Raw genomic sequence first — 72,089 nt, forward strand, 5'->3', positions numbered from 1 at the left:
ACATATGCATCGAAATTAAAAAAAAAAAATCATCTACTTGATAATTTGTAGAAGAAAAGCGTGGTTTTTATGTTTTGTACTTTTTAAAAATTAAAAAAAAAAATTGAAGTATTTAAAATTTTTTAAGTATTTATAGAAAAGTTCTAAAAACTAAAATTCATAAAAACGCATTATCAAAGGAAAAATTATGGTGGATGAGTCACTCTGTATTTATTATTATAGTATACTATTTTTATCGCCAACATCTTCTATAAAATTTTTTTAGACGTGAACTCGTCGATTATACTATATAAATAAATAATATAAACGTAGCGAATTCACGTGTATTCACTTGCGCTAATCATTCCTTACGAGGAATATAGATGATGATAAAAAAAATAAAAACATCAACTACCGAGCTATTATAAATAATCGAATCGAAAAGACAACGCAGTTTCGTATATTATGTTATAACAGACCATAGTAGATATCATGCCGTTTGATGTTAAATCGATTGCTGTCGATTACGTGGTAATTATATTGCACGCGCGATAAGGTATTCTCTGCAAACATGCGCAGCGATAAACTAAAAAAAATTAACCACAACGGTACTTTTTCGTTGTTTTATTATCTGCTATACTTTAATTGTTTACGATTTATTACTCCTTTACCCCGTCTACCAACCGTAGTCACTTAAAATATTTGTGCTTTGACTGTCGCATTACATGTACCTATATTGTATGCGGGTATTATGATTTTAGGCTATAGAAAACTTTTTAGGCTTTTATTTTATTCTAGTATTTTTTTTTTAATAACTACATCATAATATTAGACTGTACGATACTAAGAAAAATTAAAATACATAATAAAAATACGTTGATTTAATTCATGAGTAAATATAATCGTGACCGATAAACATTACGAGTATTTAAGTATAAAAAAATTATACACACAATTATTTAATTTTGGTTATATTTAGACAAATAAAAAAATAATAAGATTTAAGGTATAGTTAATAATACATATCTTATATTTTGTATAAAGTATAAAAATGAATTTAATCAATTTTAAAATTTCACTATAATATCAAAGTTTAAGGATTCCGAAATATTTATAATAAGGTAGATACGTGTTATTCTCTTTGATCTACATCCTACAATTTATTAAAGCCTAAGGAAATCTCGTATATTATTATATATAGATACATCTACTAATGTACATTGTATGTTTTAATATTAAAGAATCCTAAATAAATTATTCTGAAAAATAAAATAAAGAAAGAATACTTACTGCAGTTATCTTGTGAAAATTATCATTAATTTTTGAATGTTTAACGTGAATTATAAATTTATTTTATATAACACTAAACATAATTTTTAACGAATTTTAATTATTAAATTCCTATATTATATATTTTTAACTATAATATTATAATATTATGTTATAGTTATGTGTTCATAGTTTTTACATCATTCTTTTTATCAAGATTTTAAAAATATATCCTCTTACGTATTTCACAATATGTATTTTTAAATTTTAATACGGTCATTAACTTTTTAGTTAATTACTCTTCATACTCGCTATTCGCACCTAAATAAATATTTGGATTCTCTTCTATTATCGCATTAAAATTTGTACAACCAATTTTTCGAATAGGAAACTATATGTCTATATGACATATATAACTATATGTCACTATAAAATTATCAATTATTAATTGAGAAGTTTGAGTAAGTTGAAAATCGTATTAAGAATATTTAATAAGTATAGAAATCTTTCTATTTAGTTTAAAATTGTGTCAACAGAATTTAAGTTTCAAAATAACCTTTACGATATTTTCAGTGTTTTTTTAATCATATTTCTTTATCTATATCTATTTAATTTATAATAGGAAAATGCAAATAAAACTATTGTTTGTATTATTAAATAAAAGAGCCAATATTAATTTTATTAAATATGAGAAATTTAAATTTAAAAGTCTACAAGATAATTGTGTTAAGATTTTTACTTCTTATTTAAAAATTGTACGGAATATGCACCATCATTCCTTCGATTTTTTATTTGAATTTTGAGGATATTTTTTTTATGCAATTAAGTACGTATATCTATAATGCAAGTACAATGATTATGTAAATTATATAAATTGATAAAATTAAGAATATTGAAGATTGAAACGCAAAATAATTGCATAGATATTATATTATTAGTATATATAATATGATATATTTTTATTTTTACGATTTAAAAATAATGAAAGTCGGAACATTTTATAGGCTATGAGTAGTCGTTATAGATAGATATTTTTTGATTTCCAAAAAGATACTTTAAAATTGTCTTATTGGGTTGTTTAATATTATTACATCATATTTTTTTTTTAAATAATTAGTGTCGTTTTTGTTTTCTATTCCTTCTGTGGTCGGAGATGATATTGTGTGAACAAAACAATAAATTATGTCATAAATAATAAAATCATTATTGTGCAGACAATTTTGTTTCATTTGGATTTGCTTCGAAGAAGACTGTACTCGATTGCCGTTAATAACATTTAAATTCACTTACGACTGCGTTCTCATTGTTTCATTAGTATTAATAATAGTACCACTCGACAATAGCTCTTGGGTACACGCTGTGCAATATTATTACCTACACCGTACTTGAATGCATACATACTACTTACATATTAAGTTTAAGACTTAATTTTTAAATTAAAAAAAAAAATTATTTAAATTTCTTTTAATTTGACGGTATGTGTAATAAGTAATTACATTTAAAGTAATTTGTTTTGCCACAATTATTGACAAAAACAAATATCATTAATTAAATAAAATATATATTATGTTATATAATAATTTGTAACGTCGTAACATAATATAAAAATCTCAGTATTATAATATAACATACATTTAAAAAAAAAAATACTTTAGTTTAAAATTATTTTTCTTTTTAACAATATTATGATTTTTGAGACTTGTGAATTATATTTTTTTGATAAAACTGATATAATGAACCGTCATAGGGCTGATTTTTTACAATGCTGATAATATTGTTAGTAATCGCGCTATAAAATAATTATACATTATGATATCACATTTGTTGTAAGCACTACAGTCTACAACCCATTTCGATTAGGTGAGATAATAATGTATACGTAGGACGAGTGCAACCAAATCAGGTTTATTACATTATAAAATTTACTGTTTAATGTATAATAAACATCATAACACATAAAAGTGTAGGGCCAAATAAACCAATACATTTCTTCCACTCATTAATAAATTGTTAATTTAAGTAACGGTACAAATGAATAATTTAATATAAAATTAAAAATATTCTGATCGTCTCGATAGAATACATTTAATGATGTCTTCTTTTATGACACGGTGAACGTATGTTTATATTCTACTCTACGAGTATTTTCAAAATACTATTAGAGATTTGATTCAAAGATAAATATTATTCTAGTATTTAGCTTATCTCGGGACATTATTTGATCAGAAATATTTCTTCAAAATATGTTTTTTATAATACATTGTACATATAGGTACCTTATATTTTACATAACTATTTTAATAGTTTTACGTTTTAATGTTTTTATTGAACAAAACATTCTCTATATATTGTACAGTTATGTATATTCGATATAGACGAAATAAAAAATTCTCACATTTAAGTTTTTGCACTGCATTATAAATACATAATAAAATATTTCAATTTGCTTTTGATAATATTATTGTAGTATAAATAATAATACAATAACAATTAAGTCTATAATACATATAAAATATTATTTTATTATAGTTATAATGAATATAATATTCAGTATTATACATTTCTAGATGTAATTTGACGGTTGACTTAGATAAAAAGTAATTTTCTCATATGTTTAGCGCGTTTAACATGCCGTTTCAACCGTATAGAGTTGGATATTTTTTTATTATGTGGTGAGCGCTTCATAATATATTATGTATTTAAATCATAAACTATGTTGAGATACTATTATATAATGTAACATAGTTTATTGAAAATGATTAAAATAAACTAAAAAATATATTGGTGTATATATGATTTGACACGTTCATAGATCATACGTGGATACTATTGGACCTTTTTAAGTACTGACAATATGTGTATATAAGAAATATATATGTAATATATTTATTTATAGAATATTTTAAGTATCTGAGAAGTGAGCACCATATTTTTTTTATGAACTTGCAGTTTTTTTAATCTAATTAATTACCTAATTGTTAATTAATATTATTCATTAAATAATTATTATTTATAACATACATGGTTTTAATACGTATGGTTACTTGGTTAAAATCTGATAAGTACCTTACATAAAACTAATTATTATTATAATATTATAGTAACTTAATTAATTTGTTAATGATTTATGTAACCTATTAAAATTTAAAATTTGAAGATGCTCTCTTGATTTAAATCTAGATATTCATTTAGTTTACATCATATTAAGAACTATTCATGTTTTAATGGAAACCATAAATTACTTTATAAAAAATAATACAATGTAATGATGTTATATTCCTGTAAATACTATGGTGTACGCTTTGTAGACATTTGATTTTGAGTGGTTAATGACTATTTAATGAGTCTAGCCTTGTACGATTATATACTTTTTGGTACCCTATCCATTACACTGCCTCCTGAGTTGATGTAATATTGCTATTGTAAAAACGTGGAATGTACGAAAATAATTTTGAAATGTTATACTATATTGGTATAGAATTTCGATGAAGAGTTTGATAAAACTGAGTGAACTGAGTGAACTGAGTATAAGAGAACTCATGTAAACAATTTTTCAATAATCTAATAATACAAACACTTTTATAATTATATAAATTTACTGGTGTTGATGAAATTCTGAAAGTTTACCATTTATTTTTCTCATAAGTATAAATTATAAAGTATAAACTGGCTTTTGAACGAAGCATGGTTAAAATTTCTTAAACTTTTTCATTCTCTCAAACTTTTGACACTATTTAATAGTTTTTCATTTAGTTTACTATAGAAAACTACTAAATAATTTGAAAAATATGCAACCAAGTTAAATTTTTTATAAATCATTGAGAGTTAGAAAAATTCTATTTAAATAAGAAACTCCAAACAGAAAAATATCTTTCATTTAATTAAAATGTATATTTAAAAAGAGCACAATTTCAGAACAATTAATTGGTACATGATAAATATCCAAATACTTTAAAGAAAAATTTAATTTACTAGTTAAAATCACTATTACTATACATGATAATTTATATTGTTATTATTAAATATATGTATCGTGTTACAAAAATAATTCGCATTCCATACACACAGACATATACATATAAACACTACTATTTCACCAATATAAATTACCGAGTTGAGTAACCTTTTGAGTTTTGGATCAAAAAATACATTTTTTTTTCGCTTTTACTTTGATTTTTGAACGCACGTTAGTTGGGAAAATCTGGTGGTATGTTTCGTCCCACCGCTTTTACCGCGCATTATTAGATCATCGGTTTGGAATTTGAATATATAATAACATTACAATAATAATGGTTATATTTGTTAACTAATTAAATTATTTAAAGATAATTATCGTGTTTTGTTTTGGTCGTTTGATTTTAGGCATCAGTTAGTTAACACTACATAATAATTATAACTATAGTCTATAACCAACAATGTAATCGTTATTATCGTGTCACGCCGAACGATCGTCGAAATTTCTAGAACCATACGCGAAAGACCGTATAGTAGCGGTCGAAAACAACAACAACAACAATAATAATAATAATAATAATAATAATTATTATTATTATTAATAACAAACGTCACGGCTGTGGTGATGTTTACAAAAGTGGTGGTTGTGGTGTTGGAGGTGGTGGTGGAGGAAGTGCCGGCGGTGGCGGTAGCCGTGTCGGAATCTATGACGGGTTAGGTGGGGATAGGATGTATAATATCTATAAAGCCAATCTGGAACGCGACCGTGCCCATCAGAGTGTATTCAAACGGCGACTTGCGAGTGATCCTAGCCAGTATATTATTATTCGTAGAGATCGACAGTAATAATTCTGATTTCGATATTTCGATCGTGTGTGTGCCTTGTCTGCGCGAGTGTTGCGTGTGAACGCCACTGGAAAAATACACGAAACGTTACGATGTCGTCCAAAACGATGTTTTACGCGTTTGCCGTTTTTGCATTGGCCATGGTTTGGTCAGCAGCAGCTCTGCCGTTAGACGTCGACGATGTTACGTCGCCAGGTAAGTCGTGTCTGCAGTGTTTTTCGCGATAAAATTGTCCTCAGCGTAATTTTAATTTTTACAACCACCACCACGGAGGGGAGGGGGGGACGTGTGTTCCACTGATGGTTTGGAGAGGAGTTTTATACACCGGGGTCTCGAGGCTGAATTTGTTTTAAATTTAATTTCTGAAAACATTGAAAAATAGCCGTTTAATTTAAACTGTTGTCTGTTATATGCACGGGTTTACTCTTATTCGTGATTTGATTTAAAGGAAAACATGTTTTAATTTTGAAATTCGTCTTGATTTCCATTAAACTCGCACACAATAAAAATATGTATGCGTATATATGATTAAAGCATTATTGTTTTATTTTTTTAAGTGATCCCAAGTATAAGTAGTTGCATTGCAACCGGCCTTTCGAGACCTAGAGCTGTCCCTGGTTCCACGGGAGCCGGAAGGTCGTCAATGCAATTTTCTAACGCTCACTGCTAGACTTGCAATATAATTTAATGTTTCATAATCATCGTTGAGGGGACGAGATTTATGACAGTCGCGGAAAAAGAAAACAAATAACGCCATCGATTATTGTTATTATAGTCATCGCCGTGGACGCCGCGACCTTTGATGTCGTATTTCCCTGTTTTTCCCATTAGGGACACTCATGCGTGACGAGGTTTTAATAATAATAGCATTATTTATGAGTACCTAGTATCAGACTAAGTTGCGTGCTTTTTTTCTGAAAATACTTTTTTTTTTTTAGGAAAATAATATGTCGATTTGCGAGTCTATTCAACAAACTATCGCGTATAAGCATATAATATATATGTATTACTAAAATATTCAATATTTAATGCGTTGAAATATTTTAAATATTCATCTCATAATACAGTATCTATGTGTTATAAATTATAATATAACATAATATTATATGTCGCAGTGGATTTATCGAGGACAAAACTGTGTGGAGCAATAAACAATATATTTTTTTTTAGGGATTGCTCACAAGTCCCGAAAAAATGTCAGCTATAATAATACTGTTTCTTTATAGTTCTTAGCTTACAAACAAATTTATGGCGTACAACATTAAATTATGCTTTTTGTGAAATAACAATTTCCGTAAATAATATTCAAATACCCAATTAAACGTACATATTATAGTTTATAATACATTTATAAAAACTCATTACAAATAAAATAATGAATATTAAAATAACTATCGTAAAAATATTTTGGGAAATACGCGCTACCTACTGATAACTACTCCTAGCCACCAAATTATTGAAATTTTTGGTATATCTAATGATTAGGTTCTACATGACATTCAGGTATAGCATATTAACAACAGAGGTGGTTTTCATCTATCAAAAAACGCTGCGTGAGTATTCTTTTACGACGACCTCTTTTTATAGCCGAATAGAACTATAGAGTAGTGTTATATTATTATCCACTCAGTGGCCGTGTAGAGCATACCATTATAATTATATTTTAAATATTATTATACGCAGTGCGGGCGACATGAAAACAAATTTTACTCGGCACGCATAATGTGGTATTACGTTAAGTATAACTTAATATATGATTATAATTATTCATGTAACGGGACTTTCAACGTTTCGTATATATGTTATAACGTTATAAGAATGCTTAGTATAGCGGAGACCGTAGTAGGTATTACGATTAATATACGGTGTAATAATAGATTTATAGTCTACTATATTTACATGCGTGCTATATTATAATATCCATATATAAATGTATATATATATATATGTATAAATTAGTTGATCCTTTCCTCGGTGGATTTGTTTCAGAACGAGTCCGGTTTATAATGTAGTCTGTTAACAATGATAATAATATACTCGTTTATATACATTTGAACGTAAATTAATTTTCCGAATACTTATTTGTGCGGGTTTTATGTTATAGAAAACGTTTCAACTAAAATACCTCCAAATACATGCATTATAATTTATAACAATACAAAAATATGTATATCAAATAAGTATAATTATTGTATATTTAAGTCTATTAAAAACGTAATAATGTCTATTGCCCGTTGAGTTGAATAAAAAGCCAGGAAATTGTTTTGTCAAGTAGATAGTATCTCCGTTTTAAAAATATCTGTATGATGATATTATTTTGTCTATTAATTATCACTTTATTGTTTAGTGTAAATAAAATATAACGTCTTTGTAGAGTAATACAAACACTTAGTTAAGCGATGTGTACGATGAAACTATTTTTTCACAAAATGTCCTCTACAGTACTATAATGTTTTACCGTTTTAGTTCGAATTTGTATTACTAGTCAAATATTCGTCGTTAAATGCGAGTGACCTAGAGCTTGTGACAACACAAACTGCCCGTATACTCGTATATACCTACATTTATATAAGATTTAAAAGAACGAATCAGCAGACCGTGATTTTTTTGAGCGCATAGACATAAATTTATAATCTTTTAAGTAAGGTATGTACCTACCGTACGCGTCGCGTTTCCTAAAATAAATAACAGAAAAAAGTTTGTTACCGATCGAGAGTCGAGTACTGTTTAATACGTGACATCGGATTTAATCAATTTAATGGCATTTTGCCCGAACACACATACAGAAAGAAAGGTAGAAATTAAACACAGCAAAATTGAAAGAGATTATATGATGTATATTGTATATTATATATTTTGTAAGCGACTCGAAACGGGCGTGTGTTTCGTTCGGTAGACGGTTTTTAAGACACCATTTCATTTGTAACTACTAAATTTATTTATATGTATACATAATATTATATTCATTACTGTACCATGCTTATATGACCACCGTTTATTACACAGGACAATAATTCAATAACCTAACAGGACATTTTTCCAGACCATTTATGTGTTTTTGATAAACTTTTTTTTTTTTATGTAATAGACATTTCAATTTATTATTCGGAAGTAATAAAGTATTTTTATGTGAATTCCCGTTTATAAAAATCAAATTTTGAACCACTATAGTCTTAATTATTATTGTCATAAGCATTCATATTTTCGATTATTGGAGTCGATTACATCGTGAACTTGACATTTTTAGAGGTAAATCTTTGAATTTCACGCTTCCCTCTACCGACCCATAATTAACCATTAAAGTCAGTTACTGTTATATTTTTAACTATCTGTCACAGTAAATACTAAAATATTAGTTAATATTACATGATTATACCTTCATTGGCTGTTACCCGCTTTCCCAAACACCACCCTCTAAAAAACAAGAGAAAGAGTCGCCTCTCGATTACCGCTTTTGCCATGGTATCAATCGGAGTGGATAATAAAATATCGGCATAACATTTAGAATAGAAATACAAAATAATTTCGCGAGATTTATTGTTTAAACAAATGCTGTTTATGCCTACATAATTTTATAAATAAAAAAAAAAATCAAAACGTGTCATTGCCGGAGTTACATTATGACGTTATATACATAATAATATTCGCGCCGCTGGGAATTAAAAAAAATCTGCTGCGAATTTAAATGTTAGAAACACTACATGTCCGACAAGTGGTATTTATCTAGTATCTACAATAACGTCATAACAATAATGGACCGTACGTCCGGTGTGCTACACGGTGCGTTACAGAATCTTTGGTTCGTGAAGGATGTCAGTAGTGTACAAACGTTGTGGATTATGATCATTATTATACCACGGTTGAGACGTAATCTGACAGCGTTTCGATACCTACGATATAAACTTGCGTTCAATCCGTGTATAATGTAAATATTGTAATATATTATAATACGTATCGCACGCACGGGAGTATAACAATGTGATATGCATATTATATCGATGCCTTAAAATGGCACGTATCTATTAATAATGTGTGATAAGATGAATATTATAATAATATGATGATTATTCGGACGTAGGTATAAGAGAACGTCATGCAAAATAATAATAATATTTTCTACTATTATTTCCCATGCAGTGTATTTTAATACATGATTATCAACATACGTGCCTGTTATCTTTTCACATGTTTCCGTGATACTTAATATTGTATTACTATGTCAAAGATATATATCATTTGTTTAACGCTTTTTGATATTTTATCGTACTTAGAAGAAAACATTTAATTCAGAAAAAAATACCAAATAACTACATTAGATAAAAATCACTGTATCAAGCTTTTCTTTAATTTAATATAAAACTAATGTTGGATTTAATAAATTACTATTAATTTTCATATTATGTGAAACATTTACTAGAAGTGTTTATCAACTATATTTTATAAATTGTAGAAAAAAAAAGACGTTTATTTAATCAAAATTTATAATATATTGCAATTAACATTTTTCATACACTTTCACACGTTTAAAAACTATTCATTAAGCACCATTACTTATGACTCATAAGTTATTATGGTAAAAAGTTTATTTTGGTCATCTTGGAAAAAATTTAAATGTTCAGTGTAATATTTAAATCCGATTCTGAATCTCTGCCATGTTAGACGTTGGTCCAGTTGATAATTAGATACCGTCATATCGCCTTAATAATTGGTTTTCCAAATTGTTTTGTAGTTGCATTAATAATGGTACGAGTATATTACTAATCTTTTTTTTTAATGATCATAATGTAAATTTCGTATGTATTATGTTACAGATTTAATAATATAGATATTTATGTACAAACAGCTCAAATTTATTAAATAGACTAAAAGTCCTTTATAATATTTTTTTTTTAAATGATATATTTTTAGTAATAAATTTTGAACAAAGTCGTTTTTTTAGAAATTTGAAGTGCTAAGCTTTCCCCTCCTCCTTATGTGTTCAAATGCAGATATATTTGTATAGCTATAAGTCTTCAAATCGTTCTAACATACGCCATATTGATACTAGTATTTATTAATTATTGTTATTCATATTATTATTATTGTTATTATTATTTAATTAAATACTATAAGTTTATATACATAAACCATTTAGGTACTGCAGTTATATGTAACGAAACGCATTTTTAGTAATTTAAATATTTTATTATTTTTTTTTTGGTTGGTAAACATAAATATTTTTCGGAGAAAATTTCCCGTTGTTTTGTTGGCGCACAATACAATAAACATAATTATTTAGGTGTGAGCAAAAAATTCTGTTACCTACTTCACACGTGCAAGTTGACAAGTTTATGTTTGATATTTTATTATAGGTAATCATTTCATATTTTGACGTATTTAAAAATGTACTTACAAATATTTGGAAAACATTTCTAATTTAATTTCCATTTACCTATGTTTTTCGAGTTTTTGAATTTGTTGATCGCTTTTATATAAAGTTGTATTTATACAGTTTATGTATAGTTATAATTTTATTGCACTTAGTTTTAAGACAGGGATATTGTAATATATATCATTGCAGTTTAGCAGTTTTAGTATTAATATTATTTTTTATAGATACACCTGGCTTACCTTTTATGAAATAATTTTAATAAAAATGTTTTAACTAAATATGAAACGGTACATGCGATGCATATCACACGCCCGTACAGTGTATAAAATCTCTAAAGACATAACGATTAATTTGCGTCATGTGTTATAGTGGCTCGTATACGTAATTTTTATCTAATCGCTGACTATATTTTATGTATATAGCCTTTAGGCTATGGCGGTAGGTTACATGTTTACAGATTGTTACGTTAAAACTACATATACTAAAAATACGAGTATGTACCTACATTTAACTAGAACATATTCAGATTTTAATAGTGCGCTTAAATCAGATTCAATTGGAGCGGATTAGTGGATTTTATTGTTTGGATGGACAATGCGTATGTATAATAATCTTAGAATAGTTGGAACTCGATTCGATTATAATATAAACTCATTACTTGCCGACGATGTTGAAATATAAATTGGTAGGTGGTGTATTGACGTGGGCGCATCATCATTAGGGAAAACTGGCAATTTCCGCAAAGGTAATATTATATGCTGTGTCGTCTACGAATTAACTACAAATGATAAATTATTATGTAACCATTGTCATTGGAAGTCAGTTATTCAGTTATTCGATATTTCTGATTACGATGACGAATGAAAGATAGAATGGTATAAGAGTTCGCTGCTATGTATATTTTGTATATACCCTAGATAGCAAAATTGTAAGATTTTTATTTACTTAATATCTCAGTGTATAAAAGAAAATTTTTTTGTTCAACATTATTTCAAAATTATTTATATTTTATGCGGGCTCTATAATTTTAATTGTTTATGTACTAAGTATTTTACATGCAATATATATGTACTTAGATAGGTATATGATAAAATCAACTTTTCTATTTAAAAATGTATAAGATTTGTGTACTCTAATATTTTTTTTTTATGTACTTTCAACTCTAGGTAGATAATATGATTGTTTAGTATAATATGCACCACTGAGAGCTTTAATTTGTTTATGTTCTAGAAATCAATAAAAATCGTTGACTGGAAATTACTATAAAAATATTTATTTTCAAGCATAGTCATCGTCATTGTTTTTTTTTAATTTAATTTTTATTATATTTATTCTTTACTGCAACACATATTTTTGGTTGCATAAATGCATAATTTATAAAAAACAATTCTTTTCATTTCTTACATATATTTTTTGTGTTGATTTTGCGTTGTGGTATACACACTGACTGTTAAAACGTTTGCGAAATCATTGCGGCAAGAGCAATTATTTTACAAAAACTGGTAAAATAATGAAATTACTATTGGTATAATGTAGGTATTGTTAAAATAAATAGCTTGAAAGTATCTATATGATATTTATCCTTGAAATAAATATTTATCATTACTTTAATTGGCTGAAAAAATATATTTCCTCTCAGTTGGAGAGATAATAATTAAATGCCATCTTAGCTGTAATTTCTTAGACAATAAATTTTATATACTTATCTATATTATGATAAATGATAATAAATTATGTATCTAATATGAGTAGTTTTGTTAATTTCGAACCGGTGAGTAAATTGTGGGATGTTCAGTTTTTTCCTGGTTAGAATATGTTCATCATACATTTCACCATAATACCGTTTATACTACAAATTTGAATGATTAAACAGAGTTTTTAATAAATTGTTTTATAATGTTATTGATGTGATAAAAAATTATAATGACTAAATTCAAAATATTTTTTTCCGTAATATTATGCTGTTTTATTTTTATTTTTTTTTTTGTACTTTATTATAATATATTGTTTAATCACGGATTCGAAGGTTACAAAACAATATGATGGTCTGATGGATCTTTTAACACGAACCTGCATATTGTTTACATTATAGTATAAAGTTAATCGCATAACTTCATTGGCCTTCACTTGTTCCATGATATCTAATTATAATGTATTGTCAAATAAAATATTATAATAACATGAGATCTGTAAATTATTATCATCATAGGCAAGTCAGCGCTATGCATTTCTTTACTCTACCAATCATTCATAGTAGTATTATATGTACACTGTACACGCAAATTAAAGCAAAAATACTTTATTTTCGTTATTACAAAATTACAGTTTAATTATTGAGTTACAGGAAAATGTAAAAACTATTTTGGGAAGCAGAAAAAATTGCATGACTTATAAAGTTCAATAATCTTAACATGGTACCGTGAAATCATGGTATTTTTTTTTTTTTTAATCTCATGGTTTTCAATAAATATAAATTAAAATAATAATATTATAAACCATAATAATAGTGAGCTATAGTACACAAAATGTTGTATAATGTTTTACGGAGTTGAATCGTGACGAAATGAGAGGTATACAAAAAAGTAATATCATGGTATTTCAATTGAGAGACGAGCAGAACAACACACGTGAGAGATTATTGACTTATTTTAACATGATATTATGTAGTATTATTTTGTTCATTATTAATACTCAATAATCATTGCACGTTGTATAGTATTTGAAATTGAAATGGAAAACGATTACTAATACACGTACAAGATGATTCACTAACTACGGAATTCCTCTCTCTTCCATTATTTATCTTTTATTAAAACATTTTCTATTAAGATTAAATTTTATACTTATGATCATATTTAGTTATTTTAAAACATTTAACGAAAGGCTTTTTGATGACGTTTTCAAATGAGAACTACGTTTTTTTTTTTTATAAGTGTTGATGTACGATGTACTAAATCAAAATTTGAACGATTAGATCCAGAGTTTTAAAATTAATGTAGGTACTAAGAATAATTTACATTGGTAATGTTTTTATATAAAAGTGATATATACAATATTTAGTCATGTATTACTCAGCCCATTATTATAAAATATGAAATATTTTTTATTTTTTTTTTAAAGATTTATACAATCCCTAGGGTACAACAATAAAGTATGTAATAATTTGATAATATATAGTGAGATTACCTACTTGATATAAAAAGTCACTAAATTTTATAAGAGTTTCTACATAAAATGTTAATATATTAATATAATATATCATTTATACATAAACTAATTTGAATATTGACTCGTAAAAATAAGTAAAAATTTATTAACTTTACATATCTATAATATTTCTATAATATTTTCTGATCATCATATATTTTTATTCAATTTATTTTTGTAGAGTTAGCACTATGTGTTCACACTGTTTATAGTTGTTTGCACTTATTTTTAAACATATCGGGTATAGTGTTACAATATTTACATTTGTGTAGATAATAGCTGTGGTTATTAAATTAATAATGGGAGCTTTTATACTTATACCCTAAGTACTAAATCACTTATGATGATCGTATAATATATAAATATTACACTGATTTAAATAACTATCGCTGTAATAACAGATTTTACTTGATGCGTGCATTTTTTGTGATTAACACAGCGCGATATAATGGTGTACAGATTAATTATACGTTTTGCGATTAAAGTTTTGTCATGTCATACGCGCTCGTCTGAAGCTAATTATAATAATAACATTATTATAATACTTATTGGTATTCAACACACGTGCCGTTCATCCGGTGTGGTCAGTTTGAATAACGTTTAGTGCCAAAGAGATGACGTATTACGTTTTTGAATCGTATAGTGTCGGATTCTATAAACGTTGAATAAATATCGTGTGATCAACGAATAAATTATTATACAAATAACGTTGTGTAAAATTTTAAAATCAAGAATTAACATAAAAGCCATAATATGATAAAGTTTTGATAATAAATTTTTTTTTTTTTTAATATCTTTTTTTTTTTTGTATTATGTTTGTTTTAAATAGAGTGAAATTTTACTCACGTATATTATTCAGTATATACAATAGTTGATAATACCAGTTTTATGTTTACAGTTTATACGATTGGCTTAGTTTAATGTGAGTTATGATTACGTCAAAATATATTCAAAAGTGGATTTTTGTTGATTACAGAGTAAACCCCACAGAAATACCTTATATTTTGTATGTTTATAATGTATAACATTGATGTTAGTCCTACAAACTACATATTTAATTTTGTGGTATTTACCATTTGTATATAGTGATGAATCATCACTGATGATTGAAGTATATAAGATAATAAAAGTTGATCTAACCTTATACGAAATTAAATGATATAATAAGCTTATTTTTAATTTAATTGGTCATTAATTTATAGTATTTTGGTTTAATTTTCAGCTAACTTGAAGGAAAACTTCGACATTGAAGCCACATCGGCGGAGGTCCAGAAGAAGGAGACTGAGCAACAAACGAAGGGAACGGACGCGTCAGTTTTTCAAACGGACCGGGATGAATCATTTCCGGATGTTCAGCAGCCCAATCAATCGGAAGAAGTAACAGTTGGATCAGAAATTCCAGTGATTGGAACCAATACAGGTTCACCAGAAATTTCTAATGCCAAATCCGAATCCGATGTTTCGACGACAGCCACCGCTGAACAAACAGAAAGCATCACCGGAACAAACTCGCCTAGCCCCGTTCCCGAAACCAGCTCCCCCAGCTCCGTTCCCGAAACGTTCCCTTCCAATTTCGACGCTAAACCCAGCTCATCTGGCCCTGTCCACGGACAACCATCCAGACCATATTACACGGGTGGCGTGCATACTGTGAAAATAGGACCTAGTATTCCGTTCTTTTTGGAACTGATACAGCCTTTCCAACCTTTCCAACCTTTCCAGCCTTTCCAGCCATTCCATCCTTACGCTTCCAACAAAGATAAACCGTCTAGACACCAACCGATACCTTTTGGTGCTCCCATCGATCCATTCGCAAATCCCATTAATGCCCAACCTTTCAACCAGATGGTTGAAGCATACACCAACGAGTTTAGAAGTACGTTCCGCTAATAATTCGTATTTTTATTTAATCTAAATGCAATTTAACACAAAGTCATGTTAAAAATCACGATAACACAATAATAATAGTTACAAAATATGATGACATCTAATATGTATCGTATGCATGTATACTTAATAAAATATCATCATCAATATATGCGTTAAGTTGTATAAACACACATAAATATAATTATGTTAATTTATTGAACCAATTTTCTAAAAAAACAAAACAAAATGTTTATCTGTGATATATATTCTATTTCTTATCGGTTCAAAATTCGAGAATATTGTACAAACATACAATATTTTAGATGCATTTATCCTGGCTGGTTGCTTGTAGCATCTAAACCACCCCCTTTACCGAATAACTTGGCGCCTATATTGACGATGTATAATAATAACAACAATATATTGTTAACACGAGAAAAACATCAACATTATATTATAAAAGGCTATTTTGATATCGCCACATTGTTAACACTACTTCCCATAACCATTTAATCATTCGCTTAACAAATACTAACCTATATTAACCGCTTCGTTCACAGCGCCCGAAGTCATAATATTAAAACCGAAAAGAAATATCCGACTTAATACAACCGCAATGCCACCCATTCCGTTGCTAATGAACATCATGCTTAATGCTTTTCGGCATCATGAGCCGTCAGGTAAATGTTGCGTGACGTATTTTATTATAATTTATAGGTATACCAAATGATTATGTTTCATCAGAAAATAGTTAATAGTCAGCATTAATAAATGTGTTATATACTTTTAAAAATAATATTTTTTATTAAATATTGTCTGACACATTAAAAAAAAATTTCAAGAATAAAATTGCATTAAAAAATATATTTTGTTTTTAAAAATGTTTGTGATACTTAAATAATGTTAAATTTGAAAAAAAAAACATAAATTTATCGAGAAAATGACTATCGATGAGAAAATCATATTGTAAACAAACATTAAATGCATTAAATTTGCAACTTTTATTTATTATCATTTATCATAAATACCTATATGTTATAAATTTCGATTAGTACGACTAGTCTATACTAAATACTAATACTAATAAATAATAATTAAAGTTATTTGTGTTATATTATTTTAAGTTTGTGTTTTTAAAATTTTAATTTTAGACATGTTGGCATCTTTTGACAAAATGGGAATTCCACCAATGGATAACTTGGGTGACGCTCAGGAAGGATCAGACAAGCCCGTGAGGAAAACTACGTCCAAGACTGAGGTAAAAGAGACAATTCACTTCACAAATAATTTTTAATCGAATAATTTGTATTCGTTAATTAGTTGAAAACTGAATGCAATGTATAGAATTAATTTGCCAAAGTTGCTAATCTTATATAAATAACAATAATAATAAAACAAGGTTAGCCGACAGTTTTGAATTTGTGGTGTTTGAAAACTTAAATAATTACAACGATTCTGTTTTAAATTTGATTCAAACTTAAAATGCATAGAATTTTTCATAATTTACGATCCATGGCTTAATATTTATACGTATCATGTATAAAATATATTATATATTCTGTTGATCAGTCTTAACACTCATAAGTCATAAGTCATAATTCATAATATAATCATATATTATATAAGTAGATTATAAGTTAAGTAATTGAATCTTATGATATTGATTTTAAAATTGCTTAACGACGTAGAAAATAATTTCAGAATATATATAAATTGTTTAAAAAATTTAAAAACCAAATTATGAAATTTTTATTTAATAATATGTTGCAAATACAAAATAATAGTATAAAAAAAAAAAAATCATTTTTACTGCTAATTCTTATTTGATTCTGTACACGTTTCTGCATTTACAAGTCTTTACGTGATGTTCATTTCTATAGCAAATCAGTTATGTTTTATGCGCATATCTAATGCTTTATATTCTCTGTATTAAATTATAGAGTTGTATTATAAATTTCAACGTGCGTTGTCCTTATTATTTTTACTGAAGTACTGCAGTAAGAGACTGTTGTAGGCTTTGACGATGCTAACGATCAATATTTCTGTACAGTTGACTATAAAATAATTTTATTATAAATACTACATATACTCGGTGCATATTTTACTTACTGTGAGTTACCCGAACACGTATTACGTCTTAGACGTCTTCAATATTTTATGATATTGAAATATTCATGCTAAAAATTTCGTGTACATATTTTGTTTTATTATTTGGAATTTATAAATAAATAGTTATTTATACTAATAACGTATAACGAATTGTCATGCGTTTCGCATATTTGTATATTAATTCGCATCGAGACGGAATATTTGGAATTCGTTACTATTTCGAATTTGTGGACAAAACTCCTAAAGCTCAATAGTGAAACTAGGTAAAACTTATCTATTCATTTCATTTTTGAGTGGGTATCTGAAATAAATGCTATTTACTGTGTCCCTTTAAATATTGCTTTTCAAATTTAATATTATTTATTGTGGACTTGTGTACTCGTAAATTAACTATGATAATTTTGTTGTTGTTGTGTATGTTCATATAGATCATTGATGGACACAAAGTCCAAATAAACGAAACGACAGTCACTAACGGAGATGCAAATCACAAGAGTTTCTACCATTTCAAAGAAATCCAAGTGTTGCCCGAAGAAACAAACAAAAAAATCTCCAATGAAAAACTGATATCGATAACTAATGATGATTCGGAGACAGAAAAAGTGGAGACGAACGAAATCAAACCCAACCCGTCCGGTTCAATTCAGGCTAAAGTTAACGATGACCGGAAGAACTTTGTTAAAAAGGTAGAATAACGAGATAGCAGCAGCTTCTTGTACACGTATTAATATCAGCTATTATAGTTTTTTAATAACCTAAAGACCAATTTGTCGTAACGACGGATTGTATTAATATACCTAACGCTTGTATAAGTTACTTTCCCAAACATTAATAACAATCCTGATATAATATAATGTTAAGATATTATAATAGTTGTTTTTATCAAAACAAAAAAAAAAAGACGAAACAATTCAATATAAAGTATTATTAACAATATTGATTATAAATATCTTCCCCGGTATTCGATCGTCAAAATATACTTGTGTGGTTATTTATTATTTTTTTATAGATATTGTTATTATTATTATTAACGTCATTGACTTCAGCACAGCTGAATATTTTCATTTTATTATTTATTTAATAATTAGGTATTATATAAAAATCAAAATGTGACAAAAATCATAAAATCAAAATATATTATTACACCTGTTTAATATTAAATTTATATTTATTTTTTTTCATTGAAAACGGTTCATTGGAATAAATAATATTTGCCATAATATTCTCGAATAGTTATACTTGTATTGTTGTAATCATTATTTTTTTGTAATAAAAAATATAATTTTATCAAAAGTCTCATGATACCTGTAATAGTCTGCTTAGTGATTATTTTTATAAAGAAAAATTAGTTTTGTATTTCATTTTAAAGTATAGCTTAGTATTATATTTATTTTAACTTGTTTAAATAAAAAATTTTAGGATTTACCACCTTGAATAACTCGAGTTTTTATTTGTTACGCCATTTCAAAGTGTTTTAAGTATATAAAAACAATTCAACGTGTGTATATAATAATTTGCTGCTTTTATTTTGATCGGTTCAAATTGTGAAATGTATTATACGTAGTCGTAATTAGTCAAATTGGTGTTAGCAATTATTTATATTTACCTAATTGTTATTATTATTTTGATTTCCATAAATCATAATGAACAATAATCATTATGATTGTGGCAGGTTATTTATTTTTTTTTGCTTTTTGCGACATAAAATTTTAATATTGCAGTTTATTGTACAAGCCATATCGCAAAAGCGAATTTTGAAATGTTTTAACGCTTCAGATCATTATAATATTATGGTGAAACAGCTTTATCGCGATTTTTTGATAACGCCGTGTACGATTTAAACCATGCACGTGTATATTATTATTATAATAGTATTGAATCGCGCGACCAAACCTGTCAGGTACAAAAATTGAGTTGAAACGCCACGTCGTGGGGAAACAAGTATTCGAAAAAGAGAAAATGCAAAACAAACGCGTCCCGTGGAGTTACAAAGTAAAACGATTGTAAATAGTAACGGTTGGGTTTGAGCTGCTGCTCCTGATCCATCGATTGGAATAACTGTCGAACACACAGGTACGTATCTGTTTTATTTCTATCTTTTGAACCGATCGCATGTGGCTTATGCCTTTATGCAATTTTGCCTATTCGCTTATCGAAACCGAATTGGTATGACAACCGCTGTATATACACGTACTGAGGGCTTAAGAACCAATGTATTCAAATTAAAATGATAAAAACATCAAAAAGTAAATAGGTATAAACGTGAAGTTCAAAATTACATATTCCTTGGTTTAATAAATCCTTTCACTATTATAAAATAATATAATATAGTTGTCAAAATATATTATTTTCACTCGATAATAATTAATAATAATATACTTATAATTTATTATTATGTAAATAAGTTGTAAATTGTAATAATATACGTTTATAATAGACATGTAGGTATTTTATGAATGATTATATCAATATTGTTTTAGTCAACAATCATACTGTTTAACTGTATTATATTAATTACAATAACACGCAGATTTACACATTAATACATGATAATATTATATAATTGAATTAACAATCATAACATAATAATTTACCTGATAATTTTGAATAGTCGTGTGTATTGTTTAAGTACGTTTCATTTACTAACAGATCACGTCACGTAGTTTAATATAAAACGATGATCACATCTAATATTTTTTTTTCTCTCGCAGTCATCCGAGCCCATATCACTGGACGATCACTTCCAGACCGCTGCAGCCACTTACTACGCACCATACGCTCCATTGTACGGGATGCGTCAGCCGCCGACCGGCCATTTGCAGCAGAAACAGTACCACGGATCATATCCGACACCGAACCAAGGATTTTATCCGGCACCCAACCAAGGATTTTACCCGACACCCAATCAAGGGTTTTATCCATCTCCGAATCAAGGATTTTATCCGGCCCAGAACCAAGGATTTTACCCTGCCCAGAACCAAGGATTTTACCCGGCCCAGAATCAAGGATTTTATCCGGCCCAGAACCAAGTATTTTACCCGGCCCAAAATCAAGGATCTCATCCGTCTCATCCATCCCCAGACCATGGATATCATCCGTCTCATCCATCCCCAGTCCACGGATCTCGTCCGTCTCATCCACCTATCAGCTTGCACAGCGATACCTTGGTTAACGAGATTGCCGCTGCTCAACAGCAGTCGTCCGGCGGCGTAGTGTTACCGCCCGACGTGGAGCTTGTGGATGTGAACGGAAAAGTGCAACCCGGAGGTCAGTATAACCACTACAGCAGCAACAACATCATCAACGACAACGGCCATAGTGATCATAAAAAGTTTCCTGGCCATAAGTACAGACAACAGGGGCGTCCGATTTAACCCGCGGTTGGCGTACTACTACGACTAGGTACTTAAAGAGTGAAGACGCGTAAAATAATAATTTATTGTATCGAATTGTGTATACGTACTATAAAGTAGTACCTGTGTACCGCTGCATCGAATCATTTTATCGTTATACATTCATAATAAATTTAAAATATTTTACACGATACCTATATAACATAATATTATTTTGTATAGACGTTCTTCTCGTGTATTGCGTAAATACGAAATCATTATTGTCATTTTGTATCGTTTAATATCAGTTATTCATTGAGAATATATTTTTTATTGTTTTGTATATACTTTTATACACACACACACACACGTATATATAATATTATTTCCTTTATTATAAGTACTTATAAAATATAAATATTACCGTGCTTTTTACGTTTTTACCCGCTATACAGAACGCTCCGTTGAGTGTCGTTGCGGTCGCTCTCTCTCTATAATATTATTTGTGTACTAGCAGCTTATTATACCTGCAACACATAAATAATAAATAATCTCATTGTTCTCGCAATACTCACATTTAATTCATGAATACATTATTTTCACACGTAAACAGAAATTTGTTACAAGTGGATTTTAAAATACGAAAATATACCTATATATATATAATATTAAAAAAAAATATTACACAATATTGTTCTCAATCTAGACGCCATTTACTGATAGATTTTTCAAGAAGTATAGTTTTGTTATGTTCAGACGACATTCAGTCAATGTTTGATGTTAATTTTAATTCGTATTAATTATTAATTGTTATGTGATATTATTGTATATCTAATATGCATATTATATGTTTCTATAATAAACCATAAAGATGCAAAAATTATAAAATGTTATTTTATAATTTTTTTTTTTATTTATTCTTATTTTATTTGTATACTATTTTTGTATTAAGTCTAACTAAAAGCTTTGATCTTAAACTTTGTGTAATTATGAATTGTGACGTTCAATTTCAGATATATTTATGTTATTTCCGTAGTTATAAATTACAATATTATGACGCATACCTCTGTTTACATGCTTTTTTATGTGTTTGCTGATTGGACTCATCAATGAAAATTAAACTACAATTAAGTATTTTTAAATATTAATTGATATCTCAATCAAAATAAAATACTTCAAGACAATGCTGTTTGTATAATATAATATACAATATCAATAACTTTTTAAATAGGATGTGAGGAAACATTTTTTGAAAAATTTAAAATCAATTTAAACTAATATTGCTGATGTACAAAATTAATTGTAAATATAGAACCAGATCACTCTGCAGATGTATTAAAATAATTAATACCGGTTTGTTATTTGCTGTTTGGAAAATTAATAAATCATACAATTGACAGTTCATATTACCATTTACTTTTAGGTAAATACAGAATTTCATGGATTCTTGAGAATTTCTGTATTGTAAAGTCCAAAGTCAAAACTACGAACTACTTCACATTTGTTACTGGTATAACATTATATGAGTTAATATAATGCATTTTAAATATATGTTAGTGAAGTAGGTAAGTATGATTTAACATGGCATTTAATATAAGCAACATATCTTAAAAAATGTGTTTATGAAATACTAACAATTTTGCATACACTTAATGATAATTTCTATATTATTTACTATACCTACGTCTATATCAGTCAATATTCCTGTTGTTTATATGCTGTACATGAGTGACGAGTAGATAAAATGTGATCATAAATGTATAACATAATATAATAGTACTTAGTGATATGTATTATGCATGACAGAAAGACTATCGTACATTATTTATTAGCCTGACAAAATAAAAGGATTTATTTTTTTAATCGGACTGTGTATTTTTTTTAATTAAAAGTAATAATAGCTAAATATTGACTTAATACATACTGAAAATATAAAATTAACGTTAAAATACATATTTGTTTTTTTTTATATTTAGATTATTAACTGCAATCTATTAATATTTAATATATTATTTTAATACGTAATATCTAATAAAAATTACAAGTACATCTATAGTAATAGACTATATTACGAAAAAATGACTATCCTTATTTCACACACATACTTACATTTTCAAAAATAATTACACTGTTACTTCAAATTATATCAAAAATCACGGTATAGGTTATAAATATTTATAAGTTATAGCGAATAAAACTGTTGTTTTTTTGAAAATATCATGTTGTAATACACTCTCGATATAACAACCTTTTTTTATCGATAACCTTGGAATTCGTTATACCACAAGTTGACTATATCGTAGAGAATATCAAACCTAATATACGGGCATCTACTTAATGTTATAGAATTATAATGAAATTTTATATGTTAAAATAATAATCACGTTAACTATAACGCAGTAAAAATAAAGTAGATAAACTTGTTTGATTTTATTACATTCGGAGAGAAAAAACATCGAAATTATAATTTTAAATAAGTCAGTACACAACTGTAATATTATTAAGGATAAAGGAAGTTTACCTTACGGCAGTCGCGGCCTAAGAACATTGGTTCAAACCGTGTATTATTACATCCGCTTGAAACTTTGATAATTTATTATTATTATTATTATTATTTGTATTTCATATAATATATAGAGTGGCCGGGTAGACCATTTCTCAGTATAATATAACAAACGTACATGAAAAAATGATATAAATATTAAATTCTGTGGAAAGTCGTTCCTATATTATTTGATCTGAGTTTATTCGTCAGATATTATTCAAAAAAATTTTTAAGATTAAGCCTAAAGGGGCTCACAAGCTAACTAGCATATAGGTACATCGTGTGAAAATAAAAATGCAGTAAATAATAAGATAGTAATTCTAATATTATCTAATAAAATATTAGTTTATCTTTATATTATTGAATGAATATATACAGAGTATTTTATTTCATATAATATTATTTATTTGATAATTATGTATTTTAAGTATTCAGTATTTTAAAGTTTGTCGGACTATACTTGTTCAATACATAATAAAGTAATCTGTAAATTACTAATTGCAATAGGTTTGCTTATAACTAAAAATGCAAATAGAAATTTTAGAAATGTCACCAATTTAAAATAAATTTGTTGTCATTGTTTTTATTATAAATTTCAGTAATATTTTTAATTTTTAAAAATGTCTTATTCGGTCATAAAAAAAAAAAAAAATAAATAAATATGAATGATAAACAATAATAAATTAATAAAATAAAAATAATTAGTTATGGTCTATTGGTTGCATCATACTAACATTAAGCATAATATGTATGGATAAAAAATATTTTTGATTTTATAATTTAATGTACAGATTATATTTTCAAAAAATCAACTTAAAATAGCTGTCTTATCTGGCATTGGCTATGTAAATTTTTTTAACTATTGAAAGGTAGTATTTTTTTAAAACTTTTTCGTTTGGATAACCGGTGTCAGACTACATTTTTTTAAATTATTCTCCAAAATTTCTATCAATTTTCTAATATTTATTAGTAAACTATATTATTTGTTTTTATAATAAGTAGCATAAATTGTTTTCTGAGATTACACGGCAGTTAGCATTGTATTAGCAGCAGTTATTATCGTGAACTTCGTTGCTTATAAGATTTACGCTTCTTATGTAGTTCAAACTTCGTTCAATCCATTATTTTAACCCGCCGTTCACAGAGGATTCAGCGTTCTTTTTATGCTTTATACGTATTTGTGGATTATTTTAAAAATTAATTACTTGATTGTTAATTAACTTATAGAATCGTAAATTAACTTAAAGCCTTTTCCATCTAAACGAACGAATGGTGCTACATATTATAATTTTAAACTTATCTCTTATCTAATATTTATATACATCTTTCTATCTATATTTTTATATATTACTAATATAGTGTTACTTGTTAGATATATGTATACGTACATATACTGCCATTATATTTTATTAGAATTTATTTCTGTAAATCAAGAAATGATTATTATTACATCGTTGTATTTCGGTTTTCTATCAATTCAATGATAAATCATTATTTTTTTTAGATATATTTTTATAATCAATTAATACAATATTGACAATTCTTATAGTTGTATTGAGCTTTATTTTTCAAAGGAAAAAGTTTTATCATTTTTTGTATTCAATATTTACTGTTCTAGACAGACGGTGCTACTGATATATTCATATGTTATCATTTAATATTCTGTGGATAGATGTTGGGATTTGGGTTCTTAAAAATATGATTAAAACCTGCTCCGTAGTATGTTCTTTCGCTTAAAAAAACACATGATGATCGGACGAGTGCTTCTCGAGATCATTGTCGTTTAAGATATACATGATATGTGTTATATAATTAAGACATACCCATATCAACATTTCTTAGAGCCTAATTGCGGCGTCACCCACTGGACCCAATTGCGAATTTAAACCACCCAAGGCTCTACTTACTTATAAAAAATATTTCATCAAAATCGGACCAGCTGTTTAGGAGTTCAGTAACATAAACTTATACAAAATAATTACCTGTACATAGATATAAACATATATTAAATTACACGACCTTGAATCTACTAATAATAATTTATAATAACTCTAAAATATAAGTAGTCACATATTAATTAAACGACGTAAGTTAGTTTACAGTTACGAAAATATAGTATTGTGATTTGAGCAGTACATAATACTTTCAAGAAAAAATACTTACGTTTTAAGTGTTTTATTTGGTGGATTGGAATAAACGTAATTATCTATTAACGTCGCATCACCGTCATTATCGTTAATATCATAACGTTTATAATGCATAGCGATACATATTATTAAAAAACTTCGGTGATTGGGTTAACCAAGTTATACTATAAATGAGTTAACATAATGACATATAATACTAACAGTAAACAACCCGTTGGGTTAGACGTGCTTTTACAATTAATTAATTAAGTTTACTTCTGTTTTACAAAATTCCAAGTAATTAATTAATAGGTAGATAGTGTCTAGTAATAATTGAAAGATCATCAATAATACTTCAAACGTCGTAAGAAAATATCTAATTTACATTATGTTATTTAGTATTTTTTCGTACCTACTGTAATATTATATTCATAATTATACGTTGTTTATTATATTACGCAAGAGTTTTTAAAAATCTAAAACTATTTTTTTTTTTAATTGAAAATTTGTTATAGTAAAAATTAATTCTTTTTTATAGCTATAAGAAATTATTTAAGTATATATATATATGTATATATATATATACACTATTACCGTAAACGTAATTACGTCTGTTTTTAAAAGTAGTTCAATTTTTAAAAAGCGCTTTGATAGACATTAATTAAGGGTTTTCAACGAAAACTTAAAATGCCAAGTATAATTATTAGGATCGGTAAAGTATTGTTTTTTTTTTCACGCAACTTCATAAAAATTCACGTAAAACACCGTTAACTGATATAGGGCATATGTCAGTGTTCATCACTTATCAAGCGTCAATCAGCATTTTACCTTTAATTGTCGTCTCTCGTCGTAATTATTATTTTAGTAAGAAGTTACTCTGGTCATGTGTTACTAGCCAATAAAATTGTAATCAAGACGAAACTTTACTTCAACTGTATCCTGCGTGATCTGTACGTGTTAGACGAATAAGTGTTTAATAATATATATATATATATACGCACAGAAATAAGTGAGCAAAGTTTTAGCAACTCAAGTTCAGCAAACGTTATTAATTATGAAACGAATTTGTCTGACGCACAAATGTTTTGCGGAGACACGACGTACAGAATAACGTTTACCAACATTTCGAACACAGTAAATTCGATTATGAATAATTATGATAATTTGCGCTTAATATCCATACATAATATTAATCATAACTTTACGTCTGACAATGGTTATTATACTATGTTATGACATAGCGTTGCCGCAATGCTTTTAATTATGGATTTTTTTAAATGTTATAAAATAATTCACATTAAAAAATGTTATATATGATAAATTTAATTTTAAGCTCTATCGCTATAAAGTGTTGAATAATAATAACAACATGTTTGTGTAATATGTTTGCACACAATATTAAATAAAAAATAAAACATTTTTTATTTTTTTTATTTTTAAAAATTAATTATTAATATTGTATTAAAAAATTCATAAAAAGTGTATACATATCGCACATAAATAATATATTTAATGTATTTAATTATTTAATAATTATTTCAATCGTTAAAATAAAATATACATACACACACACAATATTATTTTATCACTTTTATATAGATTAATATTATTATAATAATAATTGTATTTAAGATTTAAACTTATTATTATGAACATAATATTATTGTTTGGTATCATGTATTAAGTTGTTATCATTCTTAAGTATAAGTCTTACATATAAAATGTACTAAATATTTTGAAAGTAAGTGTGTATTTAATTATAATTAAATTTAAAGATCTGCAAGACCATATTTTTAACAATGTGCAATTTCAAAACATTTTAATTTTTAGGTATTAGTTATACTAGAGAGTTTTTTCTATGACTATTATTTTTTAGAGTATAAATTATAAATACGTTTCAAATAGCACTATGTTGCGGGATGGTCATGATTATGGTTGAGCGGAGGTGACACAATAATGATTTATAAATAAATTAAATTTAGTCTCTATTTTTAATCTCCAAGTATATTATATTTTAATATTTATAATATGGGTTAAACATGGGCATACTAATAGATATATTTAAGATGCAAAAATAAAATCAATTATGTTTGTACATTGTACCTATATCTAAAGACTAAAATGAGCGTGTTTAGTCGTATTTAGAGTGATAAGTACTACGTAATTTATGTACTTACGTGTACCTATGTTTATTATATTTTTATCAACTTTATTTAATAAAAGTCGAAAATCATTAATATTTTTCTAAACATCAAATTTTAAAATTATTTATTGAATACATTAATTATTAAAAATAGAATAATAATATATTGGATAAAACAAAAATTATTTCATATAGTATCTTATTTTTCGATAAAAATGGCATACGATTGGGATACTGTAACTCGCATGCTTGCATATTTTATTATTCGATGTATCAAATGACTAGAAAAAATACTAAGAACTCACTTATTCATAACTTATCTAATGCGGTCTCAGCGGCGCGGCAGTGGCCACGACTCATCCTCATGATTTCCCGTTATAGGTAGACAAGCGAATTATTGAGTATGTATCGGTTGCCGTAAAGTACCTAGTTGTTGACGGTTGTAGAGAACATATAGATATTGGTCGGTGGTAAATATTTGGTGAAAAGCGTCAACAATTCTTAGAACCATATCTAAAGAACATTTAAAGAGATGATATTTTGATTTTCGAATTATAATGAAGACGTATCGATTAGCTACGAAATATGTTGGAGAATTATTTGCGGTCTTGAATGAGATGGTTTTTCAATTATATTTACTTTTGTTCAGTATTTGCAGTAATAATTATTCATATCGTTTTTAAGTTATTTAAAAAATCAATACTATATTGATTATATTATATTGTTGATTGAAATAAATTATATTATTATAATTTAAATAAACGTTGACGAAATTAATTGAATCAGGTAAATGAATGTCAAATTATTTTGTCAATATAAATTGAGATAAATATTAAAATATGTATAAAATAAAATAAAAATACAACTTTGTACAGAAAATGAGATCATTACAAAGCAAATTTTACATTTTGGTATGCGAAGTGATGAAAGGAATACCTAAAAGACCACTCGTTCATGTCCAAGAATAAACTAGACTATTTTAAATACTTTGGTGCCAAATTATTATTCTATTATATCAATGTATTATCATAATTTGTCGGATATACAATCCTACACACTTGGATGTTTTCGGAGATAACTAATTTTACGCACGGTTATGGCAAACGAAGATTCATAATTTGATCTCACGTAACTAATAAAAAATAGGAAAAGTAAACAGGGAGACAAGTCAGATGACAAAAATATTGTTGACGTAGGTATCTTTTCGGCGCAAACAGTAGAAACTCGTAAATTATGTAGGGTTTTTTTATATTCATTCTACAAGAAAAACACTTTGGTTCATGCTGTATATACATATAATAGTTATAATAGTATACTATACTGTCACGAGCTGTGTGTCAGTGTAGTTTAACTGAATCCACAAGCCGAGTTGTGATTTTTTTCTTGAAACGTCTCCAAAACCTTATTAGTATGGATTGGTTTACTCTCTCTCGTAAGTCGTCGGAATAAACATTTGCGGGATAGTAGAATGGGCGAATAGGCCGCCGCAATTTTGAATTGAAGTCACGTGCAGCAAAAGACAACTCGACAGACTTAATGTTATATGTATGTATTTATATATAATATATATATATATATATATATATATATATATGTATTTTCTCGGGGCAATAATCCAGTTCGCCTAACAGAAAACTATCATACTGCTGCCGTCAATGTATATCAGCACACCACCACGTCATAGTTGCACTTGTAATACACGTAGGTTACCTATGCAAGTGGTACAAGACGTCAAGACCAAACACCATGCAATATTTATATCCATAAAAGTTTTTTTTCAATTTTAAATAATTATACGTCAACAAATTATCGTTTGTTTAGAATATTGTCAAATTACAATATTTAAGTACTGCTCAGGTGAGCGGAAAGTGTGAAAATAAAATTAACTCGAACGAGCTGTGCACATGTACCCAACTGTTCAAACTAAATGGCAATTAGTACCTAACCTACTATGGTCTATCTCATTGAAACAATAATTATTATTTTTAATACACGATCGTTGTATGCGACTATGATTCAAAAAAATTGGGGTATTATTCAACTATGTAAGTAGACTATAAAACGCGATTATAACATGGGTTTTTGAACTTAAAAATAGTCTTGACACTTCCAATAATTGCTTGTTATTTGAAGATACATCGTAAATGTTTAAATAATAACGAATATATTTATTATATATAATTATATATATATAGGCTTTAACCATCAAAAAAATTGCGTTGATCCTTCGATGTAAGCTCACATTCAAACATTTAGTAATCATGTCTGTGTACGAATACAAAAATTATAAAAACAATGAGAGGTATTACCACACATTTACTGTTATCTTACCTCGACTATTATTGTTAGAAGGTTGCAATATGCTAGAAAAGAAGAGTTTGATTTATTCATTGTATTTTTGAGTAATAGTTTATTGTAAAGGTTTTTTTTTTTTTTATTATTAATTGCATATCAATTACTAATATATAAATATTATAATAATATGTACTATATTATTTTTAATATTTTAAAATTTATTAAATTATTTTATACTATTTCTTACTTGGCGTATTAAAATTAGAGCACGAATTTGTATACATTAAAAAGTATTGAAATATACCATATAATAATGCAGTAAAAATCATGAAAATATGCAACAATTTTTTTTTATTTATTTAAAATTCATAAATTAAACATCTTATGATAATTGATTACTTAAAATCTTACTAAAAAAATTTCCCTTTAATATGCAATACATTTTAAATTTTGTAAAAATAAGTAAAAATATTCAATAACCATTAAATATGTAGAAATATGCAAAAATCAATTTCACGATTAGATTCAAATTATTATGACTCATAAAGGTAACTGTCAAAAATTCAAAAAAGTGAAAAAAATAAAATATATGATTAGAAATCCGCACTCTAATTTAATTATAATATAGGTAGGTACCTACTATGTGATCTGCGTATTATTTATTATGTAAATCACATACTTGAGTAGAAAGATGTTGTTATTCGTATAAAGTTTTGATTATTTTTAATCAAAATTGAAATTTACGAATTAGTTATGGATTAAAAATAATAATAAAAACCTCAAATTTCTTACAGTGAACTTGAATGTTATGTATATTAAATATTATCTATCATTCACAGTAATCAAGTAAGATAGTACGCCTTAAGTGTTAACATAATATTAAGTTTTTAATTACTCAGTTCAGTGGTTCCCAAACTTTTTTGCTCACGTATCCCCAAAATTAAAAACAAAAATCACACCTCCCTTGAATAAATGAAACAAAAATTGTTATTAGTATAGTTCTATATTTGTACTTATAGTGTACTTGTACAATATCAGTATTTATATCGCGCCTCCTCTATAAGTGCTTATGTCTCCCAAGGGACCCGCGCTTCAGTTTGGGAACCGCTGACTTAGTTAATAAAGAACTTTAGAAAATGTCGAGATAAACTAATTATCAAGATAGATATATGATTAATTTTTCATTATTATTATTATTTTACACATTTTTAATTGTAAAATATTTATAATGTACCTTGTACAATACAATAATATAACGATATATTGTTTAATTTATGTAATAATTATATTATAAGAACTTTCCTTTTATGAAGTTGTTTTCCTTAAATTGTTATTAGACGACGATATCTATTTATTATTGCTGTTAATATTTATATATTTTGATGAGCTGGTATACATTTTTGAAAGTGATTCCCATTCGCTCGTTTTCAAAATTTAATTCAAAAATTGTACACTACTTCACTACTACGATAGACTTATAATAATAACACATGATTTATGTATTTTGAAAAGCAATGTTTTGTTCTGTTCATGTATTTTATTATTTCTATTTCAACGAACGTAAATAAAAATTCAAAACAGTAACTCGTTTGGGCCTTCCCACCATACACGTTTTGTCATACAGTTCGTTCGATACGGTCGATGGCCGATAATAATTCATCGATTATAAATTAAAAGCCGACAACACACCTTTCTATTAATATAATACTACCTATTATAATAATAATAATGTAACATCTGATCGAACTCCCAGCGACCTATTCTGCACGTTTTCTACACACCGGCAGGCGGCAGCTGATGACGTCTATTTGGAATTTTTGTTATGAATTTTTGTCCTGACCTTGGAAATAATAATTTTTTTTATCTCATACGCTGTAAAAATGTTTCTTATATTTATGTTGTTTTATTTTTCGTATTTCTTCAACCATTTATATTATAAATACTAAGTTATAACTTTCGTGGTAAACGCGTATATCATAGTTGAAAACTTTAAGATTACGATTTGTACTAGAGCGTGACGTAAGTAGTAGGTACAACAAAATGCCACATCTAGAACATTTGACGCTTGGGGCTTATAAAAATACAGCGCCCTTACATGGATGGAGTTATGTGGTATGCCGGGTGTTAACATAAAACAAAATGTTTAAATACAAATCAAAAAGTATAATTTTTTATTATAAATATTTGTACTAAAACCATTATCTTTATATTTATTTATTTATACAGTGTATATAATGTAGAACAATATTAAAAATATTATGCTTAATAATAAATTGAAAATGTCTTTATTTTAGTCAAGTGAAAAAATTTTATTTCTGAAAAATTGGAAATTTAAATTATATTATTGTACATCCATATATTATAAATAATATATAATTATCATCCGTCATCGACCAATTCACTGATAAAGATTTAGCATCTATATAAAAGACGTTAACTCCGGACAAAAATAGTTAAGAGATAAACATAAATAATGTGTAATATAATTTTTTATATTAATGAAAGTTTAGAAATCTGTTATAATTTTTATATATTTTATGATTATAGATTTTTTAAATTATTTTTAACATGCTTAAGAGTTCTTTTACAACTATACCAACAGCGCCTGGAATAAGGATGTCCACTTGGCCTCTTAGATTCGGCTCTGGATAAAGGGGCTAAATTCATTTTTCTCCAAAAATATAATTCCGTTTTCCTTTACTATTAATATTCCTCCAATAAGGAATTAAAAATAAAAATAATGTTTACGTTCCATACAAATAAAATAAATAATTGTGTAGTTCATCAGCAACTATATTTGTGTATATAACTGCTTGGCAAGTAATTAAACAACATCGTCAGTGTAATAATCAAGATTCTGATTTGATATAGATATTAAAAAATATTTGTGATTTTTGAGAACTATTAAAGATATTCCACAAGAATTTTCATCAGTATTGCTTTTTGTACCTATGTATTTTTTGCAATTTTTCGTGCATATTTTGCCTTTTTTAGTTCCTACAACTTTTGAGCCCTAATAATAACTCGGGATAACTAATAAATGATATAACTTATGTGTGTATATTATAGCCGTATATGCGTTGTACACTTCTTGTACGTATCTCAATGAGGATTAATCTAACTTGCAGTTACGATGTTATCATCTTATCGATTGTTACTCCTAAATCTTGTATATGGTTCACAACGCTAGTGCCAGCAATAAAATATTTGAAAAAAAATGGACGTTGGAGGAAGGAAAATGGTATCTCATTTTTGGAAGAAGATGGATCCGCCCGGTATAGGGTAAGTTAGGACGTTAGGTACCTGCGTACTTAACTTAGAAGTCGTAAGCGTTTTATTCGTCTGTTTAAATTATTTTAAAATGCATGATAAACTCGGTTTAATTATTTTTACTGTTGTTGACATGGGGCAAAAACTAAAAATAATATACACGGGCATTAAACAATAAACATAATGCAGTGTGTACGCCGTTTATACGCAGACGACAAATTTTATGTAAACATGGTAATTATTGTTGTAAAACATAATAATATTATACACATATAATCTTTAGGCACAGAAGTTTGTTATGAATGTTTTATAACAATATTTTTAATTAATAATTTATTTTTGTTACGTTTTTAGTTACAATCATAATATTAGTTATTGTAATATTACAATATATACGTTTATATAATAAATACAATTCTATTTTAGTTGTCTTTTCACCAATTACATTGGTGATACTGACAAAGAATATTATTTTTCAAACTCTACAAACATCGCTTAACAAATTGGTTCAACATTTTTGTTCACATTTTATGTTGAAAAAACATGTAACACCATTTCAGGTAAGCTCGTACATAAATATAGGTAATAGTCATAACACTCATAACCGTGCAGTATGATGACGTGAAGTGATGTACCCACTATTATACTATATTATTACTATCATATATTAATATTATTGTATAATATACTCTGAAACTATATTAACCCATGTATTATATTTTAGGTAGGTATTTATGCTTTAAAATATTGCCAGTACCGTTTGACAATATGATTGGTGATTTACTATATAGTACAATGTGAGATATGCACGCATAAATCATCGCTCTCATAATAACTCGAGACGATGTTATTTATTTCTAGGTACAAACATTGTAGTTTATATATATCTATATATCTCTTTATTTCTCCTTCTGTCTCTGTGCCCTTACATATCTACCTTTATATATGTACTATTTCACCTACAGTTGTATATACTCGTCATGCGTAATCGCGTAGAGATATAATTTATACTTAATTATACTATATGCAATTTGAAATGGTAATTTATGAATTTAATTCAGTTAAAAAATGTCCAAATACCTAAAATGACAAATAGTTTTAAAACTTAAGTTTCTTTTTAATTTTTCTATAACCTTTAATGTAATTCTTAAATAAATAAATATAATAATTGATAGAATTTTTAACAGATTTAAAATATATTTCTTAAAGACAAACCTACTGGTTTAATATTACGAATTGAAATTAAAATAGTATTAAGACATTCATTTTTTTGATCTATAGTTAATAGTTATCTTATGCAAAGATATTAAAAATAACTAAAAGATTATATTATTTTGCATCAATATGTAAACACATTAGTACATTGTTAAACTAAATATTTTTATAAATCTCAACGTTACTACTGTCGCTCAAAAAAAATAAAAATAATACAAATGTATATTGTATATACACTCAAGAAATGTCATTAATGTTACATTATCATAATATTCATAATATTACACATCGATAGTATAAAATAGTTTTATACAACAATTTAATTTTGTAATTTCGTTCGTCAACATTGTACAATAACAATAAATTGTGTTAAAACAAAATCCAAAAAATGTATTGTTTTATAATTTACTGACGAAAGTTTTTGTATAAATATCTAGAATTTAGGCTGATGGATTTATTTTTGAATTTATATTAACACTTAAAATTACATTTGTTTTCGATAATATTAATACAATGTATCTATTCATGAGGTATTTATATATAGGCAACTCATCTTGCATGCAACATTTGTAAAATTATTAGAGTGGTGCCTATGTTAAGATATTATAAAACTTAAAATAAGTTAAACATATTTGTGTTTTGGCTTCATTCTCTAAGCAAGTAAACATAAGTGTGTGTAGATACTTGCCTTATAATAATTTATAAATTGGTATAATATGATGCAAGTATACCTACATATTTAAGTACAAGTATCAAGTCATGATTATGGTTTATACATATAACTATCAGAATTGTGAGGTATGTGTTTATTGTGTTTACTAGAATTTATTTTGAACAATTTCATTATACCCCAGAATCAATTAAAGTTTGAAACTACAGAAAAATTAATTTAGAAGTTTTAAATAGTATTCATAAATTAGTTACGTATATAGTAAAACTAGAAAACCAAATGTTTATTTTGAAATAGTTATAATATTATATTATACATACAACATACTAATCTTCTGTTTTCTAAATATTTTTTTAATCATAGTTAAGTTAAGTTAGCCGTTTGGTAATACATTTTTTTTTAAATACCTATGTATTGTTATAATATAAAATAAGCATATAATTTTTATTACTTTTTTGAACTACAGCATAGATTTTTTAATTTAATACACCTAAACATCATATTTTTATGATATTTTTTATTTAGATATCCAAAAAATACAATAAGGTTTAAAGCATATTATATATTATAAAATAATTCACAGTACATTAATAATAAACTTTTATAATATAATATTAGTCTAATATTTAATGAATCTATGTTTATCAAAATTTACGGTGAAGCATATTATTATCTTATTGTACTTATGATATTATTTAAATATTCAGAAACGCCTGGCAAGAGATAGATAATTAGATAATTAATTATTTTTTTTTATGCAAGTCATCAACACCAAATCACGCAGCTAGTGTTTAAACCAATTATTTAGGTTTGATACTTCAAAATACGTATGATACGAAGTACAAACAATACATAAATAATAAAAATCAACTGATTTGTATACAATTATTATTGACATTGGAACATCAGTTAACTAAAAAATAACTACGTTCAATATTAAGATTTACATCATACTAATAATTATAATGGCAAGTGAATGATTGTTTATACTATATTCTATTAATCGTTTTTTGATTTTAAGACCACGTGTAGATAAATGTAAACATAATATTTAATTAATTTGAGTTAGTATTCTATTTATAATAATTAATAAGACTACTTTATTTTTATTTTTATTATTTATTCATTGAATATATTATGGCTATGAATCAGTAACGGCTAGTTAAGTATTTATTTATAGAATGTGATGACGATTTTAGATATAACTAAATATCTCAACTGCATTGGATTGAACATTTTCAATTGACAACACCTATATTTTTACTTTTTCGGTTGGATTCATTTTTTTTTAAAATTATATTCATTTAAAGTTTTTTTTCTATTTACAAAATGACTATGTTACAATACATTCAAACTTCGATTTATGAATAATTCATTTTAATTTAGAACTACTAGAAATAAAAAAATAAGTGCTAAATAATTATTATTGTTTTAATTGTATTTAGTCAACTGAATTAATTAATAACAATAATAATGATGATATTAGTAGTAGTTAATTATACAGAATGTAATTTTTTAAATCAAATTAACGTATGAATTGTTTAAAGTTTTCCCGTTATGTTCTAAACATGATTCAAGTCACCTTAAAAATCAGTCAAAGTTACGGCTTTGATTTGTTCCATCTTAAAATATTACATGTTATTTGTATTTTGTTTTTAAGTTCTTGGGATAGATAGGTGGATCTGCATTTTACATAATTCATAGTTTTGAGATGTCTCCATAAAAAAATTCTATAACGTTAAATCTAGGAACTGTTCCAGTACAAAAGCAACGCTACTAGTTCCAATCCAGCGGCTTGGATCACATTTGATTTATATGCTGTCTAATAATTATTGCATTGTGGGATGATACACAATTTTGTTAAAAGAACAAATGTTCTCGTGTGCAGTGGCGTAAACTGGGTGGTGCAAATGCAGCACTTGCTATCAACGGTGGAAAATCACGCCGATACTGGAGCTGAATCGGCGATAGAGACAGATGGCGAAAGGTGGAGGGAAGTTGTTGGCAGAAAAACAACCTCAGCTCCTTCAAGTGGAAGGGCAATGGGCCTCTCTATACCTCTGAGGACTGGGGCGAAGCTCAGGGCTAAGCCCCCGGCGGTTCTAGTCAAGGTGGCTGTCGGCTCGTCATACGCGAACACCGTTCGTGCAGTAAGAAATAACAGAGAGTTGAACTTGGTTGAGCTGGGAACTCAGGTTACTGGCATGCGCAAAACCAGGGATGGGCATTTGCTGGTCGAGCTAGCCAAAGGTGCGGGATCTGTAGTAGCAGCCCAGAAGTTGTTGTCGGCCATAGCCACCAGGTTGGGTGATGCGGTCGGAGGAGTGTCATAGCTTGGTCAGTTTACTGTTGTTGAGATTGTTGACCTTGACGCAGTGACGACCGAGGACGAGGTTCTTTCGGCATTGCGGGCGGCAATACCCAGATCCGAACACGATCAAGCTGCAATCTGCGAACGACAGGTTATTCAGATCACCGGCTTTTGGCCCATCAGGTCCGGGCAGCAAATTGCTACCGCCAGAATGATGAGAGCTTCTGAATCTACTGTAACCCGCGTCCTTATTGGATGGACAATGTGCCGCGTTCGCCCTAGGCGTCCTGAACCCGAAAAGTTCTTTCGATGCCACGGATTCGGTCATCGGAGTGATAATTGCTCCGGGCCCGACTTATCGTTGAATTGCAGACGCTGTGGAGAACTAGGACACGAACTTAAATCATGTTTGGCGGACAAAGACCGATGTGTTGCGTGTGAGAGAGCTGGCATTGAACGGTTTGCACATAAGCCAGGTTCAGGAATGTGCAAGGAAGGAGGCGTTCAAGATACCAGCTGGGTACAATTCTCAAACGCAGTCTCGGTGGGTAGCCAGCGGAGATGGAGCACGTACGATGCAATGATTCGCTGCTTGCAAATCAACCTCCACACCGACTGGGCTGCCCAACAGCTACTTTTTCGAACCCTGTCGAACATGGACATCGGTTTCCTCATTCTCAGCGAGCACAACATATCCCCATGTAATCACCCCAGCTGGGCATCCAGTTCAGACGGGAGGTGCTCAATAGCACTGACTACCATCGCGGGCACTGTGGCGGAGGAATCCGGTTCAAAGGTATGTTTTTGCACCACCAGAAAATCATTGAAATATATAATATATAAACAGGAACGTCGTTTCAACTTAAAATAAATAAAAAGAAATTGTTGATTGTTTTTTTTATTAATATTATAATAATAAAAGTTTTACTGCTAAAATAATTCAAAATGTATTTATTATTTAAAGAAATATATGGAAAAATATATAGTTTATTAGGAAGGATTTTGCTTAGAAACTTAGATTACTGATGTGTTGAAAATTATAGGTTGAGAATATGCCCCTGTACCACCAGAAATTGAATCCAATTTACGCCACTGCTTGTGTGTCTAATGGAATATCATTCAACAGTATTGGTAGTTTATTGCTAATCGTTAGATAAACAATTTAAACATCGTCTACCAATAAGCGTTTTATCTTGAAAGTATATGGTCTTACAAGCTTTCCACCGACTATCTTATCACTGTATATTAATTTCTCAGACCGTTAGAAAATAAGTATCATGTGATCAGCATGAGTTAGTATCATACCAGTATCGATGATTTTGTTTATTCATCATACTATTTTTTTGTAAATTTTGGTCCATCAGTCCAAAGAATGTGATTGGAAATTAATGGGTTATAATAAAATTAAATACTACCTAAATCATATTATAAATTCCAACCTGCTGATAGAATTTTTTGAATGTAAATATCGGACAAAATCAACTTTTTATCACTATATGAATGCATTTTATGGTTTTTTTAAAACATTTTTTAGAAAAATCCATATGAAATTGATAAAATAAATATATTAAAGTTTTAAACACTGATTTAACACTTATTTTATTATTTTTAGTGGTAATTAAAATTTTGTTATAAACAAATTATGCATGAATACACTTTTGAATTTACTTTAACATGGTTAAGTTAGTAAATTGAAAAAAACTTTTTATACGAAAATAGTTTTAAAAAAAAATTAACCCATCAAAAAATATAGAAAAATAATAAATGTAAACGTTTTAAAAATATTAAGATGTTTTGGTTAACAATTTGAAATGTTCTAAAAATATGTTAGGTACTCTCTTTCACCTTCTAAAAAACCCACTTCAATTCAAGGTCATTCAGCTTAGATATAGAATCGTAATCACACTGTACGTATTACACCTATGTTTTCTTATACTATTTTATAAATAATGATGATTGTCTGTTTATTTGCTGTTATATATATATATATACATTTATGTACTTTGTTTTTTGCAGATTTTGCATTTTAATAATTTATCTATATTTACCTGTAAAAAAAACCTGTTTATTTAAACTTTCATGATGCTTTATAGCTATGCGATTTTAAACGTCAAGTAATGTGATTAAAAACGATCATATGATACACCATGAACAGTATATATTTTGAGCATAAAAAACACAGAAACCGATTCTTCAATCGTATCTATACACAAGTATTTAAGCAAGACATTATGTTTTTTTTTTTTGGCATTCATCAAAAAATAAAAAGTACCGTTAGTAATAAGTAATAACTAATAATAATACATTATCGTACAAACAATAAAAGTGTGATATCTTGATAAAATAATTAATTATATTTTTAATGCGTAAAGATAAAAATAAGAATTACTATTACGATAATCGACATTCTATTTATACAGCTGTGATGTTCCCCCTTCTCGAGACTGATTAGAACGACATTGTTTATCTATATTAGTATTATACGAGTATACGTTATACGATGTATATAGTTGTGCGTAGAACGTTGCCGCGCTTATAACCGCGTCGTCGCGTGTAATTATAACATTAATACTAGCTGTTGAGCCCGATTAGGACATATACCAGGTCCAACTTGGTGTATTTTCTTAAAAGAGTCATTTTTGTTTTCGAATATTTACCACGTGAAAATTTGTGCGCGAAAAAGCGCATAATGTTATAATAGCAACACATTATTATAACATTATTGGTTCATCCAGATAAATATTCATCAATTTATCACGCATTTTTTAATATGATGGTTTTAAGTATGTATTGAGTATATTTAAATATTTAAATCTTACAGAAAGAATTACAAGTGATGCGATCGATTTGTATTATTATATTAGATTATTATCTGCAATGCAGTGGACATAACATTATAGTACAAAAATCACAAAATATACAGTATTAAAGCATTTAACTTATTTTTTCTGTTTAATTATTAATAAAAAAATAAAATAGCATCAAAAATAAGAATGCAATTAAACAAGGAGTGAGAAATACCTGAGCGGTATACGAATGTACATTTAAATACTCAATCGGTCATTAATGACTGCAGCTGTGTGAAGGCTATCAAAAAATTAAATTTTGATAAACAAAGTTTTGAGGAAAATATTAAAAGAAAAAGTTGTATGGTTCATAAACCAAAAAAATGTAAAAATGTAAAATAATAAATTACATGTTTGTCTTTGTCGTTACATGAAATGCATTTTTTCTATATGATATTTTTTTTTAGTAACACAAAATAAATACTAAAAGTTCTTTGTTTTAATTATCAGTCTCAATAAAAACGATAGTGGTTAATATCATTGTTATTATTACTAATTTACTTCAAATGATAGAAATGTTTACTTATGTATAATTTTTTTAAAGTAGACACTACTTAAACGTATTCGATTAATATAATATTTCCGTATTCTATAAATATTATTATGAATTAGTGAAAGTACTTTAATAATATTATGTATGTACACGTTTTTTTCTTAAACGACGTTATAATTATATTTTTCAGATATTAAATTTAATATAATGTAAGTAATATCTTTATCTGCGTGGAATAATAAATTGTACCTATAATTCTTTAACAAATTACGAAGTACTAATATAACCCTACGAATTATAAAAAATGGAAATAAGGACGATAACATACTTGTTATCTATTATTGTTGTGTAATTTCGTAGAAAACGGAATGAAATGGTTGGTATATTCATTAAATACATCATAATTTATATTTATAAATGATTGTACCTCTCTTAATTTTCACACCTTCAATTCATTTTTGTGTCAGTTATTAATTTTAATCGAATTAATGTATTTAACTATGGCGAAAACATTCGACAATATTATTGAGAGGAGTTTCTAGAATATAAAGGCTTATACGAAATTGTTATTATTAAAAAACATGGAGTAACAACTTTTACTATGTGATTTAAATATTTTATTAATTGTTATATCAAGTAAATTCTCATTTTATTTTCATTTTTATGAGAATATTTTCAGATTTTTGCTAATAAAATGCATTATTAAACTATTCAAAGGTCTGACTGGTTGTAGGGGAGGTAATAATAAAAAAATGTATATTAATTTACATGAGATTCAGATACAGAGTGTAGAATCATTTTTTTTTTTTATCTTTTGGATTTTAGAACTATAGTCTCATTTACAAAATATTTGTGTAACTGAAATGTTACACTATTAAAAACAAATCATCATTGTATGCAAATTTATTTTATAGGTTTATGTAATAAAATCTAAATATAATTTGTTCTTAACAAAGTAGTCTGTTATTTTTCTACTTTAAAAGCATATTATTTAATATTGTAAAATATTGTCATAACATATATTAAAGTGCAGTTATAGTTAATTTATTATTTTTATAAATACTGCATTTAATTATTATAATTATGTCTAAATTATAAATTTAATATAAGATATTAAAAATGTTCTATAGTTGTACTAAAAAATAATTATCAAGTATTAAAATAAAAAAAGAATTTGTAGTAAAATAAAATAAAAATTCAACGTCAAATAAAATTAATAAAGTCACATTAAAATATAATTCAAAAATGTTAAAAATACAAAAATTCATGTTCACCTATCAGGAATACGGCTGGGAATTATTATCTCTCTAGAAGTGTGTCGACTGTATTTAGCAACTACTATATTTGCTCGAGGCGCAAATTGTAATTATGGTTATATTCTTTTATATTTTATGAGTCTATTGTATATAAATATATATATGTATTATATTATATGACCATGAATACTTATATATATATTTATATATATGATAACAAGATATCTGGACTTCATCACGATTAAAGATAAAATATTTTTAATTATGGACTCCATTGATAAAAAAAAAATAAAATAAATTAAATATTTAGTAATTTTATATAATTTATTAAATTGACCAATTATTATGTAAGCCAGTCTAACTCATGGAGGGGGAGCGGTTGCACTCATTGTCCTTCCTGTTCATAAAGACACCCCTGAAGCTATTTTAACTATCTAGTTATCATAACTATTGTTATTAAAATTATTGCTCCCTTCAAAATTTTATTTTTTATTTGAATTAAATCTCTTTTGATTTTTTGTTATTACATCATAATAATATTATTATCATGAAAATAAATAGGTATATATATATATATAAAAAATATTTGCGTACATAATACATTAAACTAATATTTATTACCATATATTCTCGTATTAATTGATTATTTGACTCAGTTTTGTAAATTATAATAATTCATTAATTAATATTATATACAATCTAAATAAGAGAAGAAAATTATATCAATGAATATATAAAATGCATAAAAACTATTATTTTATATCTGTGAAACGACTGAACAATTTTTATCATGGAATATTGATTATATAATTTATCGACTTAAAATCTGAAGTAACTACACCTGATATTTATTTGTCAGTTCGTGGTTTAGTTATTATTTATTTAGTTTCTTCTGTTTATTGTAGATTGAAGGATTTGTAAATATATTATAGTATAATAATTTTATTTTATTTTTTTTGTAGCATCGCACACTACGGTCACAACGTTTCTTGTGTGGATCTTGTGCTTTTCAAGCACGCAGTGTGTCACCATCAAAAATCACCAGAAAATCGGCAAATGTACTTTTATTGTCCATCCCGTATGTCCCGACCCTTCGATTAATCTTTATTTGTACACCAGGTGATTATTATCATTATAAGCAATGAAATTAATTATTGTGAACAACACGAGTAATATTCCCAAATTTTAGTAGCCAGAAACGTTAGCAGAATTTTAGGAGAGGATTAACTTTAAGATTCAGAGCTAAGCTATAAATACAATGGTATAATAAAGAGGCATGGTTTTTTAAATTTAATTTATATTTTTTATTTTACATCTGTCATCAATTTTTAGAACAGAAAAATAATGCATCAATCTTCATTGTTAAGGGGGTTTCTTATAACAAATTGGATCTAGTTAATATTTTGGAGATAAAAGGTAAACAATTTCTAGTGCTTTCAATACAATTGTAAAAAAGCTAATAAAACATAATAAACTGTAGTAAAAAAAATATAACAACACTTTTTGATAAAAAATAACACGAATAATTGTAAGAAATATTATATAATTAAAAAATGAGTACATATTACATATAAATATGGCATACATTTTAAAATATTTTACATTTTTGCAAATATATATATATATATATATTTATTTTGATTTTGATTTTCTCGATAGGCTGTGTATTGAAAAGATAATTTATTTTATGGCACGAAGATATAGCAATTCTAATTAAATTTAAAACCGTAATGATTATGTATACATATATGCAAACAATAAGTTTAATTTTTGCGTTACACCAAATTATCATGACAATATATAATTACAAAGTAATATACGTTTAATCAGTTAATGAATGCATTTTTTCTGGCAGAGAGAACCGAAACAATCCTCAATTGGTCACGATTGAAAATATTACAGAGTCATACTACGTGAAGACTCTTGCAAATAAGTTCATCTTACACGGATTTAACAGTAATATGAAGCTGGGTGTACTTCAAAACATCAAAGACGGTAAATATTTTGTTTTTTTCTTAAATAAAATTGTATTTGATTTAAATTCATATTGATTTAACAAGCATACTAAAGCATAACACACAATTTTAAAAAAGTAACTCCAGTGTCTCACATCACTTAATCACTTTTAAAATAATAATACAAATAATCAAACCACACAATATTGTGTATAATAATAATATGTACTCATAAACTGCACACACACTTCTGGCATCAAACAGATGAGTCAATAATACTTGATAAGTATAGATAATAGATATATAAGATAGCATAATACGTATATACAAGATATCTAAATTGCTATATACAATAAATTCATATAAAATTTGGATTACATTCGTTGCATATTATTATAACTAAAATAAAAGTAATATAATTTCACCACGCTCCACGCTCTACGATCACTATTATTAATTATTATAAAAATAATTCATAAATTAATTGTTAAGTCGATAAACTTCATCAACTGTTTGATAATATTAATTTTATCTAAAGTGTTATTAGCTTTATTTTTGGGCAATGAATTTAGATAAGGTGGCTTAGTTTGTGATTAAATCTGCGTTTTAGTTTTCTAATTTCAGAATTTGAGAATGAACCCCCCTCACATGAATTTTATTCGTTAATTAGTTGTTTATATCAGTTATTTAAGTTCTTGTATATGTTGTACTAGGATACGTGATTCGTAATTATTTCAATAGTACTTAAAAAGTAATTGAATTGTATAATCCGAGTTGAGTTATTATATTATTTTTACATTTGCATCAATATTTAAACAATAACAAGTACCAAGTAATTCAATTCTGTAATCTGAGTTGAGTCATTATATTATTTTTACACTTACATCAATATTGAAACAATAACGAGTGTTGAAACGTATGATTATGATATAATATCTTCAAAAAAGTTTTCTACATAAGACTCTTAATTAAATTTGATGAGAGATTCCTCTCAAATAAGTAACAAAGCAAGCCTTTTGATAATCACGCTATTACAGTTATAATCTAAAATATCAATCATAATATTAAAATCACTTGAACTTAACAGGAGATAGATATATTGCTATCGGAATTTTTTATACTTGATAAACTTATTTTTACTTAAATAGTCATATGAAATCATGGTTATTTGAGTTGCTTATCAATTAATATTAAATAAAAAAAAAGTCAGGTGTGTCTCGATAACTATCACTAATGTAATGATCACTAATGCATGTATACTAGATAGCAAATTATTTTACTATTTAAATAAATTTCTATGTATATTAATAATCATGTTCAAATTGTTAAAAAAAAAAAAAAATGTACCATTGTAAATATCAATAGATGTAGATAGTCAAGGCTAGGAAAATCTTATTTTATCTTAAAATAAAAAAAATAATATGATTTATAAATAACTATTAGTATATTTATTTAATTATTTAAAAAAATAGGTTTAATTATAAGTATAATGTTTATTATTGCGCACTGACTATTGAGTTAAGCTTAATTATTTTTTAATCAATGAGATTTCTTCAAATAACTTTGTATTTTTTAAATAAGATAATATAATAATATATTTTACTATCAAACACTTAGCTTATCTAAAATATGATTGGTTTTTGAATCTTAAAATTTAAATTAACAAAAATTATTTTAAAGTTCTTTTAAGAATTATACCAACGTAAATACATATTTTATTTGAATTTTTGATATAAGTTTTATAAAATTGTTAACATTTCATACTTCATAAAACAATCAGTACTATTAAACTGATTGACGTTGATGGATTTGAAAGTTGTGTTTAAAAATTAATGATTTTGATTAGAGTTGAATTCATATATTTAAATAAATCTGTAAAAATGTAATAGTATATATTTTTATATAATATAATATACACGTGTGTGTACGTATTAGAAATTTATTTCAGTTTTAAAGAAATCTATTTAAGAATGACATTACAATAACTATTAGAATTTTGCGAATTTATTATGATAAAACAGAAAGTTATTTCTACTCAAAACACTATTATTAAAATAGAACAATGCGCGTAATCAGTTAACTAAATTGAATTTGGCTTATCGTGATGTGTATTACACTAATACTACACAGTACATACGCGTTTATTACTGTGTTTTGAAATATATGAATTGTAGAAGGTTCATTGCAATCAATTGGTTTTATAATGTCACATATCATCGTTTAAAAATTATGACAGTAGATTGAAGTTTTTCTAACCTTATAGGAAGCACAAAAAACTACTCTGTTTTTAGGAATATTGAAAGTTTTTAGTGACCCCGCTGAACTGTTATCAAAATTCTAAAACGTGTGTATTGCGGTTTTTTGTAAAGTATTTTTTACCAAAAATTCATTTTTAATAACAATTTATTAAAACGGAATTGGTAGTATAATATTCACGATATAGATATAGGATATTAAATCCAAGGTTAGTCGTTCATATCATTTTTACTGAAATAAATTGTTGCTAAAATATGCATGCGATTGGATTCGATAATGTAATATTCAAACTTAAGATATTTAATAAATAATTGTTATCAAAAATATTATTTTTTTCTCTAAAGACTCATGAGCTTGGTCTTGCGCTAGTCTTATATTTGTACTTTAGATAAGCTATGATGAAAAACGATTTTTAGATAGGATATGATGACATTTTGATTTTTTGAATTGAAATATCGTCCTAACCTAAAAATTATTAACATTAAGTCTCGCGCGTTTTAAAAACTTGAATCCATTGACATAAAATATAAATTTAAATTTTTTAAGATTAGCCATGATAGTTTTTAAACGACAATATTTTATATTTATATTGTTGAAAACTATTCAAATTAAATAGAGATAACTTTGTAGTAACACTGATAGCAAATAAGCACAAATCGACATAATATCAGTTGCTTTTATTGGAATTTGTTATCATTAATATTTAAAATACGTTAAAAATAAAAACGATTCGTATTGTTTTTAAAATATTTTTGGGTTGTAATAATTTATAAAACACAAAACAGTGTTTTTACTTTCATAATTGTAGTAGACCCATTTAAATTTATTCGTTCTGTTTAATATGTGACATAATTAAATGTTTTGATGAAATCTGTTCTAAACGAATATAATGTTAATTTTATTTGTACTCGTCGAACTTATACAGATTTTTTGTTCCCAAAAATGTCATCATGATTGTGAATTATTCAATATTAGCACTGGAATTACTTCTGACAATCAGTTTAAGCCCATATAAATTTTAATAGTTTTATAGAAGTGTTTAGTAATTTTTTTCAACTAGTTTTATGTATTTAATATTAATTGATTAGCTTAAATAATTTTTAAAATATATACGAAAAAAACAAATATATTTATAATATGTATAATTTAAATTTTAAAAAACTACAAAGATACATAACTCTTCATATTTAGTAGCGTACAGTATACAATATGATAATACAATTATATATTATTAATTTTTTTTTTATTTACTAATGATTTTGCATTAATATAGTATGATAATAATTAAATTATATACTATATATTATACTTAATATCTATTTAGTTTTTAAAAAATATTGCAAGGAATTTGTACTTTATTTTTTGAGTGTAAGCTAATTAAATTATATAATTGTTAATATTTATAATATGCAACGGTAAAGTTTGTATACTCAATGAATTTAGCTACTAAAGCGAGAATTTAGTCGAATTATTTATTATAATATTATATTTTGATACGAATTATAGATGCACACTAATTGATGATAATTTGAAACGTTTTAAACTAAAATCAGATTTATAAATTTAAATTCACATTTCTAATGCAACTAATATTGTTTCAACACTTTATTGAATATAGTTTTCAATGATTCAATAAATTAAAAATGTTGAAACTTAATATATGTCTTGAATATTGTGTTCGTGTAAATAAAATTGCAGTTATCGAATGATAAGTTGTTGTGTTAATGGATTGGGCGTAACGGACTTGTTGAATACCTCACCATATTATTTTACTTGTCGAATAAATAATTACTGTTTTTTTAGATATATTTATAATTAGTAGTTTGACATAACGTCAAATTTATACTTTTATTATAAATGAAATTTTAATTAAAATAAACAAATTATTGTTATAATATGCGCAATGCAGCCATGAATAAAATTAAAAATTAAAAATCGTAAATATGTAGTGTTTTTGAACACAGCAATGTACCTATTTTACATATACAGAGCGCCGTATTATAATTATGTAAAAACAAACTTTTATAATATTTTTATGATAAATCATTGTATTCAAAATTAATATTGAGTTCTGAGTTTGATCTACCAATATTGGATGTATTTTAAATTTTCATTTATAATATAATAAAATCTCTAAGCTTTTTTAATATTAGCTCATGTTCTATACATTTTTGGGAAGTTTTTTCTTAACAAGAATTTGAATAAATTCTCAACCACTTGACTTTTTTGTATTATTACCGAAATGAAAGTACTACATATCAGTGTTAGGTTTTAATAACATTGATTAGTTAGATGTTTTAAAATTAATATTGATAAAAAAAACCTCATCTAATAATAATACTACTAATATTTGTAAAATTAGGACACGTGTTGTCTCTCTTAATTCTTTTTATCAGTGTGTGTTATTTTGGTATTATATTACGAAACATGATTTATCATTGTGAGACGATGTTTATTTTTTATTTTTGTCTACAGAATACCTAATGCACTCAGACATCAACGTCTGGATGATCGATTACAGTGACGTTTCGGCCGGTCCCAGTGAGTGTTATTTGGCTGCGGTGTACAACCTGCCAGCTGTGGGAAAGTGCGCTGCCCAGTTCGTTCGTAAAATCATTGAACTGTCTGATGTGGAAATGCCCGAAGACGTGATGCACGTGATTGGATTCAGTCTAGGGGGCCAGTTGGCCAATCAACTGGCCATAAACCTGAAGCCCATCAAGTTACCAAGGATCACGGGTGAGCGACTGCATATAATATAATTAAAACTATTGCGACGATCATTTTTATACATGGTTGATATAGAGTTTCATGTACAGAAATCAAGTGAGTAGAATCAAATACGTGATTTGCATTTTATGAATTCGGAATTTTTAAGGGTACTCATCTTAATATCAACTGCACACGGTGACAAATAAATTAACTTACACAGTGTCCAAAATTCCAGAATACCTCATTACATTTATATAACTACTCATAGTGTACACACACACACACACACACGATGTTTACGGGCATTTAAAAAACTGTCAGTTATTAAATATATATTAATGTGATAAGTCCAATAGAAAATTTATCACTGCTAATAATCGATAATAATTAATAATGATAATAATAAGCTAAAGTGAGGAACGCTACAGTATTAGAACAGGTTAATCAATTTCGCATCATCAAACGTACACAATATTATATAATTGGCTATGCTAGTATACTTATTCAAGATTATTAAATCAATGTACTTATGTGTATGGGTGCGTTTATGTGTGAAAGTTTCGTGGATGGGTCACTGTGGGTCATTTTTGCGGCATAAAAAAAAATGCCTATCGTTACGCACGAATACGTTCGATTTATATTATCTAAAATCTTAAACAACAAATATAGTAATCAATGTATAGTTATTTACTTTCAGGACTAGATCCGGCTCTGCCTTTGTTCTACAGCACGCACCTTAATAGTAAACTGAATCGAAACGACGCCGAATTCGTTGACGTGATACATACGAACGCGTTAATTCAGGGTCAGCTGGCGCCATGCGGTGACGTAGACTTCTATGTCAACGGTGGATTAGCGCAACCTGGCTGCCACAACATTTCAAGTGCGTATATACTGTATATTATGTGCTAAGAGAATGATTTATTAAAGTTTTTTAATAAGGGCTTTATGCTAAGACAATATTATTTTGAATCTCTTAGCATCTTTAGTAATGGTGTTTTGATTTGGGAAAATAATTTTTTTAAAAATACATTTTAGAATAAAATTTGAAATACTTTAGTATTAATAATATAATATTGTACTATTAAGATATTATTAATATATTTTGTTTATAAAATTCATATTTCAAAAAAAAAAAAAAATAATTTATAATAATAATTTATAATAGATAACCTATTATAAATTAAAATAATGACTAAAAAAAAAAAAATAACTCGTTAAAAAATATTCAAAACAAAATTGTATTTAAAAGTTTAATGACAATATGGCCGTGTTGCAATAATGTTGTATAAACATCAGCCCATAAAATAGCGAACAAGGTTACTAAATATAATCATGTCGTAATATCGTAAATTTATTTTGTTTTATTTTTGGTATATTGTATTAGACCCGATCAATTGTGATCATCACATGGCTCCAACTTATTTTGCCGAGAGCATCAGATCGGTGTCAGGATTTTGGTCATGGCCGTGTCCGAGTGTGTTCGATTACTTTTCTGGCAAATGTCCCCGTCAAGGTGACCACAAGCTGATGGGAGAGTGTGTGGACCACAGGTGAGCTCATTGTAATTTTCACGTTACACTATTTTGTGATTTATATTAATTTTATAAAAGTATATCAATAACAATTATCAATCGGTTTTGTGTTTTACCCACGTATAAAATCATAGTGTAGTTGTTATAATATACTTTAGTATGATATATTGTTGAAAATTTCACGTCCCACAGCAGACAGTATATGTATAAATTAAACCATGAGAGTTAACAATCACAGAGTAGCTTTAAATACTATGCTAGATACTTATTAAGAACTTGCAATTAATTGTTTTGAAACAATTCAAACTATTCGAAAAAATAATGTTGTTTTCGAAATAATCATAGCCAACAATTTTAATGGTTTTGTAATAAACATTTTAAGTGAATCGATTTATTCATATATATATATATATTAGTACCGTAGAATTAAGAGGTTATTACATCACGGTAAAATATTATAATAATAATTTCACACCTGACGACTGAGCAAATCGATATTATAATGTTATATTTAATTTTGATTAAATTTTCTACAGTACGAAAATCGCTTTATTCAACTTGATACTTGATTATTAAACGGGTTGTATGTGTGTGGGTGATAATTATTATTTTATTCTATCTTAGTGCCAGAGGTCAATATGTATTGCACACGAACAGTGAACCGCCATATGCTCAAGGTGACTGGACACGGTGAACGTCAGAAACTTCGGAGAAAAACTATGTCCTGCTGCCCCACCATCACTGTTATTATAATATTCAAATAAACCTAGCAACTCACACGCCACTGAAACACGAAAATAGTTATTATACCATTGCGTTTTTGTTGAATATTTTATCAACTATTGTTTTATTTTTTATTTAAATGTTTAGTCCAAGTCCAAAACGAATACAATGCGATATAATATAATGCAGTTTTGTTTCGTTTCTCTGTTATAAAACATGACATTAATATGGTACTATATAGTGTACTAATGATTGATAATTAATAGAATTTAGGAAATTTCAATGATAAAAATGCGTATCGTTATAAACAATAACAATTTTTGTAAGTTTAAAACAAGGTTCTTCATAAGTTAAATCTACATTTAAAAATGTCGACTATATTATGTAAGGTAGATTTTTTTTTTAAACGTATGTAATTCATAATTTGACTAAAAGCTAAAAGTATGGAAAAAATAAACATTTATTATGTGGTTTTATGAAAAATTGTATTCATTTACTATGAAATATAATATAAAAAGAATATAATTTCTTAACAACGAAACAATACAATTATGCCTTCCACAAAATTGGATGGGCTTCGATTACCGTTTCTATATTGTTAACAGCCATAACTCTTGTAATTTGTATTACTCGTATTATCCTATTACCTTAGATACTAAAGGCTGAATCATAATCGTTGACCGCTGTTGGTGATCTGTGTTAGCGTGTGTACATAGAAAGTGCAGAAGTCGGTTTGTATGAGTAACGTTATAATGTGTGAAAAAAAAAACTTCGTATTCTATAAATATATGAAATAAGTTTATGCTATATTTATGTAAGAATACTTAGGTAGAGGGTGTCATATAGAAAAAATATCATTTGACACTTGCAAAAAATGATAATGATAAAAATTATATAGAAATCCATTTCGTTAATTAAAAATAGCATTATTTAGAGTAGTTATATTATTATGGTGATGGAATAATACGAGTATTATACAAAATCTAATTATTGAAATGCAATAATGTTTCCGTATAACATTATGTAAAATATATTGTTACGAGTTTATTCATGTATTATACGGTATAATTTATGCGACGTGAAATGATGTGGTTTAGATGGAATTTTTATGATGAACAAAAATTTAATTTCACTCGTAAGTCGGGTACGTATTTTAGGTTTGAAATGAAATATAATATGAATATAATAGGTCATGAGACATATTATTATCGTACAGTCATGCCATTAGAATGCAATAGAATAATCTGGGATTCGTAATCTGTAATTTGGTATTTTCAAGTTTAATTAAAATCCGCAGAATTATAGCGAGAGTATAAAACTTCGCCTAAAAACACCAGACCTTAAAAATAAATATTCGTAATGACTGAAGGCATTATTATCTATTCTAAATATACGAATCGCGTATTGAATTCAATTCGTGATGTATTCAATATATGATAACTACGATAAAACGAGTACAATACATCGATTGGAATAATATATTTTAGTTTATTGATGATCTATAATGCTTAGCAAAAGTATTTTCGTTAGAATTTTATAAGGATAAAAATATATCTGCTGTAGATTTTTTTTTTGTTTTTTAATTTTTTACAAGAAAAAATATTTATACAAATTTTTATTTTTTTTTTTTTGTATCTTGTATAAAATCAAAAGACGCATATTTTAGAGTTAGCACTGTTATAAACATAAATAGCTAATATTAGTATGAAATAATCTAGTTATACTGGGCCCAAAGGTTGAAAAATGCTTTACTGCGGTTGCCAGCTAACGATAAAAAAAGCGTCTAAAATTGAAAATAAAAAACAAAAAAAAGACATGCCTATCTCTTTTGATTTCATATAGATCAGTAATTTAGTGTTTGTTATGTTTTAAATTGTTTGCATCGTATAACATGCTATCGATTACGCCTGGCATGGTGTATATCATATAATAATCATTATTATTGGCGTACCGTTACGCGTTGACCGTGCATTGTGTGTATTACGATATTATAATATTGTCTATGCATGATTTACGAGAGTTATTTTAAACCGTTCATTCACATAATTTATTATTACTGTACTATTACTGTTGTACATAATAAATTATTTCCCCCAGCGGTGGCGAACGTCATTCGTATAAATATTTCGGTCACACTAGACTCCATTACATACTGCCGAGTTGTATGCAGGTGGTGCAAGGGTTTTATTATTCGAAAAATAATAATTCTCCCGACAAGAACCACACGAAATTGATTATATTTTTGCATGAGCGAATTCAGTCGACGTCTGAGTATCTCACCTATGAACCGTAAATACTGTAAACAATATAATATTATATAGGTAGGTATAGTGTGTATAGTGTGTATAGTGTGTATAGTGTATACAGTGCGTGAGGACTGAGGAGATTAAAGGCGTTGCGGTGACAAGGACGAGACATTACGAAATGGCTCGTCACGGATAGCATCGATTATGTCACAGTGTACCGGTAGAGTTTTATGGGTAGGATGAGGTCAAAAAATATTACTTTTATCAAAAATAATAAAATATCTCGCATAAAACTGGACGTAATCTATATAAATAATAATAATCTATATTATTATAATGTGTGGTGTTTATAAAAATATATAAACTCACCAAATCGATGAATTTATTGTTTATACAAATTATTCACGTGTACCTATGTATATAATATAAATAGGTATCATACCAATAATTATTATAGATCACGCGATACCAAACATTACAGTCTCTGTGGTCATTATTTCAATCGCAATAGTAATAATTGGTGTCTTAAATATTGCATCTTTCATGTATTAATTATGCGCATATATTGGTTGCATAATAATATGAGAATAACAATATAATATTATGACTGCCAAAAAAATACTTTATTTTTTCAATTAGGTTTTGAATTATTATGACCTGATCGACAAAGTAACAATAATTGATTTTATGAGGTCCACGTCTAAATATTATAAATATAATGTATTCAATAATATCATAATGATATTATTAGTAAAAATAAACTTATATTTTTTGATTGATTAAAGATTTGCAACATCAAGTAGCTAAATTTTTTTTTTTTTGTATTTCGTGTGTGTGATCTACATGATGGACATAATAATATTGCTTTAATATCTATGTGATATGCACATATTATATTTTTTACAGTCATACGCTCGACAGACACCATATATTGATTTAGTTTGATGGAGTTAACAACCGTTTCAATTTCGATGAAAACTAAATTATATGTTAGATGATTGTAATATATACGTTGTGATCGTGAATAATATTTTAAACGTGACCGACGTAATTAATCTTATTTATGATGCAGAATTATAATTATTTGCATTTTACAGATATCGTATTGTATTGTTATGTAATCAATCAATTTTTTTTCGAGAAAAAGCTTTTTAGAAAGAAAAAAAAAGTTAAATTTCTTCAATTAAAAAATTTTTTTTTATTTGGTTAAATTATTAGAGTATACGTATCTGTCAAAGTACAAGTGTTAAAACAAGTACTAATAAAGCGTTATAAGTGTTTTCATAGTAGTACAAAAACTATATTGCGTGCGTATACTGTGTATAGCTCTATATGACAATAATAAGTACCTAGCTCACCCCACAAGTATTAAACTATTATTATTATTTTTTTTTTGTCGTAAAATTTTTAGTTGAAATTCAAAGATTGGGTTTTCGTTCAAAGATAATTCAAAATCAGTTTTTTGTTTATAATATGAAGTGATAAAAGTAATTACTTAAGTTTTTCAGTAATATTATGAACGTAATGAACTTATATGGTGACTTTTTTTAAAAAAGAGAGAGAAATATGAGACTTTAGCCAGAGAATACATTGGTATATTTTTTCTGTCAATATCTTTCTGTTGTAATATGTACAAAAATCTTCTTTAAATATATATCCCTAAGCATTACTCCTATAAAACACTATGTATTATTATTTTTTATCTAAACAATATTTTTTGAATTTTACAGTCATTTTATAGAGCAGATTCTAGTAATTCCATGAATTTATCGACGGAATGTCGCACATGCAGTTTTCCCGTCACACTTGTGAATTATTCGATTACCCTATTATCATAATACAATATAGGTATAACTATAGTAGTTATGTATTACGGTAATCAATGCGTCACAGTGAGTAATTTATAATTTTATCGATTTACAAAACTATAATTTAATGGATGGTCCTCAGTTATATATATGGTTATTCATCAAGAAACAGTAGTATGTACAATATTTCAGAGCTATAATTAAAATTTTCAGATCTGCTTTTGTGTAAAAAAATACATAAATAATTATTATATCTATATCTGACTGTTAATCATTTAAAACCGATGACCAGTGTTTCGGGAAATAGTTTTTTGAAACGTTAAATAATATTAGTCAACAACCTTAAAAGTTTTTTAGATAACTTAGTCTATTATCACAATATAATTGATTATTAAGGTGTTGTTTTGTGGACTACGTATTTCATTATGAATGTACATTGAACTCATAAATTAAAGCAAAGAAAACATTGTATGTATTTGACCGCAAATTAAAAATAATTATTCAACCATAGTTTTTTTTATCATCATTATAATTTTTTTTGTTTTTTTTTTATAAAATTGATAATTACGATTGTAGATGTATTATATTTTATAGAAAAGCGGGCCGTTCATCAACCGTCCAAGTGGTGGAATTTGAACCACAGGAGTTTAGCCAATAGCCACTCCATAACGTTTGAATAAAAAATATCCAAATGAGTTGTATTCAAGTACTATCTAACATTCCGTTTTAAATACCATCAGTAAAAAATATTCGATATCTACCGTAAATGGTATTTTGTTGATAGAATTTTTTTGGCATTTAATAGTTTACTTATATATATATATATATATATATGTATTGCGATTGCTCGATTTGTAGTATGAGGATTCTATAATTATGGAAAAGACGTTCGTCATCATATTTTTAGAATATATTATTGTACTATATTACCATATTGCGACCCGTCCTAGGGATAGGAAGATGTGGTTGGAGTTAAAAGGATCGTATGCAGTACAAGTGCGGGCAACCCGTCGACGCGATAACCCAGCTGGATACTCGCCCGTCGTTGAAAACTTAAGTTTCGAAGCTTGGAGTTCGGCCGAACGATCAGAGGTAATAGAGTGTGTTGACCGCAAGATTAGAGACGGATTAGAATGGATCACACTCCGGTTAAATGGTCGGCATGGTGGCGAGTAGGAGTTTGCGGTGGCGATACCGTGACGGTACCTACGTCGGTCGAACGATGGTGGGTGGGGCGTGTGGAAAAACGACCCGGTAGTGTGACATCTGTGCCGGCGGCGGCGGCCGAACAGTAGTGATACCGGAAATACGCCTCTCATGTTATTATAATTTCACACAGGTCCATCGCGTCGCAGCCAGTATCAGGAAGCGCAGAGCGGAAGCTGCATTTATATATCCGAACAGAAAACAATGGACGTCCCACTCTTCTTGCCCCACAGATCCCTCAACTCCAGCCTCTGTACCAAATGCGGCGGACCCATTGTTTTCTCGACCGATTCCGAAATTCATCCGATCTATATGGACCGGTGGTGGGCCCGCGGGGAAAACCACATCTCGTGTCTGTGTATGTGTTATCATAATATTATCGCCGTCACACCTTATACGATTACTTCTACTCGTTACCACTGCTACCTTCACACGACACCCTCTATCATGGCTGTGGTGTAATCGCACTAGTATAGACCAACTGATTGTCGTTGTCAAGTCGATAATTAACTGCATATTTATCGGATGTAATGTAATGCGCATATATTTATCTAAGTGACTCAGTATTGGTGGGGGAAAGAGGTTGTTGTAGTTATACTAGTAGGACAATGGAACGTTATGGTAATAACTTTATACAACTTTATCAAAATACTGGGAATTTTATCAAACGAATACGTTACATGAAACCATAATTTTATATGTTTAATGTATTAACAGTAATTCCGAATTATTATGTTGCATCCTATTATATTTTATTTTATGTACTTGAATGCCAATAAATTTGGCGATAATTTGATCATTTTCTCTTAGTTTAGCTTTTTTCTATTTCAATAATATTCAAATATGTTCTCTAGGGACCTAGAGAATCTGATCGTTATAATCGAACTTCGTTTTATCCGGATTATGAAAAGTAACTACACATAAGATATAAATCCGACCAAATACATTGCTTGGAATCGTTTTACCCGGAATATCTTATATACGGCATCGAAATAAGCAAATTCGACTGTATATTCTAAAATTTAAGTATAGAAGTTGAAATACATATATCTATATTATTTTAACATGACCTGCATATTACATTATTTGCAATTAAATATTTTTAAAAAGTGTTCATGAATCCTGTACTGAATATAAATTTGTTAAAAATATAACGTTTATAATTAATATAGTTAGTAATCATCATCAATCCTACTCAACTAATAAATTTTAATACATTTATACAGATCGGATAAAAAATTATTATTATTATTATTATTATTATTATTACTTTCCAATGTTTATGCGTATTATTGAATGTAAAAAATTGATCGAAACCTGGCTGCAAAAAAAGAAAAAATATTTATTACGGAGCAAAAACAGTTAGTGGCGAACAAAATTTGAATATCAAATTTAAATAACTAAACTATATTGTCTATAATAATTTAGTACATCGATATCTGGTTATAAGTTGTTCAATAACAACTATTATCGGTGGTAAATGACACTGAACTAGATCCATGCAAAGCTACTCAAGACGAAACTAAGAAAACACAATTTTAAAAACTAATTTAATTTATTCTAAGTATTTTCCGTTGCACGCGTGTCAATGCGTTATTCAATTATATAAATGTTTTTATGTAATGATATACTATAATTGAATGATTGAACTATTAAAGTTGAAATATTTTTCTTCAATAATCAAGTACCCAAGTGTCTAGTTATGAACCAAATAAAACATTTACAAACGTAAGTATTTTATTGATACAAAATGATTTTACTCAAATAATATGAAAGCTGAAAGAATCTTGGATAAGGCATTCTTTTATTTTAGTCAACTGTAATCATTGTGAAATAATAATGTTTCGGTAAATATAAAAAATGTAATTAATATTTTTTTAAACGTCTAAAATCATTATATAAATTACTTTTACAGTTTTCTTTTTATATGTTTATATGTATAAATGTATAATATAGTAGTTACATTTTGGATAAAGTTGATATTTTTTTTTCCCATTTCTAATATTGCATTAAAAGTGTATTATGGGTGGTTTTTTTTTTAAATATAGTCGTCATGAATACTTAAAACTGAGCTTTATTTTTAGAAACTATATAAACTATATTATAACAGATTAATTTATACGTACTTTGATTTCTTAAAATATGAAGACCAATAATGTAAAAATATGAAGATATAAGAAAAAATAAAATATGATTTAAAAATGTCGAATGAATTACTAATTTTTAATTTAATTAAAATACAGTTTGAGGAGATGATGTTAGTGGATTTCCAAAAAAAAAAAATTGTCAGTCAATAGGATTAACCAATAAAAATTGCGATGCCATTGAAGTGTTTATCTTTGAAATTAATTATAAACTACTGTATTAAATAGTTTTATTGTATAAAAAGCTTGATTTTTTTTCATTATTATTTAATTGTAAGTTAGTTTTTTTTTTTAAATTCAATAACTTATGGTTTTTAGATAAAATATATACTTTATAACTTTGTAATATTATACATATTATTATATATTTAAGGCGAAATTGTATTAAAATAATTTAGGTTTGTTGTTATATTGTTTTAACAGATTTTTATTATTAACAATTATTATGTGCCAATGGTTATGATGTTTTTAAAGGTAATGCCAGAAATAAATTATTAAATACTACATAGTACATATACATACCATATTATATTGGCCAATTTTTTATACCAAAGTAAGTAAAGTGAACACATACTTTACTTTGATGTTTATATATTATGCTGTATATTATTTTTCATGCATAAGTTATTCATGTTTTTATTACTATTATTATTATTATTATTCATATTTTTCATATTAATAATTAAAATACGTTTTAGGTTAGTATTTTAAAATATTCGTGGCTACGAGAATTTAACTAAATTGCATGTCCAATAAGCAGTGCGATATTTATTCATTGCATTCCCATTTGCAGTATTGAATAACAAATAGTATAACAACACACAAAAGTTAATAGTCTATGAATACAAAACTATTAAAAATGAATTAGAATAATAAAATACATTTATTTATATATAATTTAAAATTTGTAAAACAAATAATATTTGCAAAATTTGTCATAAAATTTAATACACTGAACTATTTCATGAAGCAGTTTAATATCAAACAATATTGTTTTTAATATTTCTTAATTGTTTGAAAAATACAAAAAATACTATCGTTAAGTATACCTTTAAATTTAAAATGGAATTATGGGAGAAAAAAAATCAAAAAATTCACGTAAATGTAAGATGAAACTTATGTCTGATTACTGATAATATCAAATTCCAATTATTCTACTAAGTACACAAATAATACTGAAAAAACATTGATGCCAATTTTCAATAAATTATTAATTTCAAATCAGCTAAAAATAATTTCATTCTATTTGTCTTTTTATATATTTGATCATTATGTTAATTAATAATTACAATGCACTAGTGTTTGTATTTTTGTTAATTTTCATTATCAAATTATTATCAAAACAAATAAATAAATCCTTAAAGAAATTTATTTTCTCATAATATTGCAAACAGTAATATTTTTGAAGCAATTTTGATTCACTATTAACTGTATAATGGTTTTCTTTCGAAACAGTTTTTTTTCTTTTTTTTAAAAAAAACTAATATTATATGCATTTTAATTAGTTATTGTTTTTGAACTGGAAAATTAAACAATCAAAAAAAAAAAATATACATTACTTAAATATGTTCTTATTCATAAGCTATTTTAATATCAATTGATTATATTATTAATAAAATATTTAAATTTTATTTATCCTGTGTTGAAAAAACTGATGTCGCCGACCTCCTCATTTGTATTCCTTTGTCGAAAGGTTAGAAGTCAAGCTGACTGACCACAAATTAAATATTTCAAACTTGATGTTTCATGACTCGCATATGTTATTGGTAAAACCCAAAACTGAATTTGGTCAAACCTATATTGACTGAGAGATACGACGAAAATATATTTACAAATATAATGATTTGAATTAAATCACTTAACACAATAAGCTGACCTGTAATACATGTAAATTGTTATTAACCGAAATACTTTTATGCTTTATTTATGCTGACCTTTTCAGGCTAATTCTTCTGTGTCGCTCGAGCAATTTTTCATTTCTATTTTTTTAGATAACAAAAAAAGAGGAGAAAATTGTTTCAACTTTTAACTCGCCATCTGAACGAGGCTGAAATAAAATAAAGAACTCTGTGGGTGTATATTGTTATATATCATTATCATTTTATTTCATCGCATGTGTGCTACAAGTGCAATCTCTAGGCATACTATACTCCGTGTTTAGAAAATATAACAATTGAAAAAAGTATGTGGAAAAAAAGATATGAAAAAAAAGTATTGCGAAAAAAGAAGCAATTGTAAAAATTGTACAATTCATAATAAAAATCCACACAATATATATATATATATATATCTTATTCGTGTACGTTTTTCCATGCTTCGATATAACAATTTACTGATGCTTTTTCAATACATTTTATAATGTATAAGTATATATACAGAGTGATCTATTAAGTATATTCATTACCATATACGTATTAATTGCATAATTAATTTATTAAAATTATAGTTTTTGGAATTTTTAAATTTATTTAAATATTATATTTTCAAATTCTTAAATTTTTGTTCTACTTAATAAGGGTTTTGTGAAGATCTAACGTTTATTTTTCAAATAACAGTCCTTCTTCTTATACAATACAGTATTTAATCGAAAATCTCAAGATTTTTAAAATATTGACTTAAAATGTATTGAAAAATTCTAAAAATAGGTTTTGAATAACTGTTTTGTTAGACAGAAAAAGGAGAGTAAGTATGATAGGTTAATCATTTTTTTATTTATTATATTATGATACAATTGATTCACTTTTAACTAATTAAAATAAAATAAAAAACAATAAAACCTAATAATAATACCGGAAAATCATTTTATAATAATAAGTATATGGTTAAAAAAATATATATTATATATTAAATTAACAACTAACATATATTTAAAATTGACTGCCAAAAAATAATTTAAGACAACCAACAATTAAGATGACTGAATAATTGAAGGTAAGCAAAAAAAATAAATATTTTTATATTTATCTAAAGTGGAACAGAATGTTCATAAATATTTTTTTAAACTAATTATTTAATAAATATTGTACTCCTATCAGTTTTAAATTATTAGCAAAGCGATTTTTTGTATTGCAGTTTTTACAGTGTATGTGTGTGTATTTGGTTGTATATGAAAACACTTTTTTTTAGTAGAAAAAATACATTGAAGGGGTATATAATAGAAAATAAAATCTAGTTAATCTTTAAGGAGAGGGTAATTAAAATAATAACCTTGAACTATTCAAAATAAAACTAATTTAATATTTTTTTTTAAATTTATAATATCATTTTATTACAATTAATATTTGATAACCACAATTTAATATTTTGCATCGTAAAAAATTATTTATAGACCATTTGATATATAAGTTCTCGTACTTAAACATTAAAAATGTATAAGTTCAACTTTTAATAATTAAAAATAAAGCTCACATAATATTTTCTTTTTACTTCATGTAATTCCATTTAAAACTACACCGTGAATTGTTATATTTTCTAAGTATTTCAAAAATTATTTAAGGTCACACAACGTTTTTGTCTTTATACATTTTGTTACCGCCGTAACTCCTGATAATTGGATATCATGCAAATTTAACTTTTGTATTATAATAATATGCTGTAATAAGATATTATTATAAAGTTGCCCGATTTTCCGTTGACGTATTATATCCTTAGTGTTTTACGAATAAAAGGTCATAGATTTCGTTTATACTTGGAACGTGGCTGAAGGGTTAAATTTCAGATTCCCGGTTGTCAGTCAGCGGAAGAAGGTTAACGGAAAAGAAAACGAGATGAGAAAGGATGTGTGATGGACGAAAGACACGTGTGCGAAGTTCGTGCGAGGGGAAAATCGCCAATGGCAAATAGTATACTATACATGCTGAAAATTTCTTTTTTAATGAAGTCGTCTGCAGAGGGTTCCGACAGACACTCGACATTGCTAACCCCTGTGGCGTAAATGAATTTAACAAACGGGATGAAGTCGAATAAAAAATAAAATAAAAAAACCAACGTACAAGTGAACACCACTGACGACGATACCGCGCGCCACAGCCGCTGCAATTTTATCGGTGACATTCATGTGTAGTGTGAGCTTGATGACTCAGAATCTCGTGCACTCGGATTAAGTACAATTTCGTTCCTATTTATGATATACCATGATATATAGATACATTTTGAGATCGCTCAGATCAACGAAAGCATTTTTTCCTTTCAATTTTTGTTCCGGTCACGGCGTCAACGGGGAATCTGTGTATAACTATAGACTCCGGCGGAATTTGAAATTATATAATATTATATATATTTACGTTCCCCGTTATCGTCAAACGATTGAAAATTACTTTTGAAATATATAATATGCAGTATGTTTAATAAAATACCGAGGGAAATAAATTATTATATTTTATGAAAATAAAAACTTAGCATATTTATCACTTGAAAATGATAATTTTTAATTTGCATTTGAGCTGTCCCTTGAACTATATTGACGGTGAATTTCCATTTTCAGTTAAAGAAAATAAATTCGATGCTAATTCTTTTTTAATAAACGTTTATATATATTTATATATAGTATATACATACAAGCAGTGTTGGGAATAGATAATTAATGATTTATCTAAATAAAGATAAAGATAATTGCACTAAATTTTATATAGATAAAGAAAAAATTAATACAATTATATCTAGATGAATATCAGATAATTTTATTAATTTTGCAAATATTCAGTGATATACCTAGGTACAGGTATTAGATAAAAAAATATATCATTTAAAATATTTTAAAATATTAACATATATAATAATACATAATATTTATACATAATAATATGTTTATTCATTAGAACAAATGAAAATTCATTCCCTGATTTAATAATAAAATAAAGCTTAAATTTTAAAAAATAAAAAAAAAGTTAATTTTTGAATTTATTTCATTGGAAAATAACAACTTAATCTCTGAGTTAATAAAACAAACAAAATTTACATTTGAAAAAATAATATTTTTAATTTTAATTTTTTTTTTTAGCCCATAAAAATAAATGATCTAGATAGGTACTCATAGATAACTAGAATTTTATCTAGATGAAGATAAATATAAATGAGTTGAGAATTATCTAGATGAGATAAAAGATAAATCAATTCTATTTAGTTAATTTATCTAGTTATTTCCATAGACGTGTGCACGGGTAAAGTTGATTGGGCTTTAGCCCCACCTGAGCCTTTTTTTTTTTAAACGTGAGTAGGTACTTGGTACCTAAAAAAGTAATAAGGCGTTATAGCCATAGAAAATTGATAACAAAATAAATCAAAATCATAGATATTTACATAATTAAAGATGTACTGGTTGCTTATAGACATAATTTTTTTTCTTGTGTAATCATGATTGTGGAAAGAGGGTTGGTGGTCAGATTGAATTTAGTCATACCTGACTCAGAAGTCCGCGCGTGCCTAGGGATATGATATTTCCCAACACTGCATACTAGTAAAAATGTAAACAATTTACCTCGAAAAAGTATTTTGTTTTTAGTTTTATTTGTCAAAAACTATGTTTTGATCAAAATTATCTAATATATTATATTTCTTGAAATTCTGAAAAGTAACATAAAACTTATTATTCGGTGTAATCATGGTAACGACATAGTCAGCTGATACAGCGTGTTTATAGTTATTTTTTGTACTAAAGTTTTCATGTAGCTGTTTTGTAAAAAAAAGAATAATTCCAGCTTGCGTGAAAATATTGAAATGGAAAATCAGTGACCTGAAATGAAGGCCAAATATTATATTCATCGAAGCATCTAAAAATAAAAGAGAAAAATGTTCGTATTTTGCTGTTAATAATATTGACAATACAAAAGTGTTCAGAGAAAACATTTATTTACAAAAATGTAACCCCTGCACCGAATCAATTGATTTTTCATTTCAAACATTTATAAAAACATATTAATCTAATTAAATTATGGTTGAGAGGAACCGTTGTCAAACAAGGTTTTTAAAGCGTCATCGAATTAAATAACAAAAATACTAAGATTAAAATTAAAATGAAATAATTATATTATATTTATTATTTGTTTGTTTATTATTTACTTATTTCAAGCATTAAAACTAATCAATATTAAATGATTAAAGCTATGCACACAGAGTTGATCAAATTGTATTATTTATTATTATTTATTTTTAGATGAATAAATTACTTGAAAAATCTATAGCCTATGGTCAAGTTGTATACATGTATACAATTATCATTAGGTTAAACATTTGAACAGTAAAATAAAATCCGATTAAATATGAATAGAAATAATAAAATATTATTTAAAAACACTGGTTATATCAGTTATACACTCATAACTAAATAATTATTCATGGAAATTATACTACTATTTATGTATACACGTATCTATCAAATAATAATAAATAAAATATTTCTGTAAAAACATAAAAAAAAAAGGTCAAATCAGATACCAGATATTCAGTTGAAACGTATAAATTAATTATTGTAATGCAAATTATAGCTTTAAGAGTATAATTTGCACATATTTTTACGTCTAACCTGAATAATTGATATTAAAAAATATATGAAAGATAATAAAAAATATACCTATTACATTATTATACATTTTTTTTGAAAAACATGATCAACCATTATTAGTGAAATTTTATTTAGATTAAAATACATGAATTACAAACAGTTCATCTAAAAATGTATGTAAGTTATAATATTGATTAACTGTTGTTTTAAAAATGTCTGTCTGTTGCATATATATTATAACTTTTTAGAAAATCATTTTGCTATATTATTAAATTAATAATATAGGTATTTCATTTAAATAATGTAAATAGGTATAGGTCTAAGTGCTTAACAATGATAAATTATAAAATATAAACACCACATGGTAAAAACTTTAAATGATCATATTATACTAATCACAATGATAATTAATTTTAGGCATGATGAAAAAAAAATGCTTCTAACAGTTCTAACACTGAATATAAAAGATAGGTGATTCAAAGACAGTAGAGACGTGGAGTTAATGTAACATCCTATACATTTACTGATCGAATGACTGGTCACTTCGTATACCACAGAATAATCTATTGCCCGAAATCGTTTTGTTCGTTTACCATAATTTATAAAAATACATATGCGTTTTTAGCAATAACTAACGTAATCGTGCTTTGAAAATTACGGCGGTGGCGACAATTGAATAGTGAATTCGATAGTTTCAAGACGGTTGTTCATATATTGATACCGTTTGATTGTTACACGGTGATTTCTTGTTTGCTGTGTAAATACCTATGCTTGGTATTCGGTTTATAATAGTTTACCAAGTTAACAGAGAGAGTTGGAAAATATTTACTAATTATCGTGGCATAAACAGTCGTAATCTCAGTTTTCCACGAAATAGATTGCATGCTGCAGAGTTCTCTTTAAACAATTTAAACGATCAAACAGCTAAATCCTTAGATGTGTGTTCGTCGGGTTTCACTGTTGAGACGTTTTTCTCGTTGTTAGCAATTGTTTTACATATGATTTGAGGTTCTAGCAAAGAGTCATTCGGCGTGGCTTTGTATCTTCCAGCACGCTGCTCACGCTTATTATCATAATATTATGTTCCTATTTACGTACATATATATAAATTTATTTGTGTAATAGGTATACGCGGTTATAGATGTTTAAATAAGGATTTTCGCTTTTGTTTTAATATCCACCGTCACTTTCTTCTGAATACGATACACGCCCCCTACCACTATTATAGTCTGTTAAAATATATATAGGTTATAATACATAAATAATCCTATCAGAATATTATACTGTTTTGAGTGGGTGAATAATATATTATATAATATACTTCCAACGCACGTTATTTATACTGTGCGAGTAGGTTTTATATTGATCTCTGCAAGCACGTGAATACGGATCACGAAAACAATAATATTCAAATATTAATTCCTTGAAAAATCGTACTTATATGGATTATAAGATTTTTCATTATACATCAAAAAGAATTTCATAATCAATATAATGTTGTCTGCTACAAAAAATTTTTTACCTTTATTACCTAACCTTATTCGCTGTTGTTATTCATTTTTTTGTATTTTTGTCAGAAACAAAAATAAATTTAGTTTTCTAATTTTCTAAAAATAATAAATTCATAATTAATTCGGTATAACGTAATAAACTATTAATACTATATGGTACATCACTACAACGTGTAATGCAACGATATAATTAAACATAATATGCTTTATTGTTATGATAATATTGTGTAATGTGAAACTATTATAAAGTTAAGGCCACGGTCAGTGGTTATATAACGTGGATGGGAGGTTTTTCGTTCAAAAATGACCTTTTCCTTTTCACCCAAATAATTTTAGATTCCTTTCCTTTTCTACGCGACAAAATAATTATAGTCCAGACGTGGGCAAGTTTTCGTCATAAATATTTTGGGGAAACACTTATATTAAATTATTTATTTGAGTAAATCAGTTTTATAAAGTCATAAACCCTAAAAGTACCTCGAGCAAACATATTTTATTGCTCCCCAAAAAGTTTTGTGCTTGTGTAAGTTTTAAAGTATGTGTAAAAAAAATTGTAAAATTACATATCAAAATTATAAATTATAACTTATTAATAGTTGATGTTATAGTAATATAAGTATATTAGATGAAATAACTATTAAATTATATTGATGTAATAAAATTATATCGATTAATGTTTCTTTGTTTTATATTATATTGTTGAATGTTTGCTAGTTTCTTCGTTGCAATGAAAATAATCACACCCGTTAGTCGTACTTATAATTTCCGATGTGTTATGGTTGCCAAAATACTTAATTGGCGTAAACAATTTTATAAAATGTATCAGTTAAATAATTGGAGTAGTATAAACAGTAAAATATTTCTCTATCTCCAACACAAGAAGTAAAAATTACTTAAAAACTATAATTTATAACATGCTTAATTATAAGAAGTAAATAGAAAATAAATGTTATAGTAATATTATTTGTAATTTGTATTTACTTTTAATTTTAATAAATTAATACCATTTTTAGGGAAACCAGTAAATCTGTTTTAAAATATGTGATCGAAATAGACAGTGAAAAAAGAATAACGGTTAGCTATATAAAAGATAATAAAGAGAAGTACCAGTCGCAAAATCGAACAGGGTCTGACCATTGTACCACTATTGAGTCGATATTGCGCACATTAAGCACTATATGCGTATATATTACAGTCCAAACACTAGTTGGAAGGTCAGTTGGGTCAGCTTTTTTTTTAATTTTGACCAATACATCATACATATACATTTATTTTATATATGTGTGTGTATTATGGTATATATATATATGGATAGTTGCCGCCGGAGATGGCGGCTTACAAGGGGAAAAATGCATGTAGTAATGCCACTGATATTTCATTTAATCCCGTCGGATTCTTCCCTTCATGACGACGACCCTTCTAACCCATGTCCTTCATTTCGTCGTACTCAAATTGCACGCGTTCAGCACACGTATCACATACATATATATATAATACAAAGTGATTTTTATTTAATATTGAAACTGTTTTGTAATGCTCACGGTGTACGCGTAACGGTGCTCCTTTACTCCTCTTATACACATACCCACACACCCACAGAGTGTATCTCGTTAGCGCAACTGAACGCCTTGTCATGTTCCATTACCGAATTTTCTCCTGCCACCATTGCCACCGTTTCACATAGCACTCGCGAGACGTTAATTTAACGGGCCTGTCACGTCGAAAAAAAAGTGTCTATGGCACGGCGGCGTCACGCTCGAGATTTTCTTTTTTCGTTTATTTACCTTTTTTGTCTTTTTTTTTTTTTAAATTATGGGTTTGCATGTCTTGTCACCAAACCAAATTACCACTAACGATTCCTTGTCAAAACGCCTAAGCTGGCGTGTGCGAATATTTAATATATACCAGGGCTTGCAATTGAGAAAAAAATCGTTTTACGTTATTTACAATTAAAAAATTATACAGATTTTGAGTTTATCGTTATTCAGAATTTAAACGTTATTCAACTTTTGTGTTTATCGTTATTCAAAGTTAAAATTTTTAATATATTTTATAAATTATAACTATTAAATAATTAGAAATTAATTATTTCATTTAATGATATACTATATAATATAACGTTTTGTGTTATGTTTTGTTTCATAATATATCATATATTTTGTTAATCGTTATGTTTTGTTTTGTGTTATTTAACTATATCAATCGTATTTTGTCAAATATAACGTTATTATAACGTTTTCAAGCTCTGACGTATACACATACACGCGCGCACACACACACACACACACACACATATATATATATATTATACTATAGTAGTGTATAAACGAATGGTCGAAAAAAAAAATAAAGTATTACACAATTCTCGTTAAGATTTTATGTTGAAAAGAGCTAACATTTATAATATATTATTTCGATTGGTCAGTCTATGTTATTGATATACCTATAACGATATAACCTTATAACTGTATACAAACATGATAAAATCACTAAATTAAAGTTATAAAAGGTAAAATAAATTTTGAATCATGTTTTTTATTTGTTTTCTTTTATTTACGTTTCTGAAATTTTTATACTAATCATTAATTTTTAACATTGATAACAATCAGTAGCCTATTGAAGGTAAGATAAATTAAATTATTTAATATATGATGTTTATTATTAGGTATTTATTTTTACTGTCTATCTAAATCAGTTATTAAAATATAATCATGGCTTGCCTATAAATTATAATATTATAAACGCTCGTCGCTTAATAGTGTTAGGAAGTTGTTATTACTCTTATATAGTTGAGCGATATAGTACTAGCTACTAGAGGTGTAGTCTATGAGTCTGACGTGGCTGATGATTTTAAATATCTAAACTTAAAATACACATAATTAAGTATAATTATAATCACTAATTTAAAAATCGTTTTTTATTATATATTCTGATTTGTATATCCGATGTCAATTCACTATTATTAATGGGGGTCAGTGATATAGGTATATTTTTATTTAAGCCGTATTGATTTTAGCTATTTTGTATTTTTTATTTGAATATTTATATTGTTGTTATATATATTATTACAGAGTTAAAGTTATTACTTAATTTTATCCTAATAACATAATATTAATAATAACTATTGTCATGGCTTAATGCGAGTATTAAAATTTTGGAATTTTATCGAGGAATATTTCATTAATTAACTATTAAAATATTGATACTTTTGAAATTCAGCTTTAAAATTATCTTTGTATCATATTTAAATGAATAAAACAAAAATTTCATCTAAGAAAAATTTCAAAAAAAATTATCTCTATCAGTCAGACGTACAATGGAAACATGGAAAATATAATTATATGATATTAATACTGAGATTTCTGGAAAAATATTAAAAAAAAAATGCAATTTAATATGTTATAATTTAAAATATAATAATATATTATGATATTTTATTTTTGGTAATATCTTCTTTAATTTTTTTGTAATATTTTAATATTAAATGCAATAATTAAAATTCATTGGGGTATGAAAATATAATATATGTTAAATTCTTTTTTTAAATTATAGAATATTAGTTAAAAATATTTGTGGTATAAACACAATGGACTAATAGAAAATTAAAACTAAAAAAAAACTCGAAAGTTCATCAGTGAGGATAATATATTATAAGTAATGTAAAGTAAACGCTAGTATTTAAGTTAAATGTAAATAGAAATATGTTGAAATTATTTTCATGAGCACAAAACTAATATATTACATATTATAGTGAAAGTAAATATCAATTGATGTATACGTATGTATGGTGTATGGACATATTTTGTAATAATTTACATTGGAACTCGAATGGTTTTTGTGATGTAAATAATCATATTTCACATTTTTCACGAAAACTCATAGCTTATATTTTGAAAACAAATATCGAAATTCTAAAACCCTATAAACTATGTTATTAATGTGTAAATTATATCACTAGATATCATGCACTGAATGCGTAGTGGCTACATGTGAGGGAGACATGCGAGTCGATTATCAGTATACCTACGTTAAATCTAATTGCCATGACCGATGGGTGTGGTGTGGCATGGTTGAGGTTTGGTGAATGGGGTTTGAAGAAGTTTGAAATTAATTAACGCACCCGCGTTTATCACGTACGAGTGCATGCGTCGGTACATCGTCGTCTTCGTCGTCGTCGTTGTCGAAAGAGTTGATTAATCACTTAAAATATAATATACGGAGCATGTAATATATCAAAATATGCGACTATATAATATATTAATATAATTGCTATCAGTACACCGAAGTTTGTCTTGTACTCGTATACAAGATAGCGATCATATTATTACATATAGTAAGTTTATAATATTATTACGACGGCGTTAAAACAGTTTAAAATCCGTGAATGC

The 72,089-nt window shown here is 26.8% G+C and overlaps 2 protein-coding genes across 3 annotated transcripts; both read left to right on the forward strand.

Annotated features, from left to right (window-relative positions):
* The first annotated feature begins 5,969 nt into the window (after positions 1-5,969).
* LOC112601728 lies at positions 5,970-22,672 on the forward strand. Of its 2 annotated transcripts, XM_025349484.1 has the most exons (6): positions 5,970-6,243; positions 15,849-16,502; positions 17,056-17,175; positions 17,647-17,753; positions 19,033-19,290; positions 21,316-22,672. In XM_025349484.1, the coding sequence occupies exons 1-6, from the start codon at positions 6,141-6,143 to the stop codon at positions 21,976-21,978; spliced, it is 1,905 nt and encodes a 634-aa protein (XP_025205269.1). In that variant the 5' UTR covers positions 5,970-6,140; the 3' UTR covers positions 21,979-22,672. The 2 variants fall into 2 exon arrangements, with proteins under 2 accessions (XP_025205269.1, XP_025205270.1); XM_025349485.1 differs by lacking the exon at positions 17,056-17,175 and having other exon boundaries at positions 21,316-22,669.
* An 18,336-nt stretch (positions 22,673-41,008) lies between these two features.
* Positions 41,009-52,716, forward strand: LOC112601900 (pancreatic lipase-related protein 2-like). The gene is made up of 7 exons (XM_025349763.1): positions 41,009-41,294; positions 44,069-44,225; positions 44,962-45,101; positions 49,793-50,056; positions 50,727-50,912; positions 51,417-51,582; positions 52,189-52,716. The coding sequence occupies exons 1-7, from the start codon at positions 41,282-41,284 to the stop codon at positions 52,256-52,258; spliced, it is 996 nt and encodes a 331-aa protein (XP_025205548.1). The 5' UTR covers positions 41,009-41,281; the 3' UTR covers positions 52,259-52,716.
* The last annotated feature ends 19,373 nt before the right edge of the window (positions 52,717-72,089 follow it).

The sequence above is a fragment of the Melanaphis sacchari genome, unplaced genomic scaffold (assembly GCF_002803265.2).
Source record: "Melanaphis sacchari strain LSU unplaced genomic scaffold, SCAv2.0 Contig7_pilon_pilon, whole genome shotgun sequence".
Taxonomy (NCBI): Eukaryota; Metazoa; Arthropoda; class Insecta; order Hemiptera; family Aphididae; genus Melanaphis; species Melanaphis sacchari.

What these genes read in the sequence shown, in the direction of transcription:
- LOC112601728 (XM_025349484.1), top strand. Translation starts at nt 6,141, where the DNA reads ATGTCGTCCAAAACGATGTTTTACGCGTTTGCCGTTTTTGCATTGGCC. An exon ending in TCGGCATCATGAGCCGTCAG is followed by an intron (nt 17,176 to 17,646) that starts GTAAATGTTGCG and finishes TTTTAATTTTAG; the next exon opens with ACATGTTGGCATCTTTTGAC. An exon ending in AAACTACGTCCAAGACTGAG is followed by an intron (nt 17,754 to 19,032) that starts GTAAAAGAGACA and finishes ATGTTCATATAG; the next exon opens with ATCATTGATGGACACAAAGT.
- LOC112601900 (XM_025349763.1), top strand. An exon ending in ACTTCAAAACATCAAAGACG is followed by an intron (nt 45,102 to 49,792) that starts GTAAATATTTTG and finishes TTTTGTCTACAG; the next exon opens with AATACCTAATGCACTCAGAC. An exon ending in GGAGAGTGTGTGGACCACAG is followed by an intron (nt 51,583 to 52,188) that starts GTGAGCTCATTG and finishes ATTCTATCTTAG; the next exon opens with TGCCAGAGGTCAATATGTAT.